This window comes from Cajanus cajan, chromosome 5 (genome assembly GCF_000230855.2).
Source record: "Cajanus cajan strain Asha chromosome 5, NIPB_CcT2T_4, whole genome shotgun sequence".
Taxonomy (NCBI): Eukaryota; Viridiplantae; Streptophyta; class Magnoliopsida; order Fabales; family Fabaceae; genus Cajanus; species Cajanus cajan.
The window spans coordinates 62,554,925-62,627,013 of NC_138521.1; the positions used below are offsets into that span (position 1 = coordinate 62,554,925).

At 30.9% G+C, this 72,089-nt stretch overlaps 4 protein-coding genes and 1 long non-coding RNA gene across 5 annotated transcripts; 2 read left to right on the plus strand and 3 right to left on the minus strand.

Moving 5' to 3' along the window:
• Positions 1–339: 339 nt before the first annotated feature.
• LOC114916436 (uncharacterized) lies at positions 340–1,850 on the minus strand. The gene is made up of 2 exons (XM_029273118.2): positions 1,841–1,850; positions 340–857 (listed from the first exon to the last, which is right to left on the minus strand). The coding sequence occupies exons 1-2, from the start codon at positions 1,848–1,850 to the stop codon at positions 340–342; spliced, it is 528 nt and encodes a 175-aa protein (XP_029128951.2).
• A 6,155-nt stretch (positions 1,851–8,005) lies between these two features.
• LOC109808795 (Tetratricopeptide repeat (TPR)-like superfamily protein) lies at positions 8,006–9,728 on the plus strand. The gene is made up of 3 exons (XM_020371936.3): positions 8,006–8,560; positions 8,647–8,819; positions 9,172–9,728. The coding sequence occupies exons 1-3, from the start codon at positions 8,105–8,107 to the stop codon at positions 9,323–9,325; spliced, it is 783 nt and encodes a 260-aa protein (XP_020227525.1). The 5' UTR covers positions 8,006–8,104; the 3' UTR covers positions 9,326–9,728.
• A 1,212-nt stretch (positions 9,729–10,940) lies between these two features.
• Positions 10,941–13,396, minus strand: LOC109807477 (Nucleoside transporter family protein). Its single transcript, XM_020370006.3, has 2 exons — positions 12,541–13,396; positions 10,941–11,901 (listed from the first exon to the last, which is right to left on the minus strand). The coding sequence occupies exons 1-2, from the start codon at positions 13,037–13,039 to the stop codon at positions 11,204–11,206; spliced, it is 1,197 nt and encodes a 398-aa protein (XP_020225595.1). The 5' UTR covers positions 13,040–13,396; the 3' UTR covers positions 10,941–11,203.
• A 5,312-nt stretch (positions 13,397–18,708) lies between these two features.
• On the plus strand, positions 18,709–28,304 carry LOC109808468 (uncharacterized). Its single transcript, XR_002240596.3, has 2 exons — positions 18,709–19,015; positions 27,600–28,304. It is a non-coding gene; the product is annotated as an uncharacterized LOC109808468 (long non-coding RNA).
• Positions 28,305–51,391: 23,087 nt separating this feature from the next.
• LOC109807465 (axial regulator YABBY 5) lies at positions 51,392–55,220 on the minus strand. The gene is made up of 7 exons (XM_020369993.3): positions 54,831–55,220; positions 53,726–53,848; positions 52,536–52,656; positions 52,331–52,379; positions 52,164–52,239; positions 51,985–52,053; positions 51,392–51,680 (listed from the first exon to the last, which is right to left on the minus strand). Exons 1-7 carry the CDS (start codon positions 54,906–54,908, stop codon positions 51,633–51,635), a joined length of 564 nt encoding a protein of 187 aa, XP_020225582.1. The 5' UTR covers positions 54,909–55,220; the 3' UTR covers positions 51,392–51,632.
• Positions 55,221–72,089: the final 16,869 nt, after the last annotated feature.

Below are 72,089 nucleotides of genomic sequence, written 5' to 3' on the forward strand. Positions count from 1 at the left end.
GGGAACTTCAGTTAAATTAGATTCGAAACATACATAAGCATTATGCTCACCTTTCTTTTCGAACCAAGCTTTACGTTTTGGGCAATCCTTCTGGAAATGACCAGACTTCCCACAGAAATGACATTTGTTAGTTTTTTTTTGGATATTAGTAGAGGACTCAGCAATCTTTAATGGTCCCTTTCCCTTTCCATGTTTCTTATTAACTTTCTTTCCAGCTCCCTGATTATTCACATAATGAATGGAGTGATTTCCTTGATTCTTAAGTCTGGTTTCCTCTTGAACTAACATACTGTGCAATTCATGCACATTCCATTTGTCTTTCATGGTATTATAGTTCATTTAGAAAGGACCATACTCAGACGGTAATGAGTTCAAAATAAACTGCACAAGGAAATTTTCATCTACTGCCATTCCAAGAGACTTAAGTCTTTCTGCAATATTTGTCATCTCAATGACATGTTCATGCATAGTACGAGAACCATCAAACTTCATGGTGGTTAAGGTACTCATTAATGTCCCAGCAAGAGACTTATCAGTAGTTTGGGAGCGCTCTTCCACAAATTTCATAAACTCTTTTGCACTTTCAGTTTTGGGAAGAGCAGACTTAATGTTATTTGCTATGCTCATTCGCATAAACATCAGGCTAAGTCTGTTTGATTTTTCCCAAGCCTTATAATGGGCTTTCTCTTCATTGCTACTATCATCAGTAATAGCAGCAGGTTTTTCAACTTGAATAGCTAAATCAAGATCCAACACACCTAAGTGAAATTGGACTTGTTCGCTCCAATCAGAGAAATTCAACCCATTAAAGACCGGAACAGACATAGCATGAGAATGCAAAGATACAGGAACAGATACTGCAATTAACACATGCTTAACATTATTACTTCGAGTCATAAATTAAACATACAATACAAATTCAAACAACAAACAAGCATTCTATGCATACTAATGTTCTCCTTTGGGTGATACATTAATACACAAAACATAATGATGCTAATAATATTAACATTATTTGGCAAGACATATGCACTAATTAGAAATACTTATTATCTTTGGATAAATAAATAAAACTAATCATGCATACTCACTACCAACAGTCATATCCATTAATTATAAGAACAATTAATCAACCTTTGGGTGATCCATAAATGTCTTATAATAATAAACTTCAATCAACCCATAAATCAATAATTTATAATTTAGCATCCATGTTATGGGTAATTGAAATAAAATTATCATTAATTTGGAATTAAATAAAACATAAAGATTTGATCACTTTGGTGATTACAAATCTATCATACATTTAATCCCAAAAATAAATACAATTATGAGCAAAATGCACACGGGCGTGGAATAACCAATTACATGTCAAATTCAATTTCATGTACAGGAAGATATTTAATTTCATTTCAAACCACTCCAAATTGAAAACAATTCCGAGAAGCACAACGAAAACATAATAGCATGATTCCAATTAATTTCCAATTGAAATTGAAATTCACAATGAAGAAAACGATTCAAAAATTCCATTTCAATTCATAATATGGTGGTTGTCGTAACAGGATCGATTTTAAGGGATATTTCAAATTGAAAGCATTCTCAATATGCACAACGAAAAATATGGTTCTTGATCCATTTTCAATTAGAATTAGGATTCATAAAAAATTGGGAAAACATTATTCATGGAGAATCATAAATTCAACAACCTAAAGCTTTGATACCACATGTAAGTTGTAGCCTTCATATATCATTCATAATTTAAGAAAACTACTGCATACCATAAGGATCTTAGAATTTATGATTCTCACATACGTTTATAATAATAAGAGAGACTTACCTTGATCCATGACAACAGTAATAAGAATAAGTTCTTCAATCACGTTTTCCCAATCTATCTCTTTCCATGCTTCATATTCTCACTTCACTTTATTTGATGATAAAAATGAGAGTTGTTTCATATGGCAGAGATAGAACCCAAATATTTTCTCTTATTCAACTAACTTCCATCAAGTTAGTTATCGACGGTTATAGAATTTGAAAATAATAACTTCCCATATTTTGCTAATAAATCCTTTTATTTTATTAAATCATGTTTAAACTCTTAACTCACATGGTCACATTATAATATTATTTAATATTTTCTAACAATATACAGTTCTGATATTGATTTTTGTGTGTATCGTGTCATATGTTGGTCAGTGTGCAAAAGATAACATTAAATAGATTCCCAACTAAGACTGTGAGAACACTAATAATACAAATCTTGTAGAAGTCATTAATGGAGTCTTGAAAGGGACACAAAATCTACCAATAATAACATTCGTCAAAGTAACTTACCACGAGTTACATAAGTTGTTCATAAAGTGGGGGATCAAAGTTCCAACAATGATTCCTTTCGGCCATGAACATACAAGAATACTTAACAAAGGACGTTTTCCCACTTTGTCTGTCAAATTGATCAACATAGCAATAAATTATTGCTAGAGTAGAGAGTAGGCATGGCAACGGGGCGGGGCGGGGGCAGGTTTTACGTTCCCCGCCCCCGCCCCCGCAAATTTAAACCGCCCCCGCCCCCGCTCTCGATACCCGCTGGGGGTAAAATCTAGGTCCCCATCCCCGTCCCCGGCGAGGTTCGGGTTTTCCCCGCCCCGTCCCCCGCCCCCGCTCCTATTTTTTTTCTTTTTTTTTTCTTCTATTTTTCTTTTAAATAAATATGAATAATTTTAAAAAAAATAAAAGAAAAGAAAAATAATATAAATTTTTACATATAAATATTTTTAATTTTAGTTTATATATATATAATTTTTTTTTTAATTATATTATTAAGCGGGGCGGGGGCGGGGGCGGGTATGGGTGCGGGGGCGGGGTGGGTATTAACATCCCCGTCCTCGCCCCCGCCCCCGATTTTATCAATCGGGGAAAACCCGAACCCGAACCTGAACCCGATAAACACGAGTTTTCCCCGTCCAAATCGGGACGGGTTCGGGCGGGTACCCACGGGGACGGGTTAGATTGCCATGCCTAGTAGAGAGTGAACTTTCTTGAGAGGTGTCCTAGAAGCAGTGTTATTAGAATGTAATCGATGATTGACTTAATCAAAATATTAGATCAATATGTCCCTAGTTGAATCGCGTGAATTAGCATACTAGTAAATATATAACTTTATATTAACATTATACAGTATAAAACTTATTTTTATCATCCATTATTACTAATCATATCTAATAATTGTTTACAAAAACCCAAAGTACTTGGGTTCAATGCTTGAAGGAAAATGATTTAGTCTCGGAACGTAAATGCCAAAATCCTCTATAAAATAATAACTTAAATTATAAAATATTAAATTAAATAATTATTTTATAATAAATTTATTAAAAAATATTAATATTTTAAGAATTTGGACCATAATTTGGAGATCATTTCGAACTGTGTAGCATAACTCATGCTTGAAACCAAAGAAAAAGGTTAGCGAAAGATATGCGATCCTTGCAGATTATATGGTCGCATCAAAGAAAAATTATTCCCAAAATGTCAAAGTGCAAGGCAACACAATCATTTTTTAAATTCTTCTTTGAACATTTTTAAATTAAATTAAATTGATTTAATTTATATTTTTTTACCTAGTAATTTACACTAATCTTTTTTTAATATTTGAAATTTAAATTATTTAGCAATAGTTAACCCATAAATTAGTTATGATTATTTTAAAAATAAAAAATACAAAAAAAGTACTTCACATCACTGACTAACTATTTAACTTTACTGATTGTATATTGTAAACATATTAAATTTCAATATTATTTAAAAGTAATTATTTATCACTAATTAAATCATAAAATAATTATAATTAATTTTTACATTTTTAAATAATTAAAAACTATTTATTTATAATTTTAAAAAAAAACTTTAATAAAATTTTGTTTTTATTTTTATTTTCTTTCTTTTTATGTTTTTTATGAAGCACGTTATTTTTTGTATTTCTTAATTTTTTTTCTTTTATTTTTCTCTACTATATTTACTTTTTTTTTCTACCAAGCATACTCTTATGTTTTAATTGTTTAGGAAGAGAAATGAAAGAAGTAAAGTTATTTATCTAAGGCGGTACAATATTTTAGCTAGAGTCCTTATACTTTCACTTATAATTATGATTAAGATAAAACTTGGATACGTATAATTTTGTTAGGATTGAAGTTGTATTGTGAAGGTAAAATTCGAATCTTAATTAGAAAACAATATAAAAAGTAGATATAATATTACATATAAATTTTATCCTAATAATAGAGGTTAGGCAACACAGAAGAATGTCTCATTCATTCTCCCATAGTGACGACTAATCAATCAAAAACTTGAACATTGAATAAGCCAAAACGCTCACTAATGAAATGATATGTACTGTTTGATGTTTTCCTTCCTTCTCATTACTCCGCTGGAGAAATCTGTATTGCTTTGTCCAATACCAGGACATGAGTGAGTGCCTTTGGTGCTTGAATTTGATTGATAGCCAATAGCACGGAATCTTTCTACACCACCATTAATAGATCTTTTCTCTTCAATATCCTTCGTGCGATTAGGGCTTTGTGGTTCTTGTGTTCACTAAATCTTTCTTTAAACGCCCAGATATTATGAGCCAAAACTAAAGAAAAAACATTTTTTTCAATTATTTAGACTAATAAAACTAAAGATAATCAATATTTCACTCATGTTACTATGTGACCTTCTATTATATACATCAACATTCAACATATAAATAACACAGTGAATGTTTATTTATTTATTTTACCTTTGAACTATTGATATTTTTCTTGTGAATAAAGAAAGGGCCAAATTTTCTTCGTGATAGTTGTTTAGCAATTCAGATCACGTCATAATATTTGAGTAGAAACTATAATTGATTTTTTTTTTTTTTTTTTATAGTAATTTCATGTAATGTAATTCTAACGCTGTTTATTCAAATTGACTCAAATCAATATAGTAAATTCGAATTTTTTCAATATTTAAGTTAAATCTAATTTAACCTAACAAAAATTCAACACTGTGGATATCGAACTTTGTATTTTCAACTCGATACCTGACCCAATTCAATCATATAATAATAATAATAAATTTTGAGTGATTATTTGTTCGGAACAATATTCATTATTAATCTTACTTAATAACGAATTTTATGTTTTATTAAGTTAGTAAAATTGTAATAATATAATATATTTATTTTAAATTTTATTTTGTATTAATTAATGTTGAGTTTTTTTAATTGATAATAATATAACAAATTAATAAATTTATTTTAAAATTAAATTTGTATAATTGTTTGTTTAATAAGTTGGTAATATTATATTTATAATAATGTATTAAATGATTTATATTTATTTTAAAAAATTTAAATTTTTATAAAAATAAATAAATAAAATTATATTAATCTGATTAATCTAACCAAATAATTGAATTGGGTTAGATTAAATTTTAAAAAAAAATACATAAATTTAATTCAATTGAACCCGTTAAATTTTACTTGAATTGAACAACAGAACCATTCAAACCCAATCTCTTTACATTCCTTGTTTATGCAAAAATAGCTGTCAAATAACGTAAAATAAGCACTCCTGGGTTGGATACCGAATTGTACATTATTGTATTTAGCAAAGGTTATGGAGGTGTGCATACATGATACATCACATAAATGATTGTGTAAAAATTCTTAAGGCCGCATAATATTGTCAAACACAAAGCACTGAATATAAAATATTACTTAGCAATTCATTTTTCAAACGGGATAAAATGCCTAGATATATTTAAAGATTTCATTTTAAAATTATACAGAAGATTGCATACCGATTCTTACACAAAAGCAAAATAAAATTTACTGTAAAAAATTATAGAAGGTATTCTAACTCATACATGAAGTTTTCCTCTATATAAAAGTTTAAGATTGAACTCCTCTCCTATCAACTTATTTTCTTATTCTTTACTTTAAGACAAAGACAACTAGACAAGAGTCGGTTGAGATGTCTCTTAGAATCATTTTCGTGACATAACTTAATTAATCCTATCAACAAGATATGAGAAATTAACTTTATAATTTGAGAAGATATGTCTATTTCTAAGCTCACAGATCGATTACAATACATTAATACAACATGCCAAATCATAGCCAAATCCCTTTTACTCTTTTCAGCTAAACCCAACAAGCAAAATAGGAAATACAATCGAAAGAAATGCAAAGTTGTAAAACTAATACAACACTAACCACTTAAAAATAACATACCACACCTAAAAAGAGAAATGAGTAACAAATGTGAAGTAGTTTCATATGACAAACAATAACATTTAATAGCATTATAGTCATCTCAATAATCCCTCTTGGAAACAAATTAATTAACATGAGTTGTGTGGACAAGTTCGGGTTAGGTAGGCATTAATCCAGTGGAAATTCACCGATTTGTCCTCTTGATTTTTTTTTTTTTGTTTTGCATTAATTGATCTTTGGAAATTTTCAAATCCAAATTTATGTTATTTGAATGTCATATATTTTATGTTAACATTTCCATATTTTTTGTCTTGGTCTTTGTTATCCGATTTTTTTTTCTGAGTGTTTTTTTTCGGTTTTTCAAATGGCTGTATTTTACTTACAAATTTAATTATTTATCAAATAAATCATAATTTTAAAGTACATATCTACACATGATAATAGAAGTTTTTGGACACATCTCTCTCAGCATTGAGCATCCTCTTCTTTAATTCTCACGGATTCTAAACACATCACACGAATAAATCATCAAAGAGAATTCAAAATTACACGATTCAAGTTGTTTATGAACAATTTACTTCATGAATTCTACATCGATTAGTGGTCCGTAAGATTAAACAACTATGAGAACATGCTATATATTGCTATAAAACAATTAAGAATTAAAGTTGCCCTTATTTATTTATTTTCTATATATACAAAGCTCACATAGTAATAAATTAAAAGATATAATATTTTATATCACAATTTATTATTATTATTATATACTCCTTTCTTTTCATTTTAATGGTCGTGTAATGTTTTTATTCACAATTCAAAAAATTTAATAAGAATATGTTTGAATAAACTTGCACATAAACACTTTCAAGAAAAAATAAAATAATCTTTCGCAAATTAAAATTAATTTATAAAAATTTAAAACATATTTTAAAGAAATTAATTAGAGATAATTTCTATAATTAATTTAAAAATTTAAAAATATTTTATAATTTTTTTATAAATGTTTATATATAAATTTATCTTAATTTTTTTCTTCTATTTTATTGTTTTATATTTGCTTTATAATAAATATATATTAATTAAAAATATATAAAATAATTAAAATATAAAATATTTATTATCGTTCTCGAAAACCACACATAAATAAAGCCAAACCTTTTCTAAAATAATCAGTTAAAAAAATGTGATTATATAAGGCAAGAACATACCACTCATTTAAGTTTTTATTATTATTTTTTTTATAGGAATATCTCTCTGACTTTATTATGTTTTATAGTCAATATTAATTAACATGAAATGACATGAATAGACTAGAGCCTTGTCCGTGAAAGGAAATAAAATATAAAAATATCTGGAGAAGAGGAAAGAGCCGACAATATAATTATCAAGAAGGAAATGACATGAATGCCCTCAGTGTCACTGTGGCATCAAGGTGGGGCCCACAACAATCTTCAACGGCGGTGCTGAACCAAGACCCATGACATGCGGGATGCGGCCAAGCCAGAGGCCCCGACGAACGCGACCTCAGCGTTTCCCAGCTTCACCAGTCCCCTTTAAAAAATCTCCACTCCCCCCCACACCCCGCACACCATCTCTCCGCACATCACCACCGTCCAAAACGGATCCAACGGTTTCATATCCCAGAAGCGGGACCCACATCACGTGAAATCCCCGCACGTGGGGCCGAACCAAAGGGCGCCACTCGATGAAGAATCAACGGCCGAGATCAGTTCCCGCGGATCTCTATAAAATACACGATTCACCACGTGAGTCAGCTGCGACTGTTGTGTTCTGTTCTTCTCTTATTACTTCTTCTTCTTCGTTAGGGCTTCGTTTCATTTCATTTCACCGTTTCCGATGACAACAACGACAATGCTTCTTCGAAGCTCCTCCACGCCGATTCTCAACTCGCGAATCCCTCACGCCAAGGACTCCCCTCTCGAACCCGAAATCCTTCACCGGATCCCGCGGACGCGCTCTCTCACGCTCTCCGCCTCTTCTACTTCGCTCTCGCCGGTCGACGCTTCGCCGGCGAGGCTCACGCGTGCGCTCTCCGACGCCGACCTCTCCGCGCGTTCCAAAACGCCGTCCTTCGGCTCCGCTCTGTTTTCCTTCTCCGAGACCGACGAAGTCGGCTCCGGTGACGGCGATGGTGCCGGAGGAGGATGGGACAGCGGTGACGGCGGCGGTTCGGGGTTTTGGGATTCGAACGGAAACGGAAATGATAGCACGGACTTTTACTACCGGACGATGATCGAGGCGAATCCCGGGAACCCTCTGTTTCTGAGCAACTACGCGAGGTACTTGAAGGAGGTACGTGAAGTGAAGGTTAACCGGTTTCTGTTGTTGAGGGATGAGAAATTGATTAATGTATTTATTTTATTTGGTGGTGATGGCAGGTTCGTGGGGACTATGTGAAAGCAGAAGAGTATTGTGGGAGAGCGATTTTGGCGAGTCCGAATGATGGGAACGTGCTATCCATGTATGCGGATTTGATATGGGAGAGTCACAAAGATGCTTCGCGTGCTGAGACTTATTTTGATCAAGCGGTTAAAGCTGCTCCGGATGACTGGTAAGTAAAGTGCTTACAGAAACATTATCTTTTAGTTGCTTCCCCTTCATATGCTTCAGATATCAAGTACATAATGGATATAGTTTTTGTTTGACTATTATTTGCGTTGAATTCTTTAAGTTAATATCGTTTCTAATTCTAGCTGAAGCAAATTTGATAACCAAATTCATTATGTTTGAAAGGGGTTCTTGAATAAAGGTTAAAATGACGATCGTATATTGTTTTGTTGGGGGTGCGATGATCCTAGATGAGAATGAATCTGTGTTAGTGGTAGAGTAGAATGTAAATTTGGTAGTACGGTAGCGGTTAACTAATTCTGTGGATTGACGAAACGCCTGGTTTGTGTTTGTAGCTATGTTCTGGCGTCCTACGCTCATTTTCTTTGGGACGCTGAAGAAGATGATGAGGATGTAGAGCAAGAAGATTCGTCTGAAAAATCTCCCAGTTTCTTACTTGGAGCTGGAGCTGCTCCACCACCGCCTCCTCCTTTAGCTGCTGCTTCTTAAGCTGGTGTCTGGCTTCTTCGTATATGACTTGCTAACCTTTGTTTATACTACCTTAACCTTGTAATATTTTTGGCCGATGACAACTGTTGTAATAATGGTTTTTGTCCTCGTCATCCATGTAGATTCGTGTGGCGATAAAGGAGAATAAAAAAGATGCGGGGGACATTCTCCTTTCCTTTTATATATATATATATATATATATTTTTTTTTTTTTACCATTTTGATTTCGTCTTTTGGAATGCTTGTATTATGTCCAAGAACAGCGCAGCTAGCAGAATTTTGGAGTTATATTATTCACCTGAGCAAATGGGTGGCAGATTTTGATTTTAGGCCAGCTGGTAAGGGCTGGTCAAATCCGAGACTGATCAATCCGAATAAATAGGAGAAAATTTTAATTAGTTCATATCATGTTTACTTTGAATTTTAAAACTGCACGTTAGATGATTGAGGTTCAGATATCACGTTTACACAAACCTGATCCAAACCAATTTGTACCTAAACTATTCTCCAAGAATCTTTTTTTTTTGAGTTGTGTAATTATATAGTTTTTATAACAAGTGTGTCTAGGAGAGATCAAAATAGTTTTTTATTTTGAAAAAAATATGACGTTTTTATGAAGTTAAAAATTTATCGTTTATGATTTTTTTTAACTGTTTTCTTCTTTTTAAGCTGACATATGCTTCATAAAAATATATTTTTTGTTTAAATAAAATTAAATATCTTAAAATTAAATTCTAACAAATATACTCAAATAAATTTTTATTTTGATTATAATTGATTATAACAATAATTAACTCAGTTAATTATTGAAATAATCTAAAGCATTTCCAAATGCACTTTTAACTTTAAAATTTAGCCTTTAAGATTATTAATCAACTTTTTAAAATTCTATTGTGATTTCTTTTTTCCCGCATTTTTTTTCTTATATTTTATCATTTTTTAATTATGTTATTTATAGACACCAATATGATACGGTTGATCCAATTTGAATCAAGCTATATTTAAATTGATTAATACTAATCGACATAGATTTTTTAAATCTCTTAAATTTGATAACCCCAAGTCATCTCTTAATTTTGATCAAATCCCATTTCCACCCCTAGCTGGAATCTATGTTTGCTTATAATGTTTATTAATGGAGCATTCGTTGGCTCGTTTTGTGTTTTGTGAAATTGGCGCGCCAGATCCAACCCTTGCCACTGTGGGTTTGAGAAGGTTCATAAATCTCCCCAATGAAGGACATCCTCCTTTCCTTTTTTCATTAGATTGATTTGTCAAACCTTTCTCTTCTGGCATGCTTGTATTATGTCCAACAATAACGCTGCTTCCACTGTTTTGGAGTCTTATATTAGTCACACGTGCAGATCGGTGGCATGTCAGAGATTTTGATTTTTAGACAGCTGGCATAAAACAAATCAAAATCGATCCACAGGTGTATTCGGTGGAGTTTTATGTACGCAAATAATGATTGCCAATGGTGCACTTGTTTCTTCTGCTGTTTTGTTTTGTGAAAATGCATTGATAGATTCAACCCTTGCCATTCAGCTTTTAAAATATAGATGGTTTTGAGATATTCATAAAACTTGCAAATGATCGAATTCCGAAGATGAAACTGTCTTTGCAAATACCGCTTCTATTAGCGCAGATCTTAGCTTCCATTCAGTTTACGGATTCTTACAGTACATGACTAACCTACAAATTTTCTAACAATCTCCACGTTTCTCATGCTTTGGCCTTAGATATGGCACTTACGACAACAGAGAACAAATAAATAAACAACCTAGTCGTGGCAAGGTAAGTAACTGCGGTTTTCTTGCCTCACGATTTACAATGAATGCTATTGCCTTTTGTTCATTTTATTACACCAGATGCAGGCCTTCATAAGATCCAGAACCAGCCAAGGACTGAGCCACCAACTAAGCCAAACCCTAGAAACCCCGTCATCACAATAGCCGATAACTCTGCTTCTGACAAGGGCACTGACTTGGGGGTTAGAATCATAAGAACACTAGTGAGATACCCATTGCTAAACCCTAGCAGAAATGTTAGAACCACCATGGGTATTTCTGATTTCATCCACTTTGGTCCATGAAGACAAACCACAAAGAGTGGATAGAATAGTAGCCTGGTAGTGGCAGTCCAAATAGCCTTTCTGATGGATTGCATAACATAGAAGGCAGTTAATGACTTCCCCATTAGATCAGCTAAATTATAAACTGTGATCAGTAAAATAGGGTACCAATCCCTTAGAAGCTTTGATTCCAGATCTTCAGCAATGAATCCCGGGAAAATAGACAGCGTCACTAAGTAGATTATGAAAATTCCAAACGCTGCCCCCTTGATTTTTCCTGCCACTGCCCAAAATTTTGTCCCTGTGCATACGGTGCTCTCCTGATGAAGCCTCTGATGATACTGCTGCATCACTGGTAACTTGTGCTGCAAGTTGCTAAAGACAATACAACATAGGAGGAAAATGGTGGCAACCATGAAGTACAAGTGTGCACTTATTTTGAGTCCCTTGGGGGTTTGTGGGAGTGATGCCTTGGTTATTATCCTCAAGATCGAAATTATAATACCTGCCACCCAGAAAAAAAAAAAGATTATAATCATTTGTACAAGAAAAAACTTTGACTATCCAAGGTACAACTGAATTTGCTCTATTTAGATAACTGATATTTAATTTTACTGTAGTAAAGGCTTTAGAGGCTGATCAGTGAGTCAGTGACCCACCTAAGGCATCATTTTGTCTCTATACATCGTCCAATATCACTCTTACCATGTACAACTTATTTAACCAAGAAAAGCAGCAACGTCAGTCACGGTTTCTAAACTCTGTAGAACTTAATATTTAAGAGGCAGTTGGTGTGAGTAATAGCATGGTTCTATTACTAGATGGATAGGATTACTTTATAGATTATAGATGAAAGAATATGCTAAATACAATAGAAAAGATCTTGTCACATAGATACAGTGCCCAGTTAAAAACTGAGAAAACGAGACCCAGGAATATACATTAGTTTATTTTCTTCCAAACCTTTAAAAGCTTGCATATCCTTAAGAGAATAAAAGTACGCATCCTGGTATTGATCAACACTTCTTTATTTCTAATATAGCTACTTCTCATATTCCTTATAATATTGTCAAATATAGAAAAACAATCTGCCAAAGGGAAAGTGAACTGAACTTGGAGGAAACAGAATGAATTGCCTTGGTACCTGAAGAAGCAGTTCCAGCAAAAACTGCTTGCATATACTGTTTTGGGAGCTTTCCAGCTGATCCTATCAAGCTTCCACCCACCAAGCCATCTGCTAAACCACATATCACCACCGCTGCAACTGTCAAGCCGTAGGCGCCACTAGGCCTCTCATTCAGCTTGGTGCTGCTCGAGGTCCAGTCGATGACTGGGGCTACCATAAGAGACATAACAAACATGGAGAACCCCAAGTTCATTCTCAACCTCAATGTTGTTTTGCTCCAACCTCCCCAACTGATCATCCCAAGAAGCACCATCACAGATGAAATCATGTAAGCCACAGAGAACACCTTTTCTATGTGTTTGGTTGGGTAGAGGTAGGCAAAGTAATCAACTGCAGTGATCAAGGCATTCCAAGGAAGCAAGTTGCCAGCACCAAGCAAGAAGTGAATTATGTAAGCAACTCTATATGTGTCTGGTCTCTCACTTGGATCACTAGACACCAACTTGACAGCTTCCATCTTTTTCCTTTTCTCACCTTGTGAACATTCGTGATTGATACCAACTCAAATGGTAAACTACGATGTTTGAAAAGAGTGAGAGGGAGGAATATAAGTGGAAAAACTTTGGTGGTTGATACAGGTAGTGATTAGTGAAGTAGTTCTACTTATGCTAGAGCTAGTTTGGGACTAGTTGACAGCTTTGCTTGCATTCATACGTATATATACACACACGCACGCATTTGATTGATGGAGTTGGACATGGAATCGATATGCTTAATGTATGAATAAGAAAATTTGTGCTCTGTGGGGACACCAACGAATGGGTGATATTAGATATACCTTTTGGTCATACGGTCACACATGGGAAAGTTGTCGTTGCAATCTCTAGTACTTGACCCTCAGTTAACATAAATTGGATGCTTGAAATTCATCATGATAATGACCCTTTTAGTATAAGCCTTGTCTTGCTTTGCTTGAACCCGAGTTATCCACAAGTTGCAAAAGATGTTCAGAACAAGTTAAAAGTAATGAAATAAATCAATAATAATATGCCACCAACCAACGATTGTGTTCACTCATAGTGAGAGTAGTCAATGGAGTCATGGAGAGGGGGCTTGTCAAGGATGACATTTCACAAAAGAAAAGGGTCCCTTGAGGCGTGTCACTTGGTTAATTGTTAGTTTACCTCAGAAGAATTTGATACTGTTTCAGAGAATTTATACAGTTCAGGTTAATCACCCTCAGCTTGACATGGCACTTAGCCGTTATTCCAGGCTTTTATCCTTTTTTCACATGGTGCTAGCTTGTTGAGGTCCATGCTGCTCAGTGCTCACCAATCACCCTTAAAGTACTGTTAGTCTGATTGAATACAAGTTTTGAAGTTATTAAAAATAAAGAATTTTTTTAATAAAGAGGTTTTCAAAAATTCTTTTAAACTCGTATCTAAATAAATTCAACATTGCAAAAAAAAGTTTAACATCAAGTGTGATGTAACCTAAATCGCCAAATAGTAATGAACATCATTTTTTTTTTTTGGTTAATTGCATTATGTGTGATAGATAGTATGTGGAGCTTTTCTTTATTTGATCTAGTCAGTGGAGGAGACAAAGGAGTACCCATTGATGGTGATTGCTAAGAGACTTAAACCTAACGATGTGTAATACAAACTGGATGGACAGAATTTATCAACTATAAAAGCAGTAGCATTGTGCCCTCCATTTTGCATTATTTAACATGAGTCAAGTTTAACTATTTGTTTTGGTTCCATTGTTTTGACTTTAGTTTTTTTCCCAATATAATTTAAAATCAAATAAAAATAAGAGAGCAATCATTACTTGGTCTTATTTATTCCTTAAAAATAATGTCGCATAGACAATGATGCGAGTTTTCACCTGTAGCCAGAATCAGCCCAATGAGTCAATGACCCATCATTCACCCAATTAGGGTCATAACTTGGTTTCAAGTTAGATGCTGAAATTTCAGTCATAATTGCGTCATCAACCTAAAAATCTTGTGACTGGGTCTGCTTTCAAATTATGTGCTTAGCCTAAGTTAAACACTTTCCACAATATTTCTTATAACGAAAGCATGACAACCAATCTCTTATGCCTAGGTAATTACTAATTTCTCCTTCGGACTTTTATATATGTGACATAAATGTATACAGTGTTTTTTCTTAAATATAATCAATAGACTTATTATCAGTTAACTAACCGGTTGATATGAACAAAATTGAATTTAAATTCTTACTATGTGTCTCAAGTTTCTTAATGGAAATTAATTATCAATAAAATCGGTGAATATTTTATATTAATAGCATGATCACTAAAAAAATATTAAGTTAATTTTATTTTATATTTTTAGAAAAATTATCATTAATAATATAAGTAAATATTAAGTTAATTTAATTTAATTTTATTTTTAGAAAAATTATCATAAACAATATAAGTTATCCTCATAAGAAAAATTATCGAAAAATTATCTCTTGAATTAAAAATAATATTGTTGAATGTAACTATAACTACAATCATTTAATTCTATAAGTATTTTAAAATAAAATTAAAATTTATAATATTATCGATTAAAATTAATTAAATAAACTATTTTCACCATTCTTAATAAATTAGTCATTTGTTTTTTTTTTTTAAATAATCGGGAGGGAGTGCGATGCTACAAAAAATAATGTCTCCTCCGCTCAAAGTACAAGTTATGACCCTTATAGTATCTATTTAACACAATATATGACTCTTTTTTGGGGGTCCAAATATGACTTTAACTAGAGCATTTGAATACCACAAGTAAACGGTGTAGCACTCCTCTCAACCATAAGTACTATCGTAACCTAACAATTCTCTGCACGGAAACTGTAGTCTACCAACGCAGAATTGGGATTAGATCCATATGAAAGTGACTTATATGTTAGAATAGTGGATTAAGCCTAACTCAACCCTACAAACGTCCAGCACTATCAGGCTTGGTACGTGGATAAATAGTGGGTGACCCTTTTTAATGATCTAGGATTGGTGGGACTTGGGTTTTTCCCAATACACCCCCTCATGCCTATGAGACATGCATCAATGGTAGGTGGCCCATTTTTAAAGTGAATCTAAATGGCTTTGATAGCATGTTAGAATAGTGGATTAAGCCTAACTCAACCCTACAAAACCGGCTTGTAAGGTGAGGGTTGCTTTCCACTTATATACTATTCAATTGCCTAATCTCTAGTCGATGTGGGACTTGGGTTTTTCCCAATATTATCAATACACAATTATGGATTATTAACCAACGAAGCACAATATTATAGTAGTTGTGGAAAATGACGGGAAACTAAGAGGATGTTTGAAAATTCGTTTGAATGATATTGAACACAAGTTTTGTACATTCCAATGCACAAATGGAGAAGTAATAAACATGATGGATTGAGTTTAATGATATAAAACTAAATGTATGTTTAAAAATTCGTCTTATTGAATGAAAATTTTGTACATTCCAATACACAAAAAGAGAAGTAACAAGTATGATGGATTGAGTTGAATATAGATTCAATTGGATAAATTGTTAACTAAACACGCTCTAAAGGGAAGGTATGGAATATATATGGCATACCATCTCCTTATGTTGGGGAACACAACCATGCGTGAGAATCACGTGATTCTAGGGCATTCCAAGACATAAACCTCTTGTCACTTAGTATCAAATTCTAATGGTTAATGTCTTTCATACATTGCTGATTAATTAATAAAGTCACAAAAAAGTAGGGTAGAAAGCATTGACAAGTCCACAAAGACGGAGCTTATAAATAGTGGCTTCTAGCTTTACCATCATTGGATTGGAACAAAGCCGAACCCAATATCTATGAAGTGCTACCATCCAAATTTAAGATTGATTGGAAGTTTGGAACAATAGTTTGTATTATTGGATTTTGATCAACTATTGTTAGTTTGGCTTGGGTGAGAAAATGACAAAAGTAATCATTCATGGTTTTTCTATCAACCTATTACTGATGTATGGGTGAAAAGGAGAATGGTACGTAACAAACTAATAAAAAAAAAAAAAGTGATTTTGCCTCTGTCTCATGCTATGAACCATTATTTAAAATAGTCAAGTTGAAATGAGCTTTACCATGAAGATTTTAAGAGGCGTGATTTTAGGATGTCCGATGTGAGTTTGTGATTCAGACTTTGATTGACGTTGTTATTTGTTAACATCTAATAATAATGGTTGTTTGCTTCTAAGCCTTTACAAGAAGTATATGAAACGTGACCAAATTTGCACAAAAGTAAATGGGTTTATTAGTAAAGATGATATGCACAATCTAAGGATAAGCATGTTAGTGATTATTTTTATGAACCATTTGCACGGAGGAATGAGTGTTGAAGGGAAAGTAGGTGTGAGTTATGTTGTGAAAAGGAAGTTCCCTTGTCCTTTTAAATCCCAATTATTCTTATCTCATAGTATCACAACATATATTTGCCAAGACTTCATTGGCCAGTGAATTAGAATATTCTGTAGTAGTACAAACGCATTATTGGCCGAGCCCGACTTAGAATGAAGTCCCATGTTCTGAGAGAAGTCCTTGAAGCTCAAAAGAAGAAAAAGAAATGTGTGTATCCTAGGGAAAGAGAGTAACCACTTCTTACGAATCAATTGAATTTGTGGCTTAACTTTGTGGATACCCACTAGTTTATCTGCAAAAAGGGTCTCATTTTGTCTGGCTGCTAAAATGTTCGTTTCTTCATAATTTCTGCAGTATCAAATTCCTGCTTAATTTCATCTTACTACCATACCATAATCGTCAATGCTTCACACATATTTTGCAAAATGCGAGTTTCTATTTGTGTATGCACAACTTTTTGGGTGCCAAATTCAGCACCTACTGATTGAAGAGTTCTTTGTCAATGCGGAATGTATCAGCCATACACAGAATCTTTATTCTGCTGTTTACATAGACCTGTTATGTTCCCTATGCATTTTGGGTGGATGAAACTTGACACGTACAAGAGCATTAGACAAAGAAATTTTGTGTAGACATCATTTTATACAATAAAAAGTTTTAAAAAGTTGATGTATTACTGTTGCTATTGTTTGAAAACATTGATAGATTAAAGGTTCTAAATTTCCAGAGTGAACAAAATATACTATGCACAATAAAACATCAAATTACATAAAAAAAAAAAAATCAAAACTTTAAGTAACAAAAAGGAACTAAGGAAATTAATGTTTGATAGGAAGAAAGGTTTTTTATACTTTAAAATTTATTAGCTATAAATATTATAAAAATATTTATATATGTTTCCTAGAAATCAAAACAACATTGTATTTAGCCTTAATAATTTTCTCTCTTATATATAAGTATATTTTCCCCTTAAAAAAATATCATTTTAAGAACAATTTCATCGTATACACTATTTTAAAACTTTATTATTTAATTTTTTAATATCTTTTATTTATCAGAAGTGAATTTTTATTATTTTAAACAAAATTTTATTACTTTTTGAAATAAAAAATTATAAAGGTGATTTATTTTTATTTTACTTTTTTATCAATAAAAATTATAATGATCATAATGAAATTCAAATTTATATACAAGTATATACTATCTTAATCCCAACCACTAAGCCAACCTGAATGAAGTAGGAAAATCAAAGTGAAAAATAACCAAATACAATTATACAAAATTGATCCAAAATGATTCATGTAATAAAAATATTTTCTTGTAATTTATAAAATGATCCGAAATGACTGTTCAAATCAATGATTTTAATTTATATAAATAGAGAATAAATATATTAAAAAAATATCTAATTGTATTTTTTATTCCTAATTTTAGTTATTTATTATACTTAATAACAAATATTTCAAAACTTTATATAAATATATAAAGTGAGTTAATAAAAATATTATGATATTTTCATATCATTAATTTTTTTCTCCCAGAAAAGAATAGATTCCCATCTATTCATACATTTTTTTTTCATAAAAATACAAATAAAAAACCATTATAAAAAATATTTTTTTTGAGGATATTTGTTTAATTACACACCTAACATAAAAAAATCATTTCCCACATTAAATAAAAAATATTCTTACATTTAAATTTGTGATTTTCCCCTAATAACAGTCCTCGAAAGGATGAAAGTATATATATAATTTTTTATTTCCTAAAAATCTAACTCGGGATTAATGGATTATAATTTATATCAAGTCACACTTCTCTGCATAAAAATGCATAATTTTATCTTTCACAAAAATGCATAAAATGAAAATATGAAATACTTGGATACCGTTATCACGAAGCACGAACCCCTCTCTGTTTGTTAGAATCGATTTCTTCAACAGAAACATGGCTATGATAAAAAAAATTCGTTGTGAAATGTTTTATGGAATAATGGACTTCGAAATGTTATCACCGTCATGGATTCAATTTAATCCTTTTGTCTCTTTTCCGCCGTCAATAACTCCTCCGCCGTGTCCTCATTGCCGCTGAATATCAAGGTTAGTTAGGTCTGACTATCATTCTCAATTTCAATCTTCAATTTCAGAATTTCTCACGTTTAAGCCATTTTGACTTTTATTTATTCATGAATTACTTGTTTTGTTTGTTTCTGTTATGTCCTTGACCTGTAATTCGTAAAATATCCTTTCTCCTCTGAACCAATACCTCACTATTATCGACTCTGATTCACAATCCATTTTTAATTTTTTTGGGATTTCTAACTACTTGTAAGTTGTAACAGGGAGGGTTAACCAATTTATACATCCCTTCGTCACTAATAGATTAGTGGCACTGTCTTTCGATTTTTTAATACATTCATCTTGATGGAACAGAGTGAAGATTTAAGATATCTAACATTATGATAAGCTTCATTGTCAACTTCTGGCTTTCGGTCTTCATATACGTGATGAGACACTGGCTATATGGTGAAAGACATGTTGTTATGTGTGAATGCTTTGTTAGCACTTATTATAAGCATTCCTGGTTTAAGGAATGTTTTTATAAACTGAGCTGTGTGCACATCCGGATGGTTGTTCGGAGCTGTTACTTAACTAATTGAAGTAAACTTTCCCATCACATATCTTTTAAATCTCTAGAAATATGGTAGAGTAATCTATATTGATTCTTCTATTGTGAAAGTAATCTCTGATGTATAGGTGCATTAGTTTTTGTTAGGAACTAAGAATTAGGAAAGAGAAAGAAAAGAAAGATTTTATTGAATATGTTGAAAAGAACAAAAAATAGGAGAGAAATATCTCCTCCAAGGGTTTCCCCTTCACAAAGGATTTCTCCTTTAACAAAGAGCTAATGCTCAATTTACAAATGTGAACAAATCTGAATCCTCTCCTCTACCAAGTAACCTCTTATTTATAGATGTGATGGGCCTAGCCCATGATATCTTTATAACTAATAACTATTCTAATTCCCTTTATTCTATATCCTAACAATACCACCCCCTTGAAAATCAACCTTGTCCTCAAGGTTGGAATCTGAAAACCAAAAAAAAAAAATGACATCAAAACACACTATAGTTGGGACTAAAGTGAAACAACACCCCTAAAAAACTACTTTTTCATAGGTTTGGGCAATTGGACCCACTTTTAGAATTCCAAATCTACCCCTTCCTCTTTCTCATCCTCTAGAGCCAAATCACTTGCTCTAACAGAATGTGTCTCTTTGTTGTCTACCCATGATGGATCAGCAACGAACCCTTTGGCCACTGCATACAAACCCATGTCTGGCGGCTTCGGTGGTAGTGGAGATGGTGGACTTCGTATAACTTGAATCACAATTGTTGCCTTCGTACTTTCCTTTTGCCTAGGCTCCATTGTCCTGTTGTCATCCTTAGATGCAACGATGTTTAATGATGAAGGCTCGCCTAGAAAGTGGTCTTCCCCACCACATATAGTGTTGTTCTTGATTATTGAAACTTCTTTATTTCTGTTTTCTAACTTCAAGAATTGCAACAGGTTACTGTTACCTTAGACTGATACCCTTCATGTTAATTCTCTGTTCTATGCTTCCATCAAAGGTGGGTAACTCAACTTGTTTTTCCCAAGAATGCACCAGGTCACCTCTGCAATCTGACTCACTGCCTTTGGTATTTTCTGCATTTTTCTTGAATCTGTCCAGAACTGGGTTGCTGGTGCCAATGTCTTCTGTCAAGTCCTGTTTTTGCAATAGGTGATCAAGATCCTCCTGAAGCTTATCTTTTTCCCCATGTTTTGTTGTGATCTCATTAATGAGTTTCTTGATCTTTGAAACCTCATTGAGTCTCTTCTTAATCTCAGATTTTTCGCCACCATAATTCTTGATCTTCAAACTTTCTTTGTCCCTTTTCTTTTCTTGCTTCATGAATCTTTTGATCAATGATGTGGAGAATGACTCCCAATCAGAATCTGGGTTCTTTTGGCTCCAAAAGTAGAACCACCGCATTGCTACTCCTTCCATGCTCATGAAAGCATATTGCAACTTATGGAAAGAATGAATTTCTTGCACTTCAAAGAATTTCTCAGCCTTAGCAATCCAACCCAATGGGTTTGTACCCACAAAGACTGGCAGCTTCCCCTTGACCCAAATATATGCTTCCTCCATCTCTAGTAACACTGGCTCTCCCTCGAAGATCCGGCAGGTCGGACCAATTGTTAGGAACTAAGAATTAGGAAAGAGAAAGAAAAGAAAGATTTTATTGAATATGTTGAAAAGAACAAAAAATAGGAGAGAAATATCTCCTCCAAGGGTTTCCCCTTCACAAAGGATTTCTCCTTTAACAAAGAGCTAATGCTCAATTTACAAATGTGAACAAATCTGAATCCTCCCCTCTACCAAGTAACCTCTTATTTATAGATGTGATGGGCCTAGCCCATGATATCTTTATAACTAATAACTATTCTAATTCCCTTTATTCTATATCCTAACAGTTTTGATACTGTATATCACTGGTAAGGATGATCATGGAGAGCCAGGATTTTGGTGTCTAATAGTAAGTAATGATTAATACGCATCAAAGCAATCACGGTGGACAATCAAAATTAATCAGTTTAAGCACTATGGTCCTCCGTGATTGAACAAAAATACGATACAGATACAATGGCATGAAAAGAAATTTTTTCTTCAGTAATACCTATAAACTATTGTCAGTTTTCCAGGCTTGTAATCTTGTCTTGTGACTGTATTTATGTTTTTATCCCAAGTAATCAGTGCAAAATGGTCTTGTTCTCTCCATGACTCAAAATGAATATTTGTTGCTCTTTTATGCATGAAACTTGTACACAAAATGAATACTCTTAAGGGTGGAGCTAATTCGGCTTCCTAGTCCTATTATATTTACTGATTCATTTGGATAATTGGTGGGGTATACTTACATTGATAGTCAAACTGTTAGTTGGAAACAGGGAAACTGGTGAACAAGTTTGTTCAAATGTTGGTCAAATAGGTATACATATTAGGAACGTTTGTGCTTCATATGAAATTTGGGGGGAAAAGTAATTGTTGTTCCACAAATTTCACATTGTAGTTGTCTTAACATGTTCTCTCTTTGCGTGTTTTTTAGCTCATGCATCTTGATTCATGTATATATGTTAGTTAAAATTGCGAGTCACCAACTTGTAAACTTGAATGGCGATATGTTCCAAAGAAGGAAAATTTAGCCTACTTGAAAACTCACTCATATAAAATTGCCAAAACTGTGATTTTGATGTGTCACCATATGAGTCAGTTTTGACCTTTAGTTTGATCGGTGTCAAGTCAATTGTGAACTTGTGATGTATTAGATATGCATAAAAGCTTTGGACATGCTCTGGAATCCATTGAGAAGATTTTGGTTCTGTTTAGCCATTATGGTAGTGGTAAAGAGGATTTGTGCATCAGGAAGAGCTTATAAAAGATCTAGCATAAATAGTGTGGAAATCTATTTAGGCGAACACTTTATGGATGTAAACTTAATTATTTTTTTGTTGGAAATATTAATAACGAATTAAAAAATTATAGCTATGTTCTTGATTAGTTATATTAATGTTTGATGACCATTTATTTAAAAAAAAAATAATGGAGAGGAAAAACAAACACTCTAAGGAACTACATTAGGAAATCATATACCATAGGCATCCTCATGCAAGAGGGGAACAATGGGCAGGTTGGGGTGAGGGATCAAGTACTTGATGTCCCTGAGGCCCATCATGACCTAGGAGATTAACACATCTGTTAGCTTTAATATAGATGTGTTTCAGGCATAGACCACCTGGGATCAGACGAAGGGGAACAAATTTGTGTCACAAGAGGCTAGAAAAACACATTCTGCGACAACCTCTGATTAACCTTGTTGACAGTAACTTGGGAATCCATTTCAACCAGCACATTATGAGTATTCAAACTCCAAGGTAGATGCAAACCCATCAATGAGCTCCAAAGTTCTGTCATGACTAATAATCAAACACCAAGTTTGCCCAGAAATCCCTTCAAAAATGCACCAAAACTGTTTTGGAGTCAAACCTCTACAGGCTGCCATCCCAATTTTATATTTAAAGGATCAATCCATGTTAAGCTTCATGAAGACTGTGAGAGGATTTTCCCATGCAACAAGGATGTCATGTCTACTTTCCTCAATGAACAAAGGCAGAGGCTTGGAGTTGTCAGCTGAAATGAAATTCATGTATCTTAGAATAGGAAAAGAAATAAAATCTTTTAGACTGTCAGGTATGATCAAGGGAAAAGTAGAAAGAATTTCTACCTTTCCATAAGATTCAAACTGTGACTGCAATAAGAGACCAATCTGCATCGATATTTCCAAAAGTTTTTTTTATAGAATCCTTAATAAAAGAACTAAGGTGTATGTGAGGAGAGGGAAAAGGTGCGATGCACCTTATTAGAATTAGGAGAGAAAATAGTCCAACTAATTGCCTACTTGGGAGTAGTGGGGTGATGTGTATGGGTTGGTTTAGAATCCTTTGGGTCCCTTGTTGAGTATCAATCAAGTGGGAATGATTAATAGAACAAAAATATCACAGTGGAAATGATAGGGAATCAAAATGAAACATTGATTATTCAGCTTAGGAATACTCTGCATCCACAGGGTTTGTTTATATACAAAGCTCAGAAACAAAATATAACCAGCTGGAAAGGAAAACATAAGTCGGTTACGGACCAACACAACCACTACTAACAGACCCGAAGAGTATTCAATACGTGGATTGCAAAGGGAATATTACCCCGCTTCAAGCTGAGGGTTGAAAAATATATACCATACTCAACTTGGAGAGGAAGTGATAAAAGAGTTTAGGTAAGAGTCCCTTAGTGAAGAGGTCAACAATTTGTGCATTGGAAGCAAGGGGTGGCAGCTTCATGAATCCTGAGGAACAACTTTCTCGAACAACATGACAATCATTGTCTAAATGTGTTGTGTGCTCATGGAAGATAGGATTTGCTACAATCTGAATTGCACTGTTGTTGTCACGATAAAGTACAACCTATTTGGAGCAGTGGACATGAAGATCATCAAGGAGGAACTTAAGCTGTTGAAATTCACAAGAGGGTGTGGCAAGGACACGATAATATTCTGCCTCTGCAGAAGAGCAAGCAACTTGTTTGCTTCTTTGATTTCCAACTAACCAACGAATCTCCAAGGAAGAAGTAATAGCCACTCATTGAACGTTGTGTATCAGGACATGCTGCCCAATCGACATCACTAAATCCAACAATTTGAAGTGAAGTTGTTCAAGGGAATAGGATCCCTTCTCCTGGGCTACCTTTTAAATATTTGAGGATTAGTTGAGCAGCTTTAAAATGCAACACTGTTGGGGACGATAAAAATTGACTAAGTTGTGTTGCAAAGCAAATATCAAGCCAAGTGGTACTAAGATAAAGCAATCGCCCAATCAGCGTGTGGTATCCTGACACATCATTGTAAGGGCCATTGATGTAAATGAGTTCCTGGTTTTGATGGAGTGTTGACTGGCTTGCAACCCAACATACCAAAATTTGCTAATAAATCTAAACAGTATTGCTTTTGGCATATTGAAATTCCTTGAGCAAAATGAGCAACTTCTACCCCCATAAAGAACTTGAGGACACCTAAATCTTTGATTCCAAAATCATTGTGAAGGACTGTTTTTAGAGCAGAAAATTCTTCTAGTGAGATACCAGTCAAAACAATATCATCCATGTATATAATAAGCACAGTGATGGAACTCTCAGCTTTCTTAACAAACAGTGAGTGGTCAGAGTGTTCTTGTAAATAACCACACTTAATTAGTAAAGCAGTGAGCCTCTCAAACCATTTTTGACTTGCTTGTTTCAAACCATAAAGTTATTTTAACAATTTGCAAACTTTATGAGGCTGAACATTTGATATACCTTTAGGAATGAACATGCAAATTGTCTCTTGTAACTCGCCATGTAAGAAGGCATTGTTCACATCAAGTTGATGAACATACCAATGATGTGTTGATGCAAAAGCTAAAACTATCCTCACAATAGTTACAAGTTTAAAGGGAAAATATGTTGTTTGCTAACAAGAAGTGCAGTTTTTGGCTAGAGTCAACTAGAATATTTAGCTCATTTGATCTTGGGAAAAGGAGTTTCAGCAGACTTGAATAAGATTAAAGACATGATTCAGTGCCCCATCCCTGCTAATGTGAAGGGATTAAGGGGATTCTTGTAGTTGACTGGATATTAATGAAAAGTCATAAAGAATTATGGTAAAATTGTATGACCTTTTACACAACAACTGAAGAAGTATAGTTCCAAGTGGGGAAGTGAAACTCAAGAATCCTTTGAACAACTCAAATAAGCCACGACAACTCTACTGACTACTAGTATTAACAAGCCCAAACTTTGAGAAACTTTTTTATTGAAAGTGATCTATCAGGAAAAGGTATGGGTACAATGCTTATGTAGGATGAGCAACCAGTAGCATACATGAACGAAAACTTATGTGAAAGGGCCCAAAATAAGTTGGTTTATGAATGAGTGTAGATGGAAATTATTCTATCCATCCAAAAATGGAGGCATTACTTTGGTGGTCATTTTAAAGTGCACATAGACTAGAAAAGTTTTAGATTCTTGGAAAATCATAGACTTACGGGTGAAGAACAACATAAATGGGTTTCTAAACTATTGGGATTTGATTTTGTAATCAAATATAAACTTGGAAAGGAAAAAGGAGTTTGTGCTGCTTTCTCTAGGAAACTATAGTATTTGACATTGTTTACAATCCATTGTCAAGAGTGGGAGGAGCTAGAATTAGAGGTCCAAGCTAACGACAATTTGAGGGGAATAATTCAAGACCTATTGCTGCAACCAAATTCTCATCCAAGATTTCACTTTAAAGGAGGGAGGGTCTATTAGAAGGGAAGGATTATGGTTTCCATTTCTTCTAGAATTTCTTTTATACTTAAGGAGTTCCATGACTCAATGGTAGGGGGCATGCTAGATTTTTTAGGACTTACTTTTAGAAATTGCACTTAGGGTCTAACTTAACTTCACAAAACTAGGTTGTAAGGTGAGAATTTCTCAAAAGGACTACATTGGTCATATCTCTAATTGATGTGGAATCTTAACCCACTTAAAGCCGATGTTCTAGTGGCTCCATCCTACAATGCTTCGCTCAACCCTTTTGGTCAACCCTTCTATAGATAGCCTTTTTTGAGACACTAGCAAGTTAGCAATAACTGCAATTAAGGCGACTTTTCAACGCATTGCCTTGCGCCTTGGGCTATGGGCATAGAGTGTGGCAACATAGGTGACCTAACAATAAATTTAGGATAGACTTTGATACTATCTTATAAATGAAACTTAGAGACTTACTCAACTCTATAAAATTGACTAAGGATTTCCATGCCTTATGAGAATTACATTGAATATATTTCTAATCAACGTGGGATCTCAACCTGCTAAGAGCATACATTTTGGTGGCTCCACACTACAATGCTTCACTCAACTTTTCTGGTTAGACCCTTTGTAGGTAGCTCTTTTCAGGACACTTGTAATCTAGGGGTAACCACAATTAAGGTGAGTTTCCAACACTAAATAACCTTTGGACTTAGAGTAATGGGTCAATTAAAGCTAGGGTTTGCAATAAAAAAATCCTAAAAACTTTACCACATTAATTTTGAGCACATCATTTTCACATTGTGTGATAAATCAAGGAATATTTGGGGCTTGTTTGATTCCCTTTTCACTTTTTTTCTTTAAAAACAATTTTGCACCTCTTGGTAATCAACTTCTCACCCAAAATCTATTAAGGTTTTGAAAATTGTTTCTAAAAGAAGTGCTTTAGAAACCAAAAAACAAAAGTTGGGAGTGTTGTTCTCTCTCTCTCTCTCTCTCTCTCTTTTTTTTTCTTTTTTTTTCTATTTTCTTCAAATGTGTTGTTCAAGTGGTACACCATAAAAAAGTGTTATTCAAGTAGTCAGGTGACAAATTTTTAGAAAAAAGAAATGGGCTCAGGGGGCAAACATTTTCAAATATGTTCAAGAGTCAAGAGACAAACAAATTTTAGAAAATATTAAATTGATTTTTTAAAAACAAACAAAACCTTGTATTCTTGAATATCTAAATCATTTCTTTTGTGGTTATCATCCATTTATTTTCCTGTCTCTGTTTTTGCTAGAGCATTGTTGGCTTCCTTTGCCCCAATGTCAATGAACCCTCATACCACAGATAAGTTCCATCCTCCCAATTTGCTAGATATTTTTATTCAATTTATCACCATACAGCCTTGTTCATTTTGGATATTAAGCCCTTGTATGCGAGTAACCATTTGTTATTTTTTTATTTGTTTCCTTCACCTTAGTGCTCATATTTGTTTATGTGAACTCTTTCTGGTTTCCTTTTTTTTTTTGTCAAAAGTGTCTGAGTGTTTGGTTTTGGATGTTGTATCTAGAATTTGCCTCTTGTGGAGGTCTTATTGCCTTGCCATGAAGTTAGTTTTTATTTATTTATTTATATATATATATATATATATATATATATAGCAGCCCCTACATTTTTCAGTATAATGTGTGTGGGAGGATGATTTAGTCCCTTTTTTTTCACCTAAATACAAATATTTATAAATTATAATTGATTGTCCTTATCCTTTGACAGCTTCAGACAGCTAAGCAATCTGAAATGACGGGTATTGGTCTCATCAGTGATACACCGGAGCAGTTCTGATGTCCTGCACAGGCAGGATGAAAAAGGAGAGCAATCTCAGAAAAATACATGCCGAGAAGTTGTTGAAAGGGAAAAGCTATTTCCCACGGTAAGCTTAGTCCAACAAGACTAACAAACGTGCCAACAGGCCTAGTTACCATAAGAAAGGAAGGGAAAGCGAACCAGAGAAGACCATTTCACGAGAGCTGAAAGAAGAGTGAATTAAATTACCTCAGGGTGACTGAACTGCAGGGATTTCTATTCCAATTGGTACATTAATTTCATTTATAATGATAGTTCCCCCTCCTCTTGTTTGGGTCTAGTTTCAGAATTCTATCATGGCCGTTCATGTTATAGACTGGAGTTTGCTGAAGGGACCTATAACTTGGAAGTCAAAATTCACTTGGATTAACTGGTTAATTATGATTATAGTTATTTTTTTTTATAACCAGTTATTTTGATCACCCCTAATTAACCCCGTAGTTGTCCCAATTTTTCCAGACTTGTGCTAAATGCTATCTTGCGGAAGTAAAAGTTTTAATTGTTACCGTTTTATTTTTCTCCTAACTTGGGGGGAGGAGGATAGCTTCAAACACAACATTGTTTTCTCCTTTGAACATGCTTGAATTTATTACTCTAGCATTTATTTTTCTTGTAGCTCTATGCCTTCGCTTTTATTGATCATGTTAGCATTTTATTTGCTTTAAATTGTGAAGCATTAAGTGTACGGATGACAGATGTGACCATGCCTAAAATCTTTGATCCCCCCTATGTAGCGATGAATTTATTTGTTTAGTGGAGTTATTAAATTATATTCAAGGAAAATGGTCCTTCCTAACGTTGAGAAAGGAAACGAAAACGCAAATACTGCTTGGAAATATCACAATTCACAAGTAGCTTGATGCAGCATATGAACTTTCGAAAGTATCCAATAAACAGACATTTACGAGCTGAAATTGAATGGCATATGGGGAAACTCAATACTCTGAATGCAAAGAGTTATTGCATAGGCAATGTCGTACATTGAATTTTAATGGGTAATTTATTGATGATTAAAGTTTTGATTTATTTATCACAAGACTTGTAATTTTTCCTTGGATATACTGTTTAGAGCATCAACGAAGTGTTTCTTAAGAATTCCCTCAGCAGATCCTGCAGGATGCAAGCCATGGGTCATTCAAAGCTGAACTGACGTGCAATTCGTATCAGTAAGCTTGGAAACCAAATTAAGCATCAACGTTAGTGCGTTGCGGGCGTGACGGTGTCGCAGGTTTTCTTGCTTCGTTATTGGCTTGTGGCCGAGGTCGAATAGAGAAAGAGGTTGTGAACTGGTGTGGTCTTTTTACTTTATAAAAAACGAACATTCGACTGCGATAAAACATGAACACCCCCGACCACGTAAGTGAAAAATGGAGAATTGAAAATGAAAATAACAAATTGTATTAAAAAAAATGGATCAATTTGCAAAATGAAATAACTAGTTTATATTTTTTAATTTACCATGTAAGATGAAAATAAGTTGAATTTTTATTGGTTTAATTAAGTTTTTTATCTCTAAAAATTTATGATTTTTTATTATTTTGTTCCACATTTTTTGAGTCTGACAAATCATTTTGTTACTAAATGCTCTCTTATTTATTTATTTATTTTTCTTAAATATGACAAGTTTTCTAGAATTTTTTTAAGAATGACTTATTTTAAAAAAAATATATAAATTAAAGAATCAAGTAGAAAAATCATTAATTCTTTTTTTATTTTTTACTTCTTATCATTAAGAAGGATTAAAATGATGATAATAAGGATGGAACTTTTCATGTAACTATCTTAACCTCTCAACCACTAGATGTTTAGAGAATAAAAAAATCATGAATTATTTAGAGAATAAAAATTATTTAAGTTAATTCTATGTCATTAATTTACCGATTAACAATGAATGAAACTCAATCTTTTTTTGATAAATCTAAGGCTTATTTCATAAATGTGACAAAATATTTCTATTGTACTCGCCTTTTCCAAATGACAAGCAATGCCATTAATATTTAATATTTATTTTTATGTTACTTAAATTTTTTTTTTTAATTTTTATGTTAAAATTTTCTTTTTCAAATATCAACTTCATATTTTTTTACTAAGGTTTCTTATTTCATTTCAAATACTGAATATAAGATAAATATATCATAGGTTTTATCATCTCTTTTTGTTTTTAAGTCTAGGTGTACCGATAACCAAACATTATATTTACATTTGACTGATAAGGATTGAGCAGAATGAGATTACTATCGACAAAAATTATATTATTTTCATTTTTAATTTGGTATTTATATAGACATACTTATGATAATATTATTAGAATAACTCAAATTGGAGACATTGATTTGGTTATGTCCTTGAAGACTCTAGGATTCATCCAGCTAATAAAGTTTGCTTGGAACCACGTGATTCATTGTTATTGCGAATAATGTGTTTGGTAATACATCTGGTATCAAGGGAGGTGAATCTGCTGATGCAACTATATTAATTATTTTTCATCAAAATTGATGTGATTTTTATGAACGTTCAACTAACCGTGCACTTGCCATTACATAAGTTTCACTGTGCATACCCTAGATCAATAGACAGAATTTTATCAGCAACATGTAGAATTATGAGATTATTATAAATTATAAATGTATTGATATTGAGTTAACTTAGAAGTAAAAGAAATGTGTTGAGGGGGGCAATGGGCGCACATTACGGTTTGCATGTTGGGGAAGATGCGGATGCTAAGCATCAGAGTGACAAATTCACGGAGAGAAGGGAATGTTATGAGGGTGGTCCTCACAGACAGCACAGGTTGGAACAAGATGGAAGTGCCACGTGTTACTGTGGTTATCACAAAATTCAGAATTTGGAAGCAACCCACCCTGCGATGGGAACGGGATGCCATACCCTAAGCCTAAGTGGAATCACGTGTTACTACCACACAATCAACTTTCTCTTTAGCTATCTTCCCATTCCTTCGACCCCACCATACTACTTCCATTCCCTTTTCTACACTTCTTTTGCGGTCCTAGAGCATGCTGCAAATCAATATCATACTTTCGTTCTTCTAGGTGCTTCCTCTTAGTATGTCCCTATTTACTAACTCTACACTCTACATTTCCCCATGTACGTAGGAAGTAGAAAATAACTCCATTTCTATCATACTTTTTTCTGTTACTAACTCCATCAAGTTTGATTTAAGGTTAATGCTGTTATGTTCGGTTATACACATTTGCATAGTAACCTCAGTTAGTTTAGTAGTTTAAAGGAGGAAGCTCACACTTGGATGGTAATTCTTCATATAGTAACAACATATATGAGGTGAGAAGCAGATAGATCATAGATATGCTAAAACTGAGGGTAATTGACCTAAAAGTAGGTGTTGAGTATCATCTCGATGTGAATGTGGGAGCCTAGAATTTCTATTATGTTTTATTCAAGATTAATAGGAGTGTTTGTATAAAATAAAATTGCATTTAAATTCTCCATAATTTAAAATCAACCTATGTATTTTAGTTTTTGAAAAAAAATTAAATAGGAAAGAGTTTATATAAAGTTAAGTATATAAGTTAATGTTATACCTTATATGAGGAGCTCAATTTATTTTATCGTTTCTTTTCAAAATATTTATAGAAAACACTGTCCAAATAGAATTAGTAACCAAAATTAAAGTTAACGTTTTAAACTTAATTAAAATGGACCAAGTGAAATAAAAAAGTTTGTCAAGTTATTTGAAAAAAAAAAATTGAGAATTGAGTAGGTCAGTCAGATATTCCCCATGCCCGGAACAGCCGGAGATAACCGATACCTTGTCTATAATGGGGGATCAATATCTGTTGTGGACGAGACGCATTAAAATTTAGTTCTCTAATCGAAAAATAATATATATATATATATATATATATATATATATATATATATATATATATATATATATATATATATATATAAGAGCTAATCATCATACACTATCAGTATAAAGTTTTTATACTCAATCAAATGTTTTAAATTATTTTATTTTATTTTTATTTCATTTAAATAAGCAACTGACGTGACATTATTAAAAAATATGATTGATTGCCCGTTATTTACGGTGGAATTAGTTTATGGATTCTTTTTATTCGAACTAGCACAAGAAGTGTTTCAATTTAGGTATTTGACGCTTTTATGAAGAACAAGAGATGGAGTAGAAAGATTCAATAACTACTCGTTTCTAAATATTCGTCAATGATTAACAAACAATAATGTTCATGCATATAAATCCTCAAATAAACCGAATGAACGATACATATATTTGCAATACAAATCATGGTTCACTTCACATAACATTCAAGAGTTACAATATTAAAGCTATATTACTACGTGATTAAAAGAAGAAAAGAAAACTACACTAATCCTAATCTTAAAAAGAGAAAAGAAATGTGACCGAGAAATGATCATACCTAGAAGCAATTCCATGCACGAAAGCCATATGCGCAGGCAGTGAGTACTTGAGAGTTTCAAGTATGGTGTTTCCGACCTCTTCTGAGGGGGCATGATTCCCATATTTATAGATTTTACTTGAGAGCGATTAATCCTGTATAGATGAGTCATGGGTGTGTAACCGCTGCCCACTATGCTGATTTCGTGGAATCCATATAACTTCTCACAACCGTTCCCTCCACGTTCTTTGTTTCTTCAACCAAGTTTTGGTAACTGCCTTAATGTAACTGCTTAACTGATCAAAGAGCCTTCCATCTCTTACGTTTTTTGATCAATTCTCGAGTTCGTATATTTAGGGCTTCTAATACTTTCTTGGTAGGTACCAATTTGTTTGTCTTTCTTTCGAGTAGGTGCAACTTTCGAGTGATATAGCTTTCCCCAACACTCGTATAAAAAACTTTTACACTGGCAGTATATAGGTGATTAACTCTATATATAATGCCTTGGCACTCTAGTGGTGCCTTATTTGTACATTTGATCATTTTCTAGTTTCTACATCTTTTTATACCTCATTCTTAAATATTATCAAAATTATTATCTAAATCTAATCAAATCATACCTAGTTATAAGCAAGAATATATAATATTTTTTAGATGGCTCATCTTGAAATACAAATAAAATCTCAAATTGTTAAAATAAAAAGATCAACATTTATAAGCATACACAAAATTTTTATTGTTATGAAATTTTTTTAAGTGATGATTTAAAACAAATTTACAAGAGTTTAAGTTCAAAGTGAATATCAAATTAATTTTAAGACGTGTGTGAATTTTCGATGAATAATAAGATATCATATTTCTCTTGGAAAAACATATCTTTAACAAACAATACAAAACAATTAATTCATCAATATCATATCAATCACCACTACATTTTATAAACATTTGTTCACTTACATTTATTAAAATGTTACATAGATTAAGTTAATAGGTTATTGCAATATATATATATATATATATATATATATATATATATATATATATATATATATATATATATATATATATATATATATATATAAAATGTTACTATAGATAAAATAATATTTTTTGTTTTAATATTATTATTTATAATTGTCTTTCAAAATTGAGTCTCACATCGAGTAAAAGAATTTATTTATCTATCTATTTTTAATATAAAAGTCAAGCTATTATGTATTATGACTACACATCATTTTAAAATAAATTTTAGGAGTTGTCATGCCAGATTTAGTGAAACATGTCATTTTATGATCTCTTTCTTTTTTTAATATATCTTCATCTATGTAAATCTAAGCTACAAATCCTTTCGAAAACCTAACTATACAAATTTACTTTAGAAAATCTAGCCTCTCATGCACCTCCCTAGCATATTGACAGTTTCATCACTATTGTTGTCACATTCCACCTCTTCCTCAATGACTACCTCCTCCCAAATATGAAGATGAAGATGACACCCATATCCCCCTCTCCTCCATCGCCTTCACCTTGACCAAATACGACACCAACATCAACCTCTCCGTCCAAGACCGTACTCGATAAGGATAAGAGTTCATTCATTCATTTATATTTTGTTTTTTTTTCTTTCTCTTTTGGATAGATTGACAGCCTTTACCATTGTCACTGGCATGCTCCACCTTCTCTTCTCCATCACCTTCACCTCAGTCAAATGTGACATCGACACCAACCTCTTTATTGTGTCAAAATTGTGCTCAATATAGATAAGGAATCATTCATTTTTATTCTATTTTTTTCTTTCTCTTTTGGTTTTGCAAATAACTTATTCTAAATATCTTCTTAAATTATTATATGGATGAGACAACACTTGGTGGATGAGACAATCCAACACTATGAGATCTCTATATGGATGGAGTAACATTGCACACATATCTCATAGGTCTGAGCGGTAGATTGTTGGTGGATGAGATAATACTATGAACCCTAATGGATGAGACATCACACTATAGGATTTCGTATGGAATTAAATACTAGACTTTGGGAGAATTATGAAGTTGAATTGTAAACTTTGGGAGAATAATCATGGAACTGAATTTTTTTTTTCATCTTTACAAATTTTCTCCATTATTTTATTTTAATTTGTATGTTTTTCTTTGTTTAGAAGAGTTTTAGAATTACTTTTTTGAAACAAATCATTTGAATTTTGTTTTAGAATCCTGATAATTTTTTGTTATGTAATTTTAATTGAACAAAATAAAAATAATTTAAATGTCATTGCATTCTGTTGTAATAATTTGTAGTATTCATTCTTTCTCATATTTCATTCACTCCTTGTAGTTGATATTTAAATTGTTATCTCTTATATTTCTTCATTATAATTATAAATCATATTTTATTTTCTTAGTTTTTATCTAATATTTATTTTCATTTTCTTCTCTTTTAATTTCTCCTAAACTTCTTTTTCTTTGATCAATAAATATACAATACTAATTAAAGAGATCAGTGAGTAATTTAAAATATTATTTAAAATTTTACTTTTAAAATATATTTAAATTTGAAAAACTCATGATAAGTTATCTTATACTTTAATTTCAAATAATTCTTCCTTCATTATATAAAAACTCTAAATTATATCATATATAAATATAATTAAAAAATAATTTGTATAATTAATATAACTTTGATTAATAAATATATTTTTACCTATAAATTTAATAACTTTTCTACAATTATTTAATTTTAATATTTAATATAATGTTTATTTTTAATTTTTAAATATTTTTAATATTTTTAAATTATAACATATATTTACTCATACACTCGTACAATCTACAGGTCAATATCTATTGATATGTAAAAAATATACTTATTTTGTTTTTAATTAATTTTCAAAATTAAAGTCTTACATCGAATAAAAAAATAATCATAAATAGTATGTTATAATAGAGTAAAATTTAAGATAAATGAACTTTGATATGTAATTTAGATTTGGTAACGTGACTAACTTAAGATACCTTCTCTTGTTAAGAAAAAAAACTTAGAATATCTTAAATCTTAAAAGACTTGTAGAGAAGAGTCATAAAGTATAAGTGATGAACAATCTAATTATCATTTTATAAAATGTACAAAAACCTAGTATTATTAAAATGTTACAAAATATCACTTTGATAACAATTTAAAAAACATTTGTTATTATTATGCAAAATGTTATTAAAAACCTTTAACAACATATTTTATCTTACATTTAAAAAAATGTCACAAAAAAATATTATTAACACACTCATAATTTAACATTATTTTTCTAATATTGTCAAAAATACCTTTTTTTTTTAGTGAATATAGAGATATGTGTGAATATTCTATGCACAATAACACATCATACTATTTTGTTAGTCTCTTTTATGACTATTGGGAAGTGCACTAAGTCTTAACAAGTAGACATATATTATCAGTAAATATCATTCACAAAGGACATTGCTTCAATATCTATCGTAATTCATATTCATAATTAATTAAGCAAAAGTAATATCGAATTGGGTGTAAAATTATTGGAATTTGAAAGTATAAAAGGAGGTTACTTGAACACGTGATATGCAAAAATATAATCAATAATGAATTAAAATATGTTAGGTTTAGATTGTAACTATAACAGTATCAATATAACTCAAAATTAATAAATTATATTTTTGCTTATCTTTCTATCATCACTTCACTAAATTACCGTAATCGTGATTTCTTACTAAAAAGGGTCTTAAATCTTTATTTAAGTCATAATAATTCCTTATTAATAATTTAAACAGAGAACTTGCATTAAACAAAATAAATATTGGATGATAAAATCACTAACCATATTCCTAGCAATTAAGAAATCCTAAGTGTTTAATTTAGTTCCAATCAAAATCCAATTTTTCAATCAAGAATTTATTCATTGGTGATCAGGCCATAAAGAGATAAAATCATAAAAATACAGAAGTAAACACACAAAAATATATAAACATATGTTTATTTATAATGAGTATTTACAACTAGCTCCAATAAAAATTGGAGTTTAACTACTCTAAACACAATTAATGAAGCAAACAAAGTGAAAAGAATGAAAAACCAGCCTAAAACGCTCCAAAACTCAAAGTCCCTATCCCAAAGTTTCCTTCCCTAGTATTCTTAATTAACTCTCCAAAACTACCTAAAAACTGTCTAAAATAATTACATTTCGTAGCAATTACAAATCTGATGCTTAACATCATTTCCAAGGATTCTAGTGTTGAGCCATAAGTCTTGGCGCTCAACGTTAGGTCTTGACATTCAGCCTTCACACTTTTTTCATCCAATTTACTTCATTTTTTCTCCTAAAAATTCATAAAAACACACAAATTATATAAATAACTATATAAAGCAATATTAACACTGACATAATTAAACAACATATTTACACAATTCACTAAATTTAAAATACAATTACATCTTTTAAAAAAAATATATATAAATCACACTTGAAAAAATATCTCTATAACGAGCAAATGAAAAATAACTCATCAACTTGTTCCAATATATATGATGCAAATATATTTTGAAATTTATATAAAATTTGAAAACGTAACTAAAAATATGTAAGAAACATTAAAAAAAATGTCGTATACTAAAGACCTCTGATAATATAAAATTGGTCAAATAAAAATAAAGCATTAATATTATCAGATTGTTAATCTAGGCTAATATTTTTTTATCAATTCACTATATTAGGAGATAACTTTGTTAGTGTGACTATTATAATTTCTTTTATTACTTACGATTCTTTATATGAAATTTGTATAAAAATTTGTAGGAAATGTTCTTAAAAATTTTTCTACAAAATTTTATCTTTAAATAAAAATTTCGTGCATAATATATTTTTGCGAATTTTAAAATTTGCAAGAAATTTTTGAAAGTTTCCTGCATTTTTTTTTTGCAAGAAATTGTGTAGCAAAATTTCTTTAAAAAAGTAAAAAAACAAAATTACTATAGAAAGTTTACTGTGAATTCATTTGAAGTATTAAGAAATTTACTTCTGCACCTCAAACATGTGATACATAACCTTTTAAACTCTTATATTATAAATTATAGGTTTAATATTTAACCATACAAAATTAACTTATAAGGTGAGTTGTCTCAATTTATATACTCTTTAATTATTTTATATCTAATTGATGTGGGACTTGAGATTTTCTTTAAATATTAATTAAATCATATCTTTAGAAAGAGAATTAATTCATATATTGTACTACAAATTATATTATTATAAAATATTTTAACTCTTAAAATTATTCAATATTCTAAAAAAATTAGTTTTTATTAAATAATTTTATTTTAAAAACTATCATTAAATTAAAGTTCATCATCATTAATTTATATTTTTAATTAAAGTAAATATTTAATTAATTAATATTTTAAATTAAAATTAATTTTTATGAAGTATTTATAAATAATTTAGTAAAATCACATTTTATTAAGTAAATACTTTTAATTTTAAAATTTTATAAATTATCATTAAATTACAACTCATTATCATTAATTTATCATATTTATAAAAAACATTATATTTAATTTAATTAAAATTATTTATAATGACGTATTTATAAATAATTTAGTAAAATAATATTTTTTAAAAATTATAAATCTTTTAATTATTAAACTTATAAATTTAAACATTTTTATTTTTCTTGTAGAATAAAATTAACAGAAAATATATAGAAAAAGTTACTTGTAAAACTTTTCTATTATTTATTAAACATTACTTGCAAACTTATTTTTACAAAAAAAATCTGTAAGAAACAAAATAAAATTCTTACAACATTTTTTGTAAATTTTTATCATAAATTTTTTTTTTTATATGATCATTAAAACTATAGTGAAATTTGTTAAATTTCTTATAGATTATTTTTCATAAAAAGATTTGTAAGAAATTTTGGTAAATTATTTTTCGTAAATAAATTCATAAAAAATTTATGAAATTATTATTACAAGAAAATTTACAAAAATTCTGCAAATATTTTTTTATAAGAAAATTCGTGTGTGGAAAATTAATACATACTAATAGTACATGTTAGTATATTATATTATTAGTATAAATCCACAATGTTATATTAACAATATTTTTTGTGTTGTAAAGAAAACATTTTAATTTTTGTTATATAAAGATTATATTAAGGGAGACAGTTCTAAAACTTTGTCATTTTGTTGCAAGTGACAAAATTTACTTCGAAAAATTGTATGTGAAAGGAATTGGTCTTTAACTATATATTGAAAAATAATTTTATTGGAATTTTTTTTAGTAAGCCAAGGTGTCTCTTAAGTTAAGACTATTCTTCTAAGGTATTGAGATTTATTATTTAAATTTTAAAGGATTGACATTTTTAACGATTGAATTCCTTATCATATATTTAAGGGACAATATTTTCTATCAACTATAACACACTTTATTGATAAACTTTACTTTATTGCGAATTAAAAAAAAAACAATTCTTAAAATTAACATTTTATTTGTTAGGAAATGACAATTATTTTAGTGAGGTAAAATATTGTCATTTTTAAATAATGGTAACAGAAATAAGAGAACAATAGAAGGGATCTTCATTTATACTGTTATCTATAAAATTAATAAAAATGTGATATTTTTTTATATACATTTTGTTGATTATTTTGTGTTTTGACTTTTAAAATACTCTTTTTGTCACACTCATTCTCCCCCCCAACAGATAATACAATTAAAAAAAATAAAATTTAATTAAAAACTTGTAGGTAAATAGGTTCACATAAAAACTCTCTAAGCATTCAGCCGAATTAAAACAAATTTATAAAGCATAAGGTTTGTAATTGTATCTAACATGGAAGAAATAGTAAATCAAAATAAGTCATACTCCTATTCTAATCTTGTTGCCCCGGTGTCATATTATTAGAACGAATCCATAACTTCAGCTCTCGGCACCTTGAGTGTCGACCTCATCATTTAAGTCATTACCTAAAATATACCACAATGAAGACATGTGAGAAAAATAAGTATTCATATGCAAAACACAAGAAAAGAATTCCACCCAATATATAGTCAATCCACATACATTTCAATCACAATAATGTCATCATCACACATATCCATGACTTATTATCACCATAATCACATCATCATAGAGCTCATGTGTAATGTTCATGCTCACATCAATGCATATGTATGTAATGCAACCTCCTAGAAAGCATCAACTCAGAACGTCGCATAATGGGCGAACTTCATCAATCTCCTTAGGAATCACCATGCATGGCCACACTATTTACATCACTTATGACCGGTGTCACGTTGTTAACCACTTATGGCTAATGTATAAATAATGCATCTCACACTGTTTACATCACTTATGATTGGCGTCACATTGTTAATCACCACTTATGACCAGTGTATAAAGATACATCCCCTGTTAATCACCACTTATGGCTACAGTAAATGCATATGTAACATGCATCAATGCTCATGCCATGTTACCTCATACTTTCATCCTATCTATCAATGCCAATGCACAATTAATAATAATAAGCCACATTTGTACGTCAATTCATCCAAACACACACCATCCATACTTAATCATACAATAGCCACCTATGGACACCACACAACTCACAATCATCATCAAGCACATCAATACACACAACATATTTATAAACTACGTTGGGATTCACCAAGCTGCACTCAACTTTAAGCTATAATAGAGAGCATAAATAGTTTCACACCCATTGAAATTATAATTTTGCCCAACGCTAAGGAGAAATAGAGAGCATCAGGTCTCTCCCACACCCAACATCAAGAAATCACAAATAGCACCAGGTCTCTCTCGCACCCGACGTTAAGAAATCACGCTCGGCGCTAAGGAGCCACAAAGAGCTCACCACATTATCACGTCCGGCGTGATACGTCTCACGCTCGACATAATTCTGTCTCGGCTTCACATTCATCAGTATGAATGCAAGCCTGATGCCAAAAACTCACATCCAGCACCAAGATCTCACGCCCGATGCCTAACACATTTTCCAAAAACGTGACATGAACAAAACATCATCAAAAACTCACAATGAATCATACATTCATCGATCCTTTTACTAATTCAATTGATCAGAAACACTTATTTTCACACAAAAAACATCATACAACATTAATTCCATGAATTTTAATAGCAATTATAGTATCCCCATTTCTTAAGAACCCTAACTGATCACAAAGACATTCCAATGCGTTTAATTATTCTCTAGATCATTAAATTTACCAAATAGTACAATAGACACACTCATAAATTCAATATAGAACCTAATTGGATTGGTAATTACATCATCAATACAGAAATAGAAAACCTTAGGAATTTAGGGATTTCTCCCACTACACATTCTCTTTTGTAATCCCACACATGAATCACTAATTTCTCTTTGTACCTTATTGTGTCAATAAGATTAGTCTATTGCAGTTTGACATAATTTTGAGGATTTCTCTTCAGATCTCTTTTCTTCTCTTCCTTTTCTCTTTTAATCCTTCAGAACGCAAAAGGAGACAGATTTGTTAACTCTGCCTAAACCCTATCTTAAAAGTCCACTAAACTAGTTCAACCTAACCCATTTCCCTTCTCACATTAAATTAAATAAATAAATAAATATAATAAAATAAAATAAATCCCCTCTTAAAAAAAATCAATAATACTTGTGACTATAATATAATAATATTAATAATATTATTACTAATAAAAATAGAATGTTACACTTTCTCTTTCATATTTTTTTCCTCATTTTTTATTTTCTTTTTCCTATACTTCTCTGCAAATTTATTTTTAAACTTTTCACTCATTTTGAATAACTACTCAAAATCACTCACACCCTTTGATTGATAACCACTCAAAACTCTTTGATTGATAACCACTCAAAATTTCTCAAAATCTCTAAAAATACATAAAGATACGTCTTTTTTATGCTAATTGTCAATAATCAGGGTTCTATTTTTAAAAAAAAAATGTAAAAAGACATAACAATTTTCAAATTAAAAAATCAAATTATTTGATTAAAAATGTATAAATTCTATGCCTATCAATTAATTTGACATAGTGCGCTAAAATTCAACTATAAAACATACCAGCAAATTTAACATCAAGAGGTTTTATAGTGATGAGTAGGGGTGAGTAAGGGAGGGCCACGCTTATCATGGTTCAATCTAACCTGAAATTCTGATTGAGTGATTTAGTTGAACTCGAGTCTGCTCCCATCAAGAGTCAAAGTATATGAAACATAATTGTGTTAATATGACATTTTAGCATTATATATAATATTAGTATTATGTATAATTAAATTAGAGAATAAAAGAGATACGATAATTAAATTAAGATATATTTTATAATATATATTTTACTTAAACATGTATTTAGTCTTTCAAAATATAGTAAGTTTTGTTTTTAGTCTCTCAATAATTTGATGAAAATGTTTTTAGTCCCTAATTTATATTTTCGTCAATATGATTAGTCGGTACGATTAAGTTTAATTGTTAAATTGTTGGCATGATAATGACTTTGATACATTGGCTCTTGTTAAATGTTCTAGTTCGAGTTATCTATCACATATGTATGGTAATAAAATAATTATAATTTTTGAAGTTAATTTAATTATATTTTAAAAATCAAAATTAGAAATTTGAAAGGAAATGAGGAAGGGATTGAAATTAAGATCTAATCGAAGAAATTTTGAAATTTGAAGAATGAATGGTTTTGAAGGGATTAGAAATAATCCAATTAAAGGAATTTAGGAATTTAAAGAAGGAAAGATTGTGCTTTAGTGTGTGGGCCACAAAAATAGTTATACTTGCAGTAGCAAAACTGCTCCCATTAACATTCAAAACAATTCCTTCATCTTTAAAAGGATTTCAAGAAAGATGTGAGACATTACCAAAACTATGCGGACAATCTCTTAAGCTTGCAATATAACATCTTTCAGATGTTTAGACATGCATAAGGATTGCCATTTAGACAATTTCTTTACACTAAAGCACAATCATTCCTTTTTCAAATTCCTAAATTGCTTCGATTGGATAATAATTTTAATCCCTTTAAAATTTTTATTCTTTAAATTCTTAAATTCTTTCATCTCAATTGTATTTCCAATTTCTTAAAAAACTTTCATTCTTCAAATTCTTAAATTTCTTCGATTAGATCTTAATTTCAACCTCTTCCCTACTTTTCTTTTTGTTTGTCATATTTCTAATTTTGATGTTAAAAACTGATATTTAATTAACTTCAAAATTCATAATTATTTTATTATTATACATAGGTGGTAGATAGGGATGACAATGGGACCCCATGGGACGGGTAATAATAAACTCGTCCCCGTCCCGCTGGATTAAAATTGGTCCCATATCTACGGATATCCATGGGTATCCATGCATATTTATAAATTTTTTAAGAAATTAAAAAAATTATATTACAAATAATTTTAAGTTTATATTTAATTAATGTCATTGAAATATTAAAAATAAAAATTTAATGTTAATTTTGAACTTGTATTTAACATTAATTTTGTTAAAATAATAATAAAAATGCAAGATAATCAATAACTTAAAATATATCAATCTCATAAGTAAGTTAAAGTCTCATCATAAAGCTACAATAATTCAATTTCATAATTCCAAGAGAAAGTAAATAACTTAAAATACATAAATCTTATTGGTTCAATCAAAGCTAAAAAATTAATCAAATTACATCCAACATAATTCTATAACATGCTTAACACATGTTGGTAACTTTATCAACCTCACTTTCGTAAGAAAATAAGATGAGAGAGTAGGGTTATGTAGTACAAGGATAATTAAAATATTTAAGAAATATTATTAAACGGGTACTCGTGGGTATGAATATCATCATACCCGCCCCCGCCCCGTTTATAAACGGGTAAAAAATTATCCGTCCCCATTATTTGTGAGTACTCAATTAACATATCCATTTATTATCTGTAGCAGATTTTACCCGCAAATACCCACAGTGCGAATATTTTTATCATTCCTAGTGGCAGACAACTCATCATACTAGGACATGTAACAAGTACTAATGTGTTAATTATTATACATATGTGACAGACAACTCACCATACTAGGACATGTAACAAGTAATGGTGTGTTAAAGTCATGACTGCATCAATGATGTAATAGTTAAACTTAATGTGGCAAGGGCTAATCATAATGACAGAAATATAAAATAGGGACTTAAGATGTTCGTTAAATTTATGAATCACTAAAAATAAAAACTTTTTATATTTTAAGAAATTAAAAACATATATAAGCCTATATATTTAAAATAAATAATAGTATCATTATAAGTATATAATCGTGTCATATAAAATATGATATATTAAATAAAATATTTTACTATTAATAGATAATTTTTTTAAAAAAAGTATATTTAAAAAAATGTGGGATATTAAATTGGGTTAGGACAATTCAGAGGATAACTCAAATCAACCCTAAAAAATGCACTAGGTTTAATTTTAAAATTCAAATTCATGCAATCCTCTTCAAGTGTCGATTTGGGTCTTGTTCGCCTTCATTGATAGCTGACATAACAAAAAATTGGAGTAGGAATGTTAGCAGCACTTTCTCAATTATTTTTCTAATCCTTTCACTTTTAACTAAAATTTATTGAAAATTACAAATTTTGATCCTTACTCACATTAAATTAAAAGACAAAATCATTAAATCAAATATAAGACTACCAAATTTGTGACTTTCAATAAATTTTAGATAATAATAGAAAATGTTAGAAAAAAGTGTCATTGTTATTCCTAAAAAAACAAAGGCAACTCTCACCTTATGATATCAAAATCTGAGTTTAAATATATTTTTAGTTCTTCAAATTTAGGATAAATTTGTTTTTGATCTGTCAAATTGAAAATTGATCTTTTTAGTTTTTATAATTTCAAAAAATTCAATTATCGAAGAAAAGAAACCAGGGGCACGCAAGATGAAAGTATCATGTTAAGTCGTGGACCCCTACACCAAAATATTTGGTTGTACATCGCTTAGTGAAATGATCGATGTAGAATGTGACTTTTACATTGTTTATTTAAATGAACAACTTAGAAATGGTGTTCTACATTGTTCATTTTAAAAATCAACTTAAAAATTTCACATATTTGCCATTGCATTTTATAAGAAGTTGGTTGGTCTATAGTTAATGTGTTATATCACTAGTGCAAAAAGAGCTTTCTACAACGAGAATTTATGTTGGGTGTAATTCATCAACATAGAAAGTAATATAGAGGAAAACTTGTAAGTATGGTCACACTTTTATGTTGAGTGTTGATTAGGGGTGTTCAAAAAAACTAAAAGAACTGAACTGAATTTAAAACTAGACCGAACCACTTTAAAAAAACCAGAACCAATTATAATAAAACTAAACCGGATTTAATTTTTAAAATAAAACTTAAAAATTGAACCTATTTTTTTTAAAGGTTTGGTTCACTAATATATTTGGATTATGGCATTATGTCTCGCTCAGACTCGGAGACGGAACAATACTCTCACACTCACTCTATCTCTCGCACTCTCTCTGTGACTTTGTCTCTCGGACTCGCACTCTCTCTATCTCTCGCACTCACTCTGTCTCTCGCACTCGCAGCAATCTCACTCATTCTTGTGAATCACTCATGCAAGTCTGCAACTCTGCTTCAGCAGCTCAACTAGCAGTTTTGTTCCTCTCCGTGGGATTAATTTCCATTGGAACTGGTTGTGTCAGACCTTGTTCCATAGCCATTGGAGCATATCAACTGGCAATTAAAGACAAATCTAATGATGAGAGGCTCTTGGATAGCTACTTTAATTGGTATTATGCCTCAATTGGAATATCAACCGTGATTTCATTGAGTGTAATTGTGTACATTCAAGTAAATGTGGGATGAAAAATTGGGTTTGGAGTACTTGTTGTGCTAATGTTCATATCAGCTGTCGGTTTCATTCTTAAAACCAATTTAAAACTGGTTTATTTTTTAAAACCGGTTCAAAAAACTAGTTTGATTATGAAACTAGTTTTAAACCGATTATAAACTTGTTTATTAAAGTAATTCAATTTTAAAATGGTTTGTTAAAGTGGTTCACATAATTTATAAACCAGTTCATTTTATTAAAATGGTGTGGTGCAGTTCAGTGCGATTTTTTTTAAAAACCAAACCATGCACACCCCTAGTGTTGATTCATCCGTTAAAGAAAACTCATTTTATGTCAGATGACACAACATCCAAGATAGAATGTATTAAAATGGTTCAACTTTGTAGTTGATCTCAACCTCTCTATGGTGGATCTAATGATAGTCGACATTGGAAGAGTTTTCTATGTTAGGTGAAACAATACCTGACATAGAAAGCCTTATAATAACCCTTTGGGAGCACACAAACCTTTCAGGCTCTTCATCTTGTTCCTTGCAACCTTGCTTTGCTTCATTCTCTTTGGTGACATTACTGCCTTCCTTGCATCTTGGCACACATCTTCAACAATGTCAACGAATCCATTTTAGTCTCATTCAAGATTCATTTTTATTTTTTTTCTTTCATTTTTTTGTTGTTGTTGAAGTTGGTATATGTTGATTTGGTTGGGTTTGATGTTGTTTTTGTTTTGTGGTGGCTGATACACACCCATTTTATGTTTTTGGAGGTTTTTAACATTTTCTAATAACTTGTTTGGTGAAATGTGTGTATGAGTTATCTATTAACATTAAAAATTAATTTGGTGGTTGATATGCACCTATTTGGGTTTGAATGTTTGGTTTAGTTCTCTATGCAAATAGAGAACTTATTTGGGTGTATGTGTTGCTGCTTTGGGACATATTAATTTAGTTAGATAAGGATGAACATTAGGCAATTAAAGAATGAAAAATTGAGTGTATGTGTGGCTCCTTTGGAGCAAATTGATAATTGACAACCATAGTTAGATACAAAATGATCATTAGGCAATTAATATTACTTAGTTGGCAACCATAGTTAGATATATAGGATGATTCCTTGGGGGCACAACCTTCACATGCCCCTCCTCTATCTCTAGAGATTTCCCTTATTCATGTCAACACAAAGGGTAGTTGTGTTGCTCTTGACGCATCGATGAGGATGTTGTTAATGATATCCCATTAGAGGTGGAGTTATATGTTTAGGGGCCTTGCAATAATTGGTGGCCAGAAGTAAGGTGCGCATATTAAGGTCAATTATACACCATCAAATGATATCATATGATATGGGATTGATGAAAGTTATAAACTTTTGTGAACATAATGCTCAAGTCCCTATGCCCGTTGCAAAGGTCATATGAACAATGATTTGTTTAGTTATGTATGAACTTGTTTACTTTCGTTTTGATGTGTAGTTAATTTACATACATTCTATGTATGAAGTATAAACTGGTTATGAGATTGATTCTAGTTTATTATCAATATTGTCAACTTTAGCATAATATTAATTTGTTCATAGTTTATATAGTTTGGATTGCTTTAATTTATCCATAAATTATTAAAGTATACATATATAATGAGATATATAAGGTTGTTACTAGCCAGTCTGTATTGAATTGTTTGGATGTTGTTTTTTGTTTACAAGTTAAAAAAAAATAAAAAATAAAAAATAAAAGGAATATAAACTCACATTAGTATGATATTGTCCACTTTAAACTTAAATCCTTATGAATTTGTTTTTTGGTCATCACTCAAAAAGTTTCATACCAATGGAGACATACATGTGTTTGTTGCATGTTATAACTCAAATCAATGGTGACCCTTAAAGCTTAGTCATTACCTCCATAAGCTCCATATACTTGCATTGCCATTATAACTTAGATCAATGACTCTCATGGCTTGACCTAGCTCACATCAACAAGACACAACACTTGACCTCCACACTGTTAAATAAAATTTTTGACATAAGAGATCTCATACTTGGATTCATTGTCTTCCATTACCAAACACTCGTTCGAACTAATTACTTAGTCAAATCATTAATTCTGATACCATTGTTGGATATTGGGAATTCACATTGGGTGTTTGTCCAACATAAGATATTTGCACATTCTATGCCACTAAGATCTATGATGAATCCATAATTGACATAAAATGTCCAATTTAATCAATATTAAAAGTCTCTTGTCCAATAGTGTTTGAACCAATCATTTTGTTACTTTACCATTTAACTTTAAGGGATATGCATTCTTATTTTAGACCATTATAAAAGAAATTTACCGATTGATTATATTATAGTTTTATTTTTCTTCTAACTACCAAGAAACTTCAAATATTTTGCATTCTTATGTATGTACATATGTTCTTGCATGTGCATGAAATGTGCGCATGCATGCTTGTATGTACACAAAAAAAATTTATATGTAGTAATAGACAATAATGTTATAATTTTTTTAGTTTATAAGTTGTTGTATGTCATGGACTCATGGTTAAACTAAAACAATTTTTTATCGGGTTAATCCATATATTCATATTTAATTAACTAAATGAAAAATATTTTTGATTACACATAAAATAATATTTTAATTAATTGTCAATATGTTTTAATCAATTGAAAATGATGTTTAAGTATATATTATTTATTTTTGTTTTGATTTAAAAAAATAAAATTCCCACACTTTTTTATTTTCTCACTCTTATTTTTCTGCTTCCAAACGACAATTATTTTCAACTTTTTTACTGTTTCACTGACATTTCATTGATACCAAACGAGGTGTTAATATGATTAAAAATAAGATTTTAAAAACTAAAAATATGATTTAATTTAAATATTATAAAATAATACTTATTACATCATTTATTTAATATTAAATAGTAGTTAATATTACATTTTTAGTTGTCAATTATAAATATACATTAATTGGATAAAAATTATAAATTTTATAAAATATAAAAAAAATTGAATATAAAGTTAAAAAGTATGATTTAGTTAAAAAATAATATGATTAAATAGAATTAATTAAGATGGGTTGCGATGCAGCACCAGCATAAGAAAAGTTTGAAATTGATACGTTGGAAGACAAAAATGGCATTAACTTCAAGAGAGGGGCGAGTGCGAAAAGGGAGGGCTCTGCTTCGGCTGTGGTCTGGCAGTAAGTGGTGGGCTGGCCGGGAAAGTCAGACATGAAATGACATTCAAAAGAAATCAATGCTTAACAGACATGATTTTGACGTTTCGGATTCTCACTGTCAGACTTACCAACAAAACTATACTATATAATACTCTTTATATAATATATATTACATATACTGTTAATATTCTCCTTTCTTAACCTAGTTTAGTTTACTTCACTACTCTCCTCTCCAGCCCTACCTAAACTACCTTTCTCTTCATTTCATTCAAGTAAAAATATATAATGATTTTTTAATATCCATCAGCACTCAGTAATAAAGTCTGTAATAAGAACTATTGTAAAAAAAACCCTATAATTGTGAAACCTTATTCTAATTTTCACATAGAATCTAAAGATGCTAATCCATAGAACTTATCTATGGAATGTGTTTTTTTTTTTGTTCTCATCGCTGGTGTTAGTTTCCTCGAACAAATTAAAACTTTTCAGAATTTGTATTTGTACAAGTCTTGGCGATTTCTTACAGCCATTGATACCTATCTAATTTTGTGATATCTGTTTTTTCTTTTGTCCGCGAGTAATTTGTTAATGGGACAACACACAAACTGGTCAATACTCAATAGTAATAAAAGTTTTAATCAATTTTTTTAAGGGAAACCTGCAAAAGTTGCTGGTTCATTTTTAGTGCTTTCATGGAGATTCCTGTATGTTGAGATAGGGATGCCATAATGCCAAAATGGTGGTCCAAAAATTCCTTTTCCAAAAGGCATTTGTTAATTTATGAGTTGGAGTGAGATCGGTACAGGACCAAATCTAGTCTTAGATATTTTACTTTGAAAAGTATGAAGAAGTCTTTATTTTTATTTATTTATTTATTTTTCCTCTCTAATATTTCATCATATTTGTAAAAGAAAATTATTGATACATTACACATATAAATTAAAAAAAAAATTATAAAAAACCGGATCTTTTTTATATTTTTTGACCAAACTCATTAAATGATTGTTTGGATTTTAAAGACCCGAACGTTACAAATTGTTGTCTCCAAGAATGACAACCAAAAGAAAATGTTCGTACTTCACCTTTCTTATATACCTTTCTTTTAACATTGGTAGACATTCAATAAAATCTAAAGCAAATAGAATATAGCTACTAGCTTCGATTTGTTAAGTTAGAGAAATAGTATATTTTTGTTTAATATTTTTTATTAATTCTCTAATAATATTTTATAATGAAAACAAAGGAGGAAAACAATTTATTTAATATTCTTAAAACAAAAAAAAATATATTTAATATGCATTATTTTCTTTATTTAATAAGTATGGGGATTAGATGAAATAGCTTTTTTTTTTTTTTAATTATAATATCCTGAAGTACTTTTTTGTATAACATGAATATCTTCAGTTATGAAATAATATATATATATATATATATATATATATATATATATATATATATATATAATGATATTTGTGGAATAATATATGCTCAAATCCTTTGCATTATGTGGAATCTCTAGGACTCCAGTTTTTTCTCCTTGAGCGTAGTTTCTTAATTACTACTACTTTATTATTAATAATAACTCTATAATACTTTTTCTAATAATCTATAACCCCACCAAAACATTGTTGTTTTGGAAATCTTTCAGCAATTCAAAGAAAGAATGTTTAATGTGTTGTTGGCTTGTAACATCCCATTACTGAAAATTGCATGGCTTGAGTAAACTAATAACCATTAACAAATTCCATCATTAAGAGAAACTAATTAATAAATTAAGATTACCGTAATGAAAAATTCAAACTTCCTACCTTTTGAAGATAACTTTAGTGATTTCTTTATTAGTTAGGCTTTAATCAAGAAAGGTTCTTGGTAAGTGAAAATTTATCGAGTTTAAAGCATATTATTTTATCAAAAATGTCAACAACACGATTTGAATACATTTTCTGTTACTGATTAAATTACATTATTAGAAAACATAAATTTTTTCAATCTTACTTCTTATTTAATGTCCATCATTCATAAATTTGAAATTCAATAAATTTAACTAGTAATAAAAATTAACTTATATATAATACACTTTTATCTTAATTCCTTGTAGTTTTATCTTCCTAGCTAGTAGAGTAATCTCTAGAGGTAAAATTAATCTCACAAAATAGTTAACTATTTTATGATATTTGGGGGTTTGAACTCATCAATTTGGGAGTTCAAATTTACACCATTTATTTATTTCTAATAGTCACACGTTATGTTAAGTGATTAAGTGAATTCAACAAAGTTGGTTCTAGTGCATGCCACTGTGTAGTCCAGGAAAGAATTCTATGAGATGTATTTAGGTGGTGATATGTACTGAGATGCATGTGATATATAAGTGCCTAATCCATTAGCATTTGATCTTTTGCTCCACTCGAACCCTACATATACTTGAAAGTTGATGTTCAATTCTAGATTTATTTTGACTAAAGTTGATCTCAAGACATACACTATTAATAGGATAACACGGGCTTTTTCAAGATATTATTGACACTGGTATATTCCTTTTTATAGGAAATAACTTAATTCGTACTAATAAATTTTTTTAAACAGATTAATTTTAATTAATAATATCATAAAATTAAATTTTATTCTAAAAATACCTATAAAATTTGATGGTTTAAGTGATGACTTATATATACAATAACACTAAATCATTCTTATTTTTAACTCGTGAGTTTTCATGTTCATCAAGCAAAAAAGATAAAAATTGCTCCAATAATTAATCATTCAAGCTTGAATGCATCAACTTGTATGGAAAGTGAGTAAGTATCATGTTAACATTGACTATCCAATAAAACAATGGTATAAAAGAAATTGAACGATTAATATATGTAAAAGTGGATCTATATTTCTTATAATTCAGGAAAAAAATACACGTATAGTTTTCTTGTAAGAGGGGCCAAAAGAGGGTGTAGTATGCATTAAATATATAGTTGCTATAATTAGTTATTATGTTTATAAATTTATTTTTTTAACAAAAAATATCTCGACATTTTTTCTTCAGAAATTTTCTCGTTACAGGAATTACACTATATTTTGCTCCAGATTAATGTTTTTATAATTTTATATAGTAATATTCTAGATAGTATTATCAAAAAGGATGGTGATAATTGTTCTCCTGATCGAGCTTAAAACAATAGCAAATATGGTATATTCTTGATCTCAATCACTTAGAAAGACAGAAACTGTTGTTATTAAAACTTAAAAGATAACAAGGGAAACTAGCATTCTTACATGAAATTAAGTAAAAGCATTCACTGAACAAAGTAGTAAGTAGAGACAAGTACACTAACGAAGAAAAAGAGCGGATTGTCCTTAAAACTCATTATAGGTCTAGACATATTGTTTTGACTTTTGACATACTCAAACGAAACCAAACTCCTGAGATCATGTAATTAATGAAGATAGTCTTCATTTGTTCAACAGTGCAGCCCTTGACATTAAGTGCTTCTCGGAGACCTGAATACAATAAAATATCATCTCATTACGGAAAGTTTATAGCAAATTAATATCCTATAACATATACGATCTATGTAATATATATATATATATATATATATATATATGCATCATGGTTTAATAAATATCAAAAGTACTATTTTTACAAGTTTTATTTTTCTGGAGCTATTTTATTCTTTTAATAATTTCTCTCTTTATTTTCGTTCCTCCCTGTTAAAAACTTAATGTTGTATTAAAAAGTACTACTAACTGTCTTGATATAAGAGATATGAACAGAAATAATTTTGCTTTATAATATACTTACATTCTCCATCTTAGCTTGGTTGTTGTTGTCCAACATCAGCCCGAAGTGAATGTGGGGAAAATGTGCCCACTAAAAAAGAAATAATTTGCAGTTATTATATTTATCAAGAGGATATGTATATAAATAAGGTAAATTAATTCATATTTGCAGTTAGTAATAAATTTTTATTTGGTCCTTACGTTCTTTGCAGCTGTACTGAAAGCTTCTCTGTGACTGATATCGGGATTATTGGCTTTGATCCTCTGAATCTCTTCCCTGCGTAAGAACAAAGACGTTTCAAAGCTGCTTTATGATACCAATTACATCAAATATATAGGCCATAAAATTGTTTGAAAGCATTAGTTACTTTATAAACTGATTATAAGCAGAAGGTACGCGCTGCCTCTTCTCGGGAGCTGGAAAAGAAAATAACAACTCGTGATCAGATCAATATTGTAGATAAAAATATGGATTATTCTATTTTTTTTAAATAAAAGCTAGCTATATATATGTGTGGTTAGGATGATTTTGAGATTGGATATTAAACGAGGAAAAGCCAAACATATACTCACGCCTGTTCACAACCCTTTCCTCAGTTACATGAGTGGTTGGTGGACGCATTGCAATCCTGTTGTTGTATTTGGACGTGGAGCCAGTGTCAATCTTGTACTCTGGATTCAAGAGTCCAGGTCCCTAAAAATGAAAATGTTAGCTAGGAGCATCAACACTTAGCCTTGCCCACATATGAATAAAGTGGACGTACCATGATGACTTAGATATATTGCTCAAGGTATACTGATCTTTACTTTTTTACTTATTCAATTAATAATCTTTTATTTTTACCTTCTTTTTTGTTTGAAAAAGACAAATTTATTTTAAACCATTAAATGTAATTAACATGTATGTATATCTAAATTTACAATAATTTTAGGATGTAAAAACAAAACTGGGACCAGGTGGTTTGCATGAAATAAAATAGGGTGAATAAATTGTCTGACTAGGTATCTGGCAGCAGCAAATGTGGATTCAGACGTGAAGAAATAATGATGCTTCTCATAGAGAGAAACGAAAGTACCTTTAATATGACTGAGCAATTGGACAGGAAATGCAACTAGATCGATGAATGAAGTACTTACAGATAACCCAGATTGACAGTTGTGGAAATGAAGGGCTTAGATTTAGGGATCTACAACAAGATGCCATTTTTTAAAAAATCCAGTAGAATTGAGTCATCTAAACCTCAGGGGTGTGCTTGCCTTGGAGAGGACAAGGATCTTGAAAAGAAATCATTAAACCTAGCTAAGAGCTAACGCACATACATATCAATCAAATCCACCCTCAAGGTTATGTAATCTCGAAAAGCCTTGAAGAGAGAGATAGAGTTTTTCAGTTGCCTTGATGGGTTAGGACAGGCCCTGACGCCTCTACTAAAAGTGCAAAAAGAAAAGGAATAGGTTTTGCTTATGGCGGCTGCAGGTAGCTAGGGCTTTAAGTACTCTTTCTCAGGTTGAAATAACAGACATGCTTAATTGCTTTGAAATACTCGATTTAGCACACAGAACCTACCAGAGAGAGAGCCTTCGATTTCTCAAAAGGAATAACTCCCACAAAAACCCTGCCCTAGGATCCAGAAATCAAAGACCTTATTTTATTTATTTAGTATTGCTGCACTTTTATATAGTTAGTTGTGAGTATTTAACTATTTATCATAATTAAGTACTAATTAGTTGAAAACGTGTATGTATATTATATTGCACCTCACCTGAACATCTTGCCAAGTTGACAGTGACTGAAACGCGGCAGCCATGTTCACGGACCATAGATTGGTGCAGTGTCCGCATCGAACGGTCACAATGTCAAACAGGCTGCTGCATGGAACACTCACCTGCGCACATAACTCAATATTGTTCACTCCTTGTTCCGCTATACATGCACAAAATTGATTAAAAACCCGAAAGAAAAAAAAAAACTAGATCACCTAATACTTTCATACTTGGAATGATTTTATTTGTAAAAGGAAAAATAAGAGGGGGAAGGGAGGTGATGATGATAATTTGAGAAGTGAGGTTTTGATAAAAAGGGTACAGCTTGGATTTACTTGAAAAAAGAAAGAAAACTTGTCAAATGTAAAGGTGCTACCATCCAGGGTTTCTTCCTTATGTGTTAGAACTGGGAATCCTCACTAGATTTACTTTTTAGTTTTTCCTATTCAGCTAAAAGCAACAACACCTGGATGTGTAGTGTGCAGTGTAGTTGAGTTTTAGCATATGGTAGAGGTAAATTAGGTCACAGCTTAGGGATAGAAAATCAAAGAGTGAAGAGGACTTGTCCTATCAACAGTTTTATCATATAGTGTCCATTTTGGCGTTTTCAAGAGGACACCTTCATATTTATCAAAAACAGCTAGCAAGCCAGCACAGTGGGCACAATTAGCCTCACCCTCACTTGCTAGAACCAGAAAGGGAAAACACCGTGTTTGTGTGTGTGACCCTCTTGAGGTCCTTCAGGGTATGACTTTTCTTTGACTGCAAAAGAAGAAGAAAAAAAGGAAAAAAGAAAAGTCCGGGGATGGAGACATGACTGTAACAAAAACTAGAAACCCAGAAAGAGGGAATTAAAATAGCACACCCACTGGTTCACAAAAGCACAAACACACACGCACGCACAGCGTAGCTTGCCTTCCTTTTCAGGATCTGATTGAATTCTTTTATCCTTCCATAAAATAAAACAACCTAGTGTGTGTATGTGTGTGGGGGGGTTCATTAGTTTGGCATTTGAAAACAAGAAGATATCAATTAGGTAGCATGCAAGAGGTGAAAAGCAGATCTCCGCACTAAATTGTTAAAGAGGTTTAAAATCAAAGATACCGCGAGAACAAAATTGCAAACGTTGCAGGGGATGTAGCAAATTTGCTCGGGAGCAACATCGATACTGCAGCTCGACATGTCTGATCTCAAGCTTCTTTACTCAAACAAGGAGGGTGAAAGAAGGAAAGAAAATTAAGGAAGTGGATAGATGAAGCAAACTAATTGCAATATCTTGGACAACAAAGTTGAAGGCAAAGGCCTTTAATTATTCTCTCTCTCAAAACCCTTCTTATTGCTTAGATACGAGGTGTGTATGTGTGTATATATATATAAGTATACGAGGACAGTAAAAGTTGAGGGAAGAGGGGTTGTATAAATAGAAATATACAGTAAAGAGAGGGAGATGAAGGGCTTGTTTGGAATCCGAAGAAGCAGTAAGAGAAAGGGAGGAGGAGAGAGTAGGGTAAGTAAGGTAATGCGATGAAAAAAAAAAGTGGTTTTAGTAGTGCCCACGGCAGTCAGGGAATGCTGGGACCGGGAAATTAAGGAAAAGAAAGTGGTTTCGAGTTCATATTGCAAAACCTTATTCAAGTGGGCAATAATTCTTGTAAAAAATGATTTCCTTGCACCTCTTCAATTGTAGTTGATTGTATTTTCTCTTAAGCAAAATATTATTAAGAGATGGAGGATGAATATATTTGGATAAAATTTTCTAAAAGTATTTTTAGGAAAAAATATTAAAAGAAAAAAAATTAAAAAAAAATTTATGTAACTTATGCACAAGTTTAAAAAAATGAAAAATTAATAAGAGAAAGTTTCTACAAATTAATTTATATACAAGTTAATTTTAATTTATGGAAAATGATTATTTAATTTTTTGTTCTATTTTTCTCTTCTAAAAATATTTTTAGAAAAATTTATCAAAACAAATCTCATAAGAGAATATTATAACATATAAATAAGTCTTAAAGGTATAATATATCGGATATTATTAGATAATCTTTATCAGCATGATCTTAATGAGTCTTTAAATTAATGTATTTAATTGTTATTAGTATTTTTTTTCATAAATTAATAAGAAAAATTGAAATTGTTATTAGTATTTTTTTCATAAATTAATAAGAAAATTTGAACGTGTTATATAATTATTAGTTTGGATAATAAACATTTAGTAGTTTAGGATCGTCTAATATTTTCACCTAATTAGATATATAAAAAGACACAAACTACAAGATTAATACACTAATTGGAAATAGAGAATCGAACACTATCTATTTTAACCTATCTATGATCTAACTTTTATCAAGTATAAAGTAGTATTGGAATCAAAAGGAAAACCCTAAAATATAATATTGTTATTTATATATAACCTAAGTAAAGCATATACTACAACGTGCTAAAAAATATGATAAATTGAACACAAGTTTTTTCTTCTCAAAATATAATTAAATGAGACATAACGAACAAAATATCATTAGGTAAAACAACTGAATATCTCAACTATGCATAGATTTCATCGGTTATATTTACATAAATTCTAAAAATGATATAGAAATGTAAAAAGGGAGTTTTTGCATCAATTTTACGTCTCACCATCTACACCGATTCAACAACCAATGTAAAATAACTAAGATAATACAAAAATAGGTGATGTTTATTTTCCTTAGCGTGATAAATCATACACAAGTTTTCCTTCTCAAAATATAATTAAACGATATATAAAGAACAAAAATATCATTAGGCAAAATCACTCTGAATATCCCAACTATGCATAGATTTCATCCGTTGAATTTACATAAATTCTAAAAATGATATAAAAGTGTAGAAGTGAGTGTTTGCATCAGTTCTATGTCTCACTTTCTACCCTGGCTCAACAACCAATGTAAAATAACTATTATTATTAAAAAATTAAAATAACTAAGATAACCAATTCTTTTTTTTAGAGAATAAGATAACCAATGTTAAAAATGGTATGTTACAGTAGTAAAATGTACCTTGTCATCGGGTGATACAAAAATAAGTGATGATTATCTTTCTTGTAGTGAAAAACCGAACACAAGTTTTCCTTCTCAAAATATAATTAAACGAGACAAAGAACAAAAATATCTTTAGGCAAAACAACTGAATATCCCAACTATGCATAGATTTCATCCGTTGAATTTACATAAATTCTAAAAATGATATAGAAATAAAAAGTGAGTTTTTGCATCAGTTCTCTGTCTCAGTTTTACAACGGTTACTATGATAAGCTATGTAAAAAATGATATACTATAATAGTGAAATCTAGCTTGTCATTAGACAATGCAAAAATAGGTGATGTCTATCTTCCTTAGAGTGATAAATCAAACACAAGTTTTCCTTCTCAAAATATAATTAAACAAGACATAAAGAACAAAAATTATCATTAGGCAAAACCACTTTTGAATATTCCAACTATGCATAGATTTCATCGATTGAATTTAAATAAATTCTAAAAATGAAATAGAAATGTAAAAAGTGAGTTTTTGCATCAGTTTTATATCTCACTTTGTGCACGATTCAAACCAATGTAAAATAACTATGATAACCAATGTAAAAATGGTATGTTATAATAGTGAAATCTGAGCAGGCAATACAAAAATAAGTGATGATCATGTTTCTTAGAGTGATAAACCGAATGCAGAGTTTTAATTCCTTCTCAAAATATAATTAAACGAGGCATAAAGGGAAAAAAATCATTAGACAAAACTACTGTAATTAACGCACTTCTATTCGAGTTTAATTACTTAGATTAACGAGTCCTTTATATTCATGTGGGCCTGGATTTAAATTTTATTACAACTATATAAATGAGTTAAATAACATGCTCATGAAAGAAAAAAAAAACAAATAAACAGAAAAGTTGTAAAGTGAGCATGAAAAAACGGCAAGAAAAACTACTGTTAAGTTTAATTGCATCTCTCTTTTTTTTTTTTGCAAAAATATAATTAAGATTAATACTTCAATGATGTAAAAGTTCTTGAAACAAAAAATATATATATTATATAAATAAAGAGGATACCCCCTTTAATTTTCATAATTTTTAGATTTTTATATTTTGTAGTATATATTATTTTTTCTCACCATAATATCTCTTAAGGGTAAAATAGAAGAAAATAATATGTATAAAAAATAATTATTTACTTTATTGGTAATAACTACCCTCTTATTTTAGAACTACCTTTGGTCTCTAATTTTATTTGAGATTATTTTACTCTCTTCTAGTTATATATATTATTTTACTTGATTTATATTTTGTATCTTCTATTATTTATTTTTACTTTATATTATTTTTAAATGAAATACATAGAGGTAAAAAGTGCCTCAATCTTATTAGTAAACATTAATAAGGATAATTATTGATTTATCAATAACTATTAATAAAGAGAATACATTTTTTAATAATCATTTTCATCTTCATTTCTTTTTCAGACCTTTTTCCCACTCAAATATTTATAACTATTAATAAGGGAAATATTTTTTTTATAACCGTTTTCGTCTCCATTATTTTGACCTTTTTATCCACTCAATTATACAATAACCTCTTTCTAACAATATATGTATGAGGAGAGTTCAAATAATATCGGTGTAACTTTTATTAATTATTACATCACTCAATAACTTTCAATTAAATGTGAATTTTTAAAAATATATCATTAGATTGAAAGTTCATTACTTATAGATTATATATACAAAATTTTATATTAATCCAAGATGCATGATTTGATACCTCATTCTTATAAAATAAAATTGACATAATATATATATTTCAAAATATATTAAAATATGAACACTTTTATTGACTTCAAATTATTGTTTAATTTTAACAAAATTTGATATAAACATACAAGGTGATATGAAGTTAAATTCAATAGTTGGATCGACAAATTCACATTTAATATAAAATTATTAAGCGGTGTAATAGTTGATGATAAAAGTTACACTAATGTCATTTGAACTCTCTCTCTATATATGTGTGTGTGTGTGTAAGGAGTGATTCACTTGTTTTAAGAGTAAGTCTACTTAAACTTACTCATCTGAATAACTTATGTTTCACATAACGATTTAACTATTAAATTAAAATTTTTAATACATAAATCAATTCTACAAAAGCTTGAAAATTATTTAATACCCTTTTTCATTAATTCAAATCAATATATAAAATATTTTTATGATTACCCCTCCTATATATATATATATATATATATATATATATATATATATATATATATATATATATATATGAAGAGGAATCCGTTTACTCTAGGAGTAATTATATTTATACATACTCTATTCAATAACTCATTTTCTACATCAAAATTCAACGATCCAATTGTTCAATTTAAAGTTCTTAATACATAAATCAAGTCTGCAAATTTTTAAAAAACTTGAAAATAATTTGATATTTTGTTTCATTAATTCAAATTGACGGATAATCATAAAAATATTGTATACATTGATTTGAATTAATGAAACGAAGTGTCAAATAGTTTTAAAATTTTTTAAAAATTTACAACCTTGATTTATGTATTAAGAACATTAAATTAAACGATTGGATCGTTGAAACTTGATGTATAATATGAGTTATTGAGTGGAGTAAGTCTAGGTAAACTTACTCATATAGTAAATGAATCTTTCTTATATATAGATCAAGTATGTAAATTTTTTAAAAATTTAAAAATTATTTGATACTTCATTTTATTAATTCAAATCAACGTATAATTTTTTTTGTGATTATTCGTCAATTTGAATTAATGAAACAAAGTATTAAATGACTTTAAATTTTTTTAAAAAAAATTACAAACTTAATTTATACATTAAGAACTTCTAATTCAATAATTGAATTATTGAAATTTGATATAAAATACGGATTATTATATATAATAACTCTTGATAAAATAACTTCACTTAATAAATCATGGTGTAGTTAAAGTTTTATAAATTTTTTTAAAAAAAATAATAATTTATTATATAGATTCAAATCAATATATATATATATATATAAATGTAACTTCTTGTATGGGTAATAAGAATGTAATATTTTAATTAATTATTACATAGAAATACAAAATGTCTTCACACTTCTAATATATGTAAAAGATAACTAGCATCGTGTAGTCGAGTGAGTTACAAATAAATAGTTATATGTAGAAATAAATTTTATGTCAGATTTTGAGGTGGGGGAGAAGAAGTCGAATACGTAGTTATAATTTAAATTTAAATCGAATGCATATGAAATGCATTGAATTGAAGTATCGAAACACAGCAAAGGTTTTGGCCGCATTACCAAATGTGTACAATATATAATAAGATATTAGAATCATTTTTATGGAATGAGAGTGACCACTCCCATCCTCAGACAAACCTGCAACTCCACAGCGGACGAGGGGGGCGAAATTTTATTAAATAGTTTAGCGGTGTGATGACTATCTTTCATAACTCCACAGATTCTAGTAATATATAGCTGTTTTTTTCTGAACAATACTTGTTTGTTTTGAAGTATACAAGGAATTGGAAAGAGAAATTATATTATATTATAAATTTGTACAATTTTGTGTATAAAAAAAAAAAAAAAAAAAGATAGAGATGAAGAGAAAAGGTGTAATAAAATGGAGTGAGGCAAAAAAAAGAGTTAATCTTCTGTTGTTCAAATAACCAAACAGAATTATAAAACATATGCAAATTTTTTAATATAAATATGTTTCTATGCATGAAAATACGTACGGCAAACAGTTGGTATATTTTATATATTATGTATTTTTTTGAAAATTATACTCAAACTAAAATAAATATATAATAATTAATTAAAAAATTCTATTTTGTGTTTCATACATACTTCTTAAGCCTTATAATTAGATAATTAGGTATAAAATAAAATAAAATATGCACAGTGGTCATATTTCTGAGTATATTTTGTTTGGATTATACTGGTATATATGCATTCGCACATATTGGTATTTCTTTCAGCACATTGTATATTTATGTACTTTTAGTAAATGTTGCTGTCACTTTGGGTGGTAAAAAGTTAGCTAGGGATGTCTTTCATTTTCTCCGAACGACTTTTTCTAGCAGCTTTTGTTTCCATGGGCACAGCAAATCAATCATAAAACCTCGAAACAGTTACATCAAATACGACAATTGAAACCCTAAGAGCCACCAAAATTGCTCTCCATATATACATTGTGCTTTTAGCCTTTATTGCTTTTTTGTTTTTACTTTTTCTCATTTTCTTTTTAAATGAAAAAATGAACCATGTGATTTACACTTGAGACCTAGCTAAAATTAACACTGTCGTTCTGCAGTTGAATGTTTTATATTGGTAACATAACATGGATTTAAAGTTCTGAGCCTAGGATTAAATTGATGGATTAGAACCTAAGATGTGTTATCTTGAACATAATTAATTACATGGGTAAAATAATTCTTTTGCAGACAAAATTATTGTAAAAGACAAACAAGATATATATAAAAAATAAAAAGTCTTTGGGAGATATAGAGTTACTCAAGAAAATGAGAAAGTCACAAAATTATTAGGATCTCTTCTTTGTCGATTTAGCCATTTTAATAGCACTGTTCCATTGCCCATTTAGCTCTAGTCCCTTTCCATGTCTGGTGTAATAAATTCTACATAACTCGCTTTGCTTCATTACCCTCCTTTTGGTATTATTGATGGATGTTAGCCTACATCTTTTTCATTTTTTTAATGTCTTTTTCCATTGATTGTTGTATGGTCTGATGTTAAAATTAATGGATTGCGGTTTTCATACTTTGTTGAATGTTAATTACAAAGTTACCTTGAGATCTGTGGGTAAAAACACCCATTCTTACATATTTTTTGGTTTGATGCAAATTATTGCGACGATTAAATCCTTATTCATATAACATGGTGAATTTTCTTTCTAATCATTTTTCCTTATGTAATGTACGCATTACTAAAAATTTCTTAAGATTAATTAATTAATTAATCCAAGTGTTATTTGCACAGCATATTTTTTCTTTTTCCGGTATTTAGCTCCTGATAATGTCATCATAATCTTTTAATCTGATCCTAGGAGTTAGTAGATTTCGATCCTTGCCAAATTTAAACTATATTTCTTTTCTAAAATCTCTCTGTCAAAGGTCAGGACTATATTGACTTTAAAAGCACACACATAGGAGGGATATGCCCATTTTCCTTATTTTGGTTGGGATCTTTGGGAAGATTAATGTTTCATGTAGAGAGAGCTTTGAGTTGGAGAATTTTTTATTTGTAACAATGGAAATAAGATATATATTTTTTATATACAGTATCTTTCTTTGAACACAGTTAAATACTAAATAGCAACATTTTTCTCAGCAAAATTTTGAATCTCATTCACTACGTTATTAAGAACTTGCTCCTTCTACTAATTAAGCTCAATCCTTCCAAAATAGATTTAGGATTGGATGTTGAAATATAAACTTAAATTTAGGTCATATTTATCTATAAAAAAAATCGAATTCTTGAAACATGTTAAACTCAAATTCTAGAAGCATATTCTAGAAGATAATTCTAGAATAGCATATAAAATATGTAGAAAGTGTGAGTAGGTTTGCATCTATGAACAATATTCTAGAAAGTTATTTGTAGTCATTAGATTAAATTTGTGTCGACAATCCTAACTATTAAATTTAAGAGGAATTACTAATATAAATAAAGATAATGTCTTAAAGTTTAAATAAGTCAAAATTAGGAAGTGAACAATTATATACATATTATTTCTTTCTTAAAAACATCTAGTATTAATTATTTTCAAATATTTATTTCGCTAATATAATTTCATTTCAACATTGATGACATGAATTGTACTCATCTTATGCGCGTTCATAAATTTTAATTAAAACTAATCTATTTTTTTTATTAAAATATTCATAATTTTAATTTTCTCATAACAAGTACTAAATTTTATATAATGACCTCATTTTCTTTTCATGTTTTTATTTTAATCAATCACGTACTCCTTGATATATTAAATTTGATATTTCATTTTTCAATCGTATGAAATCACATATACTCTCTCTTTTTATGAATTTATGCATGTGTCCTTTTCAGGATATAACACAAAAAAATTTCCATTAGATAAAATCAAATTACATTAATATTAATTTGTTTTTTTTGTTATTCATTGAAATAAAAATTTTACTTCTATAAATTTGTTAAGTCATAATTATTATTTTTTTCAATAGACTTAAAAAAACATTAAATATAATAAAATATTTATAAATATTATTAAAATAATTTTTGAAATTATAAATATTATATTTATTATCATTAAAATAATTTTTTATTAAATTAATTTATTACATATTTATTTCAAAAATATAAAATTTGGATAAAACTTGTTTTTAAGATTTATTTTTTAAAACGAAAGCTCAATACTTAGCAGTGAATGTGAGTAATTAGCAATTATTTTGAGGGGGAAGGAGGTAGGATCTCTCTCTATCACGGGAACATAATTCAGAGTACTAAATTATCGATGGATGCATGACTATAGCTGTGCCTCTACAAGCAGAAAGATTTCTGATAACTAGCGGCCAACCTAGGTAGCATGCGTGATGGAGCATCTATCTCTGTGATTTCGTAGGAAGGTAAAGTAAAAAATGTAAAGAACCATATAACATGTATAATTTTGTCATAACTCACAAATGTGTGTCTATGTAGTGAAAGAATGAGTATATTTATCAGGTGAGAACTGAGATAAAGGAATCTCAACACAGTAGAATTTAAGTAAATAGTTATGATTATATTAAAACAATCTTGTTATAATTAAAATTAATTGGTCACACCTCTCCCGTATTTGGTAGATATACATTGAATGAATAAAAGTAGGAAAATTTGATTGAAAAAATTGAACAAGATGCATTTTTTTTTTCTGGTGTTAAAAGTAGCAGAAGTATTTTTCTGTTTGAAAAGAAAGATAAAAGAGTTAAGCGGTGCACGTAGGAGATGTTGAAAAATGTGCAAGTGTTGTACAAAAAAACTTTGACAAGTTGTGTGTGCGGTTGTACAGATGTATATAAATTATAAACATGAGGGTGAAAGGGCGTAGCAGTGAATTTGTTGTAGGTGAAGGTGCGTTGATGAGCGTATCAGAAAGGCATTTAATAGCGCCTGCATTGCAGGGCTGTCTCTGCCTCTTTTGTTTTCGTAGCCGTGGGTGGAACTTGCTGTGATTGTGATATCTTACTCCTACTCTTCCTCAATTCTCATGAAGTACACCCAAATTAACAGTGTATCATTTTGCACCTTTACACACTCTTGAAGAAGTGAGATATGAAAAGTGAGTGAAAAAAATATATAATATAAGATAACAAACTACTAAACACCCATTTAGAGTGGTTGCTGACTTTTGATTTTAAAAATCATGTTTAGCTTAAATGAAGTTACACTGTTTGTTAACTTAATTTTGAATTTTTTTTCATTTACTTAAAAAATTGTGAATCTAATTTTTAGTTTTGAAAAAATACATTTTTATTATCATGATAATTCTTATCATAATCATTTACATTATCATTAAAAATATCATCATCATATTATTATTGTCATTATGACTTAATATTATTATTACAAATAATATTATTGTAATTCTAAACCCTAAATCTTAAACCTTAAACTGACACTAATTTTTTCACCGCAAGTTACAGAATTATTTAGTTTGTTTAGATTATTTGAGTTAAACAATTTTTTTAAAATAATTTTCAAAAAAATCAAACACTTTTTAAGCTTCTGATTTAATTGAGATTTATTTATAATTAGTACTTTAGCATGTGTAATATACAGACATATTTATTATTATTATTATTAAATCAAAAGACGATTATATATCTTTCAAATTTATAGTTTTAATGTCAATAAATAAAATATTTTTATAAGAGAAAATATCTTTGAAAATGATTATCAGATAAAATGTAAGACAATGATCATCTATAAGGCAATTAATGTAAATTAGAATAAACATATAATATGTCTTATATACGTTAAATGCTTATTATTTATTGAGATTGTTACTATTTCATTATGAAAAATGTTACTACTTTATTATGAAAAATGTACGAGTTTTTAATATACATTATTCAACCTCTCTTCTGGTATTTAGCTTTTCTCTGCAATTATATAATTAAGATTTATAAAGTTATAATCTAAATTATATTTTTGGTCCTTTATATTTTAAAATGTTCATTTTTTATCTTTATTTTTGTATTTGAATCAATTTTATCTTTTTAAAATAATGATCATTTTTAAATTTTGTGGCACAATTTTGAATCATTTTTTATGAATTCAAGACGTAAAAATTGTAACATTAAATTCACCCACATGAAAGTTACAAAATGTAATTGATGTTCGAATTTAAAATATTTATAAATATAGTAAAAATCATGTAAAATATATATCATGAACAACTAGAAAATAGTATAAAATCACATTTTTTGAAAAAAATTTATTTTCACCATGTATATAATACTTTTGGTTTAAACTTTAATTGCATTCACTAATTTTCGTATAAGTAAATATAATGAAACAAATTTTAAGTCTTGAATCGGTCAAAAAAAGATTTAAAATGATTAAATTGACCTAAATTTTGGAAATAAAAGACTAAAATAAACATTTTAAAAGATAAAGGATCAAAATAATAAATCTTAAAAATAAGATAAATGACTAAAAATATAATTCAGCCTAAATTATATATATATATATATATATATATATATATAAACATTATATTTGAATATATAAGTTACATTTAAAATTTATATAAATAGATATTTAAACATATAAATTATATTTTAGATTTATGATAAACAATTAATATTGTAGCATAATAATGTTTGCATATTGATGATAAATAAAAATTGAATTAGATAAAGAGTTGAAAAATCACTAATAATCCTATCATCAAAAAGAAAAAACTTTAAAAGTACTCTCACACAAGATAGATATACATATTTAATATACAAGTCTTAATTCAGACTCAACTAAATATGTCAAACATGTATCCATTGTATTTGAGACTAGCTAGCTAATAATTCAAATTTCAAACATGTAACCAAACATACACTTTCTATTATCTTCGACACTATATTATTATCGGTATCACCACCCCATAAATACATCTTTAAATTGATTTTACCAAGATATTAAATTTTCATAAAATAAATTGAGAATTAGAAAAATCAACCCCATGCATATTAAACACAAACTTTTACTTGTATGAGGGCTTTATTAAACCCTAAACTTCATCTAACGTTTTTTTAAAATTTTTATTTAATTTCCGTTTTTATTTATCCTATTTATCTACAAATCAAATTTTAAGATTTTTTAAAATAAATTTGATGAGATAGATTTTCTACATTCTTAGTCTCTTTATTTTTGTCAATATGTAGTTTTGGTTCTCCTATTTTAAAATAGAGATATTTAACTCTTTTATTTTTAAGAATAAAACATGTTGATTCTACCATTAATTTTATGTCCATTGATCATTATATTTTATTATTGTTTGGTAATTTTTCACAACTTAAGTGATGTGATATTTAAAATGTAACATGTATTGATAAAATATAATATTATATATATATATATATATATATATAAAAGAATTTTATTCGTACATGTTTTAATGAGCAATTGAAATTTATTTTATTAATAAATATTATTTATATTTTTTAGTTTTAAATATACATTAATTAGTAATTAACATATGTCAATTTTAATGGAAAGATCATAATCACTACAAAAATGTTTCGATTTAGAGTCGGCCAAAAACCGACTCTAAATCATAAAAGTTGACGTAATATTGTCGGTTATTCGTCAATTTTTGGCCGACGCTAAATAAGTCGACACAATTTTTTTTGTGTCAGCTAAGCCGTCACTAATAAATTTATTTATTTTATTTTTTTATTGTCGGTTAAGCCGACACTATATTGGCACAATTTATTTTATTTTTTTCTTTATCTTCTTTTTCAGCTTATCATTTATTCGTTCGTATTTTTAACATTCCTAAAACTCGATCCGTGAACCTTGAAGTCTTAAGTGAACTTGATAATCAAGTGTACTAGAACACATTGTGCGTATATAACATTGAAAAAATTATCTTTATCTCTCTCAAAGCACGTATACTGTCGAAAAAGCTGACGCTATTTTAAGATGTAGCGTTGGCTTTTCTGACACTAAATTTATTTTAAGTTTAGCGTCGAAAAAGCCGATGCTACATCTTAAAATAGCGTCAGCTTTTCTGACACTATTTGCGTCAGCTATTAACCGATGCTTATTGTCGCCACCGGCCCGAAACGGGCTTTCGGCATTCGCGAAGGATGGTTGGACTCTTTTATTTGTTTAAAAATATGGATTGCTAGAATGACTTATTCTCAAACTGAGACCTTGTCAAACGAGCAATTTTGTTAAAAGGCTCACCAATCCATGTTAATCCCAAGCGGGACCCTCCATGGATTAGCGGTTTTCATAAAAAGGAAAGGTTCGTGGAGTCGCCACCAATGTTTTACTCAAAACATTGGAAAAAGAAGTTTAAGGCAATCGATTCAAAAATCGACTTCGGCCATGACAACCAGAGTCAGGTAAGGGAGTCGGTTACGCGTGGGGAAGGTGTTAGCACCCCACAGCGCCCCTTTCGGGTTCCCTATGACAGATTATTTCTAAAAATAATAGTGCGAAATTACTAAATTACCCCTATTTATTCTAAACAATTATAACTTAACTATCTACATGATGACAGTTAAATATACACACAGAAAGCAGTAAAAGGAAGGACTTAAGAAGAAACCTTTGAAGCGTGCTTTTATATTCAAGTAAAACTGGGAAGCTTTTTGGCGTTCCCTCGCTCTACAAGCCCGCTCGCTCCCTCCTAGAAAATTTTAACTATGGAAATCCGGAGGATTTCCCTTCGACTCAGTTCGAGACTCAAGCAAAAAGCTTAGAACTCGAGAACTTTGTCGGATCAACTCTCCGAGTGATTTCTAGGCAGAGCACTGCTCAAAAAAAACCCAGAATACTCAAGAAGAGGGTTAAAACTCAGTGTAAAAGTGTAGAATGACGTCCAATTGACGTCATATTTATAGGGATGAGGCGCAATACGGCCTCTGGGGGTCAATACGGTCCGTATTGAAGTTTTGAACTACAATACGGCCGTATTGAATTCAGTACGGCCGTATTGAAGTTCAAAAAACCTCAATACGGCCGTATTGAGTTCAGTGCAACCGTATTGAAGTTCAGTGCAGCCGTATTGAGTTCAGTGCAGCCGTATTGAAGTTCAGAAACTTCAATACGGCCGTATTGAGTTCAGTGCGGCCGTATTGTAGTTTAAAATGTTCAATACGGCCGTACTGAACTTTTGGGAGGCCGTATTGGGCTTCATTCCCTCCACTTTCTTATTTTTTGCTACTCTAAGACCTCTAAACCTACAGATTGTCATCCCACGGTCTTCTAAGAGTCCCTTTGGCTGACTTTCCTTTGATCTTCGAGAGTCTTCGAGTCTTATTTCCGACCCGGACAATTTTAGGGGTCTACAGCTGCCCCCCCTTTACTTAGTCAAACGGCCTTTTAGTGTACCGGTTGATAAGTAAAGGAGTTGACCCAATTGTCCGGGGAATAAGGCCATCCTTCCGACTTGTAGTGTCTTCAGGTGGGAAAATTGTTGAGTAGCCTCTCCAGGTTGAGTTTGCCCTCTCCAGGGTGAGTATTAGTCGTCGCCTCTCCAGGCTCATGCATACCTCTGTGTTCTTGACAACCTCGGGGTAGCTGAGTACCCGCCTCTCCAGGCTATACCAACGTGTTCTTGACAACCTCGTGGTAGTTGCATACCTCCGTGTTCTTGACAACCTCGGGGTAGCCGAGTACCGCCTCTCCAGGCTATACCAACGTGTTCTTGACAACCTCGTGGTAGTTGCATACCTCCGTGTTCTTGACAACCTCGGGGTAGCCGAGTACCACCTCTCCAGGCTATACCAACGTGTTCTTGACAACCTCGTGGTAGTTGCATACCTCCGTGTTCTTGACAACCTCGGGGTAGCTGAGTACCCGCCTCTCCAGGCTATACCAACGTGTTCTTGACAACCTCGTGGTAGTTGCATACCTCCGTGTTCTTGACAACCTCGGGGTAGCCGAGTACCGCCTCTCCAGGCTATACCAACGTGTTCTTGACAACCTCGTGGTAGTTGCATACCTCCGTGTTCTTGACAACCTCGGGGTAGCCGAGTACCGCCTCTCCAGGCTATACCAACGTGTTCTTGACAACCTCGTGGTAGTTGCATACCTCCGTGTTCTTGACAACCTCGGGGTAGCCGAGTACAGCCTCTCCAGGCTATACCAGCGTGTTCTTGACGACACTGGCAGTTGCATACCTCCGTGTTCTTGACAACCTCGGGGTAGCGTGAGTTTGCCCTCTCCAGGGATTTGTGATGATTTTGTCTCCACAGTCCACGATGCTGCTTCGACGATTGTTTTTGATTTTTGTGCCACTGAGGGCTGGATAACGCAGGGATCCGTCTAGGGGATGTGCAGTTACTCATAGGTTCTTGTGTCCCAACTTTCCATTGCGTAGTTGGTGCCCACTGGGGAATTTCTGATTCCTTGGGGGTGCAGACACAAAGATGCTCTTTCTGATGTGAGCGGTGCCTTATGGTTGGCTGACGTCCTTTCGACGATGGTGGAGTATCCCGGTTATCCTTATTCGGGTGACTCTTTTTGATTTTCTGGTTTTATTGCCTCTGCGTAGGCTGTTATCCACTAGGGGATTCTGTCGTATGATTTTGTCTCCACAGTCCACGATGCTGCTTCGACGGTTGTTTTTTATTTTGATGCCGCTGAGGGCTGGATAACGCAAGGATCCGTCTGGGGGATGTGCAGTTACTCATAGGTTCTTGTGTCCCAACTTTCCATTGTGTAGTTGGTGCCCACTGGGGAATTTATGATTCCTTGGGGATGCAGACACATAGATGCTCTTTCTGATGTGAGCGATGCCTTATGATTGGCTGACGTCCTTTCGACGTTGGTGGAGTATCCCGGTTATCCTTATTCGGGTGACTCTTTTTGTTTTTCTGATTTTGTTGCCTCTGTGTAGGCTATTATCCGCTGGGGGATTTTGTCATTGATTGTGATTAGCCTCTTCTGTTAGGCAGATCATCTTGACGCTTGATGTTTGGCTGAGAGCCGATTTCCATTTGGGGAATGGTTTATTGATGTTTTTTATTTTTTGCTTTTTGAAGGAGTGCCTCTGAGTAGGCGAATGATCTTGATGTTCCGAGTGTCGAATTCCGCTTGGGGAATGATTATTAATCTTTTTGATTTTTCCTCTTTTTGAAGGGGTGCCTCTGAGTAGGCGAATGATCTTGATGTTCGGTGTTCGGCTGAGTGCCGGATTCCGTTTGGGGAATGGTTATTGATGTTTTTTGATTTTTTGCTTTTTGAAGGGGTGCCTCTGAGTAGGCGAATGGGGTTTGAAGATCTTATGTATCCCAGAGTATTATTTAGAAAGCCTCTTCAGGCTTAGCTTCACTCATCACTTGAGTTGGAAAGCTACCTTCCACTGAGGAAGTTTAAGTCCTTTCGACTTGGATATTCTGTTTAGACGATCAAACCCTCCTTGGGGAATCTTGCTGATCTTGGTTTGATAGCTTTCACTGGGGAATTTGGCCCGTGAGTGGAAGCTGAGATATCTCTGGGGAGTATTATTTCGGCGAGCCTCTCCAGGCTCAATTATTCTGTACAATTTGTTGAGTATTATTTCGGCGAGCCTCTCCAGGCTCAGTTATTCTGTGGGAGTATTGTTTCGGCAAGCCTCTCCAGGCTCAATTATTCTGTACGAGTATTATTTTGGCAAGCCTCTCCAGGCTCAATTATTCTGTGGGAGTATTATTTCGGCAAGCCTCTCCAGGCTCAGTTATTCTGAGAGAGTATTATTTCGGCAAGCCTCTCCAGGCTCAGTTATTCTGTACGATGCGATTGATTTTCTAAATTTTTTGTCTTTTTTGTCGTTTTTGGGCTTTTCCTATATTTTTTTGCCTTTTTTGTCGTTTTTTTGGCTTTTTCTGTATTTTTGCCTTTTTTGTCGTTTTTTGGCTTTTTCTGTATTTTTGCCTTTTTGTCGTTTTTGGCCTTTTCTGTTGATTGTTGTCATACACAAGCAATTTTTCTATTTTTCTATTTTATGCAATTGCCTCATGATAAGGTCTTTGAATGTGCAACTAATGTGTGTGTGATGCAAAAATGCAAGTTTGATTATTTAATGTTTTTAGAAAAATGAATGGCTCTCCCTATCCTCCTTTTCTTGGAGGAATTTCTGTCATCGACGTGAGGGAATATTTTTGTGAGCCTTTTATGCAGGAGATTATGGATTTTATAGGAACCCCTCCAATTTTCTTTATTGACTGATTATTAAAGGAATTTCGTACAATTTTTATGAAATACCAATTTTAGAGGCATAATCACATGGTCAAGAGAGAAGAGAAAATGAATAGATATTTTATTGATATTCACAAGTGTTTTTACAGAAAGATATACCGAAGGAAATTTCTGAAGAATGGCTAGCCAGGGTAGGCTATATACATTGGGCTTAACAATTATATCTGTAATTGTTGCTCTTTACATTCCTCTAGTTGCTTCGGGTGAAATGCCTGAGCCAGGAGCGTAGATGCTGCAAGACGCTTGCTTCTAGAAGATAATCACTTGAACCGCCTTTCGGTTTTCGATTCAAGTGACCGTTGCTTGCTTTGCTTTTACATCTTATTCTTTTGCCCCTAACTTTTGCCTAGGACGTATCCTAGCGGGGATAATTTTGCCTTTGTTTTGCCTAGTACCCTTGTACTGGCGGGCTTTTTGTTTTGCCCTAACTTTTGCCTAGGATGCCCTTTTTCGGGTTTTCATCCTAGCGGGCTTATGCAAGCGACGTCTTCAAGCATAGTACTTCTTTACCTCGTCAGCGTTGACTGGGTATCGAAGTTCTTTTCCATCTATGTCTGTGAGGATCAATGCTCCTCCTGAGAAGACTCGTTTTTCCACGTATGGTCCTCCGTGATTTGGGGCATACTTTCCGATTTTGTCCTTTTGAGTTGGTAGCAATTTCTTCATTACCAACTCTCCCTCATGGTAGACTCGAGGGTGGACTTTCTTGTCAAAAGCCTTTTTTGATCTTCCTCTGATAGGCTTGACCATGGCATATGGCGTTCAGCCGTTTCTTTTTGATAAGGTTCAACTGGTCGTATCGGCTTTGAACCCATTCTACCTCGAAAAGTTTTGTTTCCATGATTACCCTTAGAGAAGGTATCTCGACTTCG

Coding starts and splice junctions, on each gene's coding strand:
- LOC109808795 (XM_020371936.3), top strand. CDS start 8,105: ATGACAACAACGACAATGCTTCTTCGAAGCTCCTCCACGCCGATTCTC. Junction 8,561..8,646: donor ACGCGAGGTACTTGAAGGAG/GTACGTGAAGTG, acceptor TGGTGATGGCAG/GTTCGTGGGGACTATGTGAA. Junction 8,820..9,171: donor AAAGCTGCTCCGGATGACTG/GTAAGTAAAGTG, acceptor TTGTGTTTGTAG/CTATGTTCTGGCGTCCTACG.
- LOC109807477 (XM_020370006.3), bottom strand. CDS start 13,039: ATGGAAGCTGTCAAGTTGGTGTCTAGTGATCCAAGTGAGAGACCAGAC. Junction 11,902..12,540: donor TGCTGGAACTGCTTCTTCAG/GTACCAAGGCAA, acceptor TCTGGGTGGCAG/GTATTATAATTTCGATCTTG.
- LOC109807465 (XM_020369993.3), bottom strand. CDS start 54,908: ATGTCGAGCTGCAGTATCGATGTTGCTCCCGAGCAAATTTGCTACATC. Junction 52,240..52,330: donor GCTTATAATCAGTTTATAAA/GTAACTAATGCT, acceptor GTTCTTACGCAG/GGAAGAGATTCAGAGGATCA. Junction 52,054..52,163: donor TCAGTACAGCTGCAAAGAAC/GTAAGGACCAAA, acceptor TTTCTTTTTTAG/TGGGCACATTTTCCCCACAT.